This window comes from Atractosteus spatula, chromosome 1 (assembly GCF_055471065.1).
Source record: "Atractosteus spatula isolate fAtrSpa1 chromosome 1, fAtrSpa1.hap1, whole genome shotgun sequence".
In the NCBI taxonomy this organism is placed as follows: Eukaryota; Metazoa; Chordata; class Actinopteri; order Semionotiformes; family Lepisosteidae; genus Atractosteus; species Atractosteus spatula.
Window position 1 is genome coordinate 20,280,781 of NC_142706.1, and position 61,265 is coordinate 20,342,045.

A 61,265-nucleotide genomic window follows, 5' to 3' on the forward strand; every position below is an offset into this window, starting at 1 on the left:
ATACAAAAGTAAAGTTTTGTACTGTATCTTCAATAACCATCATTATATGATTAAATGATTTGTAAACTTTTAGAAATATGTTTGAATCTAGTGACGGACATGTACTGTAGTCTAGTTGACACGTAGTCTATTTAATAGTTATCCACAGTATTCATACTTTCACTTTCTGCATAAATTTCAAGAGTCATGATAATTTTTTTATATCAAAACTGGCAAGATCAAAGGGTGACACGATGCAAGTGCAGTGGTTAGCATTACTGCCTTGCAGCCCTTGGCCCCTGGGTTCAATTCTGGACCTGAGGTTCAATCTGTATGGATTTTGTATGTTCTCCCTGTGCTTTCTCCCACACACCAAAGACATACTGGTAGGTTAATTGGCTTCTGTGAAAATTGTGACTGTGTGTGCCCTGTGATGGACTGGTGTCCTGTCCAGGGTGTATTTTCCATTTTGTGCATTTTGCTTCCTAAGATAGGCTCCAGCTCTTTTGCGATCCTGAACTGGATGAAGGGCTTAGAAAATGGGTGGATAAGATTAATATGAAATCATCTCATTGGTGAACTTTGCTGCAGATTTCCTGGAGCCCATTTTTGCTGTTACAGAGCCTCCAGACTCAATGTCAACACTTTTGAAATAACTGCAGCTGTTCATGGTAAACTCAGGCTGTATAATTAGAACAGAAGCTTCAAGGCTCTGCCTACTGGAAAGCTACTTTGAAGCGAACACTGTTATACCACTGGAGCCACCAATACAAACCTGTGTGGAAATTCTTAGTGAGGCATCCCATGCTAAGCGGGTGTTCAAAAGTTCCCAAAGCAACAGGACACTTCTGTCATAGCTTTCAAAACTGAGCCTCAATAGATGATAAAGCAATCAAATGGCCCAAATTCTTAAAAGAATAGGAGTGGGTAAGATTAATATGTTAAGTTTGATAAGTTTGTGTTCAGTGCTTCTTTAAATTGTGCAAAAAAACATTTAAAAAAGGTTAAACTAAGCATACTTTTCAGTTTTGTGAAGACTCCAAATGAACTAGGAGCACAGCTATTACACAAAACAGCAACTACAGAGGGCATAATGACCAGGACTAGGAAGACCTGCTCTTGAAAGGCAAACTAAAAGGTCAGGAATGTAAGCACTTCCTTTAGTTCTACTTTCTGGGAGAAATAATACAATCTTCAGTTTGTGTGTGTGTAGTAAGGCTCATTTTACTCATAATATTTTAATTCCCTAGATTTTAGAGACATACCATGTTCGCTACAGACACATCTTTAGAAGACATTGTGCAATGTGCAAAGTCATATCCACAGGCAGAAAGCCCTACTGGCACACGTACTGTTATATGTCATGCATCCCTGCATTTGACCAAAACACTTTATGAAAGGCCAGGTTTTGATCTGAAAACAGTTCTTTCTCAGATCACATTCTTTCTGGTTCTCTTTTCAGTTTCTCAGTAACCCGCAGCTTCTTTCACGTGTGAAAAATGTACTTGGCATTTCATTTATTTCTAACGGATTAAAATGTCTTATTCCAAGATCATTATCTGCTGTCCCAGTGGTTGGTGTGTTTCATGGCACATGGAGACCAAATCACACAGAAGGAAACAGGCTGAAGACAACGGTAGAGGTATTCAGTATTCTTATTTTTAAAAACTGCATTTAAACATGCTAGTGTTAAAACAAGTTATGGACTAAATCAAAACAGCAATAAATAAATGCAAAATCATGATTTTCAAAAAGAACAGTTTCAAAACAGATCTAAATTAACAATATTTTATTAAACTGAAATTAGCATTGAGTTTCATTGTGCACTATTCATTTTATCCCCTTTAATCTGAGTAGGGGAGTGCACCTTATTAATTTTTCATTTAAAAAAAACATCCAACAAACAATACACAACAGCATCCTCCCTACATGTTCTGACTTACAATGTAGGCTTGTAAGTTAAAACATTAACATTTATTTTTTATGTGCTTTAGCAGCAAATGTTAATGCCACGCAGCAGTATGACATTGTATCCTGTAGATTAGGCCTAAAGCTGTGTCAAATTCCAATTCCTTGTTATGTTTGTTAATTTTAGAGTTATTTTTTACCTACTCCATGGGACTCAGGACTCAGGATTTTTTAAAATTCTATTATTGAAAATTGCTGGGTGAATTACTGTGATGTGCACATGGGTGGCATGCTGTTTGAAGATACTTGACATGACGTTTCTGAGGGAAAAGTTTAATAAAAGCTGTGGAAAGCTTGTATCTACAATCCTGCTAATTAGACAGTGTTTTTGGCTTTGCTCTACTGTGTAGCTAAGATTCAAGTTTACTCTTCCCCTCCGAATTCCCTCAGAGTTGTCTCTCAGCAACCTCATCAAATACTGACAGGTTTATTCAAAGCAGGGTCAAAAGGGGGCAAAAATGAGTATGGACTGAGATGGGTGTCCAGTTTGTCATCTAGGAAGAAGCTTTAACTGGAATAGTTCATATCTGTAAAATCAGTTTTTATTAATCTGACATGCTCACTATATTGTATGTACTTCATGTCTGGTGACTGGACATAGTGTGAAACAGTTTATCACCTCCTAAATTTGATGTCTTTCTTTGTGGAGATTTTTAAAATGACAAACATGCATTCTTAAGTGTGTGCATATTCAATAGGGTAAAAATATGAATATACATTACATCAGTTTTTCAATTATAACAATATTAGGCTGTGAAATTCTGCTAATATAACCAGTCTTTCTACAATTACAACTAGTCATTTTTTTACAGATTTCCTTCCAAAACTCCACAGATTGTGCAACATTTGCGAAACAGGAATGTGTTATGCATGAACAGATGTGCATAAGAGGTCCAAGCTGATAGAATATGAAGTCCAGAGTGAAGATCATGAACTATCTCCTTCAGCAACTTCCTTGATCAGAACTGCAATCTGAGAAAATGTAGGCCTTTCTTCAGGTTTCTAAAACAGAAATGCGAGAGACGGGAGGTTAAGATGGTACAGTAGATCCTGTATTTACTCTCCATTCATTGGTGGATCAGGGATGTTGTATAACAACAGCAAACACTTTCATAGTGCCTTTCACGCTGCTTCCATTTTACAAAAATATAAAGGTTAAAAAATCTCAATGGTACTTTCTTTTCACAGGGAATATTTAATTTGAAAACAGGGGAGGGGGAATTAAAACATGTATACATTTGTATAGTGTTCATCTATACTGAATCTGAACAATATAGAAGTGTACTCCTTGCCAAAATCCTTATATGTCAGGTGAAAGTAGACACTACCCTAAAGCAGTAAATTCAATTCACTATCTGCTGTCCGTATGTGACACCACAGTGCTCAAAGATCTTGTGAAAAGTGAGGAGTGGTTCCCTTGTCATAGAAAGGGAAATATCTGGCAAAAAACAAGAAAAAGTCAGAAATGCTGTCCTACTCAATATGTCCATTGTAAAAAAAAAAAACGTTTAATTATACAACTTCTTTTTTGAAGTGCTGGTTCTCTAGACGTTTTCCATTAAAAGGCTCAGGTCTAGTGCCCTCTCTTTTTAGTTTTTATACTGTATATTGTGGCTAGTAATAAAACACTTACCTCATGCCAGCACAACTGCATGATCTCATACACATTTGGTGGGGCTTTTTTCGGTCGATAAAGTCTATGACCCTGGCTGACCATTGTCACCACTTCATGGTTTGCATTGTTTTCAAAGGGCATTTTACCTTCTGTAAACACTTCCCACATCAGAACACCTAAAAGTAAAAAAAAAATGCTAAAAAATGTTATCCGTTAACATAACATTTTAGTTATGTGATTATCTGATGGGATTTGTAATCATGAATTCTTATCACTTATATATATATATAACAAATTAAAGCTCAAGCTATAAAAAGGTTATTGCTATTTATAATATCCCCAACTTTGGTAAACTAGTTCATTATTTCATAAAAATAGGGATTGGCTGTGATTAGGAAATGTTTTCATTGGTTACAAAACTCTTGTCTATGACGGTGCTTAAATGACTACAGTTCAACCCCGGGGGAAACATGGTTAGTAGGAAAAATAATACCCAAGGCATAAGTCATTTGATTACATTCTTTGCATAGCAAAAATACTAACTTCTTAATGATCAAAATGTGATTCATTTTTCTAGTTTAGAAAGTCCAATTAAACTTTTTTTTCTAGCCTTGTAATTTGTTGCTTGTACTTTCAATTCACAGATACAGCCCTCATATGACTTTAGAAGAGATAAGTCAATAAGCATGTTCTCCCAAGTAACAATGTCAGAATACACTTTTAATAGGCTGTGTGAGGACAGCGCCAGCAGCAGAGCTGAAGTACTAGACAGTGAATGGGAGCTGGTGACATATTAAGCTCAAAGAAACAGGAGAGCTGCAATTATAGGCAAGTTAGTGGACATCAGTTTGACTAACCTGAACAATAGCAATACTTCACCTACTGTGCACTGCTTTGTGGGTGATCAGGGACAGCTGGCTAATAGCATAGCCTAGGCCAGATTTGAAGCAATAGACTCAGAAAAATACTGTAGAGCTCAAAACTGCACTCTGCATAGAAACGTTTTCTAGTGTAGACAGCCTCATGCACAGAGTATATAAGCTACAAAGCAATACTTTCTTTCCAAGTCAATTATGCTTAACAAACCTGTGCAATTTAAATCTTTGTTATAATGTTATACCAAACTCAAAAGGCATACATATGGAAATGGTCTAGTGCTGAGACTAATCTGTCAAAGTCCTGATGCAAGAAATTGTATATGGCTAATAAAGTGATCTTATCTTTTACACCAATCAGTTACAGTACGTGTTTAACATGTAACATGTTATGTACAACATATAAATCCAATATTGTATTCAATAAAATGCATTACCAACCTTTAGAAAATTATTTTGTGCAAGATATTTTAGAATGCAACTTACTTTAGGTATGATATCTGAATAAACCTTATTAGAAAGTAACAGTTTCTAAATGTAACTGATGAGTACATAACTGTGAGATCAAACTATGAATTTTCTTAATTTTAGAAAACTTTCTCCAAGACTTTATTTAGTGTTTACACCTAAAGGAGTTCCACAAGTATTTGCAAGATATCTTAAAGATTTTTATTAACATATCATATACAGTACCTATCTTTCAATAGATTTACGATTCAATGTACTTTCCCACTTCTTGAGATCTGAAAGTCAGTTCCAGAAACTTGGGACCATGAGTTTATGCATCTCAGGTCAAGTGCCTTGCAGAATGGACCATTTCCAAGAATACCACCTATTTCTCGTAGACCGTTGTCTTGTAGACAACTTGGAAGATTATAGCGGCTTTGCTTCATGATTTGCGTCAGAGAGGAGTCATAGCCTTGTGCTGGAAGCCCGTTTTTTATAAGCTCTTGAGTCACGTTTCTTAAAAGTTCAGAATATGACTGCACAAGACCACTGAAACCTGAATCTACAAAACTAACACACATGGAAGCAATGATAAAATTGCTTGGAACTACAGTGGTATGAAAAAGTGTTTGCCCCCTTCCTGATTTCTTATTTTTTTTGCATGTTTGTCACACTGAAATGTTTCAGATCATCAAACAAATTGAAATATTAGACAAAGATAACACAAGTAAACACAAAATGCAGTTTTTAAATGAAGGTTTTTATTATTAAGGGAAAAAAAAAATCCAAACCTACATGGCCCTGTGTGAAAAAGTGATTGCCCCCTAAACCTAATAACTGGTTGGGCCACCCTTAGCAGCAACAACTGCAATCAAGCGTTTGCGATAGCTGGAAATGAGTCTTTTACAGCGCTGTGGAGGAATTTTGGCCCACTCATTTTTGCAGAATTGTTGTAATTCAGCCACATTGGAGGGTTTTCGAGCCTTAACCGGTTTTTTAAGGTCATGCCACAACATCTCAATCGGATTCAGGTCAGGACTTTGACTAGGCCACTCCAAAGTCTTCATTTTGTTTTTCTTAAGCCATTCAGAGGTGGACTTGCTGGTGTGTTTTGGATCATTGTCCTGCTGCAGAACCCAAGTGCGCTTCAGCTTGAGGTCACGAACAGATGGCAGGACATTCTCCTTGAGGATTTTTTGGTAGACAGCTGAATTCATGGTTCCATTTACCACAGCAAGTCTTCCAGGTCCTGAAGCAGCAAAACAGCCCCAGACCATCACACTACCACCACCATATTTTACTGTTGGTATGATGTTCCTTTTCTGAAATGCTGTGTTACTTTTACGCCAGATGTAATGGGACACACACCTTCCAAAAAGTTCAACTTTTGTCTCGTCAGTCCACAGAGTATTTTCCCAAAAGTCTTGGGGATCATCAAGATGTTTTCTGGCAAAACTGAGATGAGCCTTTATGTTCTTTTTGCTCAGCAGTGGTTTTCGTCTTGGAACTCTGTCATGCAGGCCATTTTTGCCCAGTCTCTTTCTTATGGTGGAGTCATGAACACTGACCTTAACTGAGGCAAGTGAAGCCTGCAGTTCTTTGGATGTTGTTGTGGGTTTTTTTCTGACCTCCTGGATGAGTCGTTGCTGCGCTCTTGGGGTAATTTTGGTCGGCCGGCCACTCCTGGGAAGGTTCACCACTGTTCCATGTTTTCGCCATTTGTAGATAATGGCTCTCACTGTGGTTCGCTGGAGTCCCAAAGCTTTAGAAATGGCTTTATAACCTTTTCCAGACTGATAAATCTCAATTACTCTGTTTCTCATTTGTTCCTGAATTTGTTTGGATCGCAGCATGATGTCTAGCTTTTGAGGATCTTTTGGTCTACTTCACTTTGTCAGGCAGGTCCTATTTAAGTGATTTCTTGATTGAGAACAGGTGTGGCAGTAATCAGGCCTGGGTGTGGCTAGAGAAATTGAACTCAGCTTTCCAAAGATGTGATAAACCACAGTTGATTTATGTTTTAACAGGGGGGGCAATCACTTTTTCACACAGGGCCATGTAGGTTTTGATTTATTTTTCCCTTAATAATAAAAACCTTCATTTAAAAACTGCATTTTGTGTTTACTTGTGTTATCTTTGTCTAATATTTCAATTTGTTTGATGATCTGAAACATTTCAGTGTGACAAACATGCAAAAAATAAGAAATCAGGAAGGGGGCAAACACTTTTTCACACCACTGTATTTCTTATAGGTAAACCTTTAAGAACAGCAGATAAGTTGCCACACTATAAAATAACTGTTGACTGTATTGTATTTAAAAGACCCCTTCATTGATCATCAAATCATTATCAAATAAGAAATTAAATAAGGAATTAACAGCACAACATTTTAATAAAAAGATGTACATATAGAGTACTTATAGATGAATAATAACACATACCAAATGACCAGACATCTGACTTGCTGCTGTATTTGCAGAAATTGAAGACTTCAGGAGGAGACCATTTAACAGGAAATTTTGCACCAGAGGAGCTGGTGTACTGGTCATCTAGGACATACCTGAGAAAATAAAATTTTCTACTAAAGTCTACTAAAACTTTGCTTGACGTTTTTGTTTGAAGTTTGAAGTTTGAGGCTGAACTGCTGAAGTTTCAGCGTGAAGTTACACATTGCCTTAAATTTGTGACATTTTAAAATGTCACAAAATTAACGCAGTGTGCAACCTTATTACAACACCTCTGGTTTAATTTATTATTGATATATGCACAGAGAAGAAATCTTTTGCTTAGAATAAGAAATTCAGTCCAATCACCGGTTTCCAACATAGAACAGCATGACATAATAAAACAGTGTAAATGTTACAAAAAAGCCATGAAATTTATAATGGCTACGTTTGTAATAATCACATAAGTAAGCATTAAAATCAGGATATATATAGTAAATATGAAAACTCCAGAAGCAATAAGGTTGATTAATTAGTATATTGCCACATGACATGAAATCTAACAAGACACAATAGAGCATCTCCTAGCATGTAGGGCATTAATTATTTATATATAGAGCTCCACAATGATGGCATGGTGGTACAGTGGTTAGCATTGCTGCCTTGTGGCCCTAGGGCTCTGGGTTCATTTCCAGACCTGGGGTGCTACTGTATCTGCGTGAAGTATGCTCACCCTGTGTTCATATGGGTTTCCTCCAGGTGCTCTGGTTTCCCCAGTTTCAAGACATACTGGTAGTTAATTGTCTCCTGTAAAATTGGCAGTGGTGTGAGTGTGTGTATGTCTGTGTTTGTGTCTGCCTGCCTGCCCTGTAGGGTGTACCCTGCACTGTGCCTGTTGTGTGTTGGGATAAGCTCCGGTTCTTCCACGATCCTGTACTGGATGAAGGAGCTTGAACATGGATGGATGGATAATTTCCTAGCAAAGTCATACAACTCCTTTATTGTAAACAATTTTACTTGTATGGACTTCATCTATTACAATCTGGTAGCAGTTCCACCAAACAGTGATTACATATATTTGTAAAAGTGCTTCTTAAAGTATGGCACCAGCTTCCAAAAAGTAAGTTCTACTGTATATTATGAAAGATTTCACTGCTAAGACAAAAGGAAGGTTTCTTGCAGGAGAACAACATAACCCTCCATGTTCCACTGACAAAACCTATGTTCTCGCACACACATATGAAGTCCTGGGAGAAAGATAACTTATCTAGTGAGTGAACTATAGTCTACAATACAATACCTCCAATGGTAGTTCTATCATAAAGGTTTGTCCTGATTATAAAATCATAGAATACTGTGTCTCCAAATATACTGTATTATAAATGTAAAGGCATACATCACTACGAATACAACAGACCTTAAATTTCATACTAATCATAATCATGCATTTTGAGCCAGTGATTTAACTGTGTTCGTATTTACTTACATCTCTACAGCAGTGATAGAGCTGCCTGGTAACTACAAAACTGGAAGGGATCTCTCTTCTTTCATCATCTGATTCTCCATGCTTTGCATTGTGGTTTTACTATAGCATATTCTATAGCATATTACTATAGCATATTTATTAAGTTGAGGCTAATATTTTATAATTTGTTTAAGCAGAATTACATAATTCACCAAAGACTTTGAGATCGTTTTAGTATCAGAACAGTTCATGAATAATTTACAGTACTCTTGATTACACACAGGTAATTGTTGGATACATTTCTGGGTGAACCTTGCTTTTTTTTTCAGTTGCATATACAATTTTCCTGTTTTAAACATCTTACATTCATTGAAATCCATCCATAATAAGCTCCTTTATCCAATACAGGGTCACAAGGGACCCAGGGCCTTACCCAGCAAGCAAAGGGCGCAAGGCAGGATACACTTTGGACAGGATGCCAATCCATTGCAGAGCATACAGAGACAAATACACACACTCACGCCAGGGCTAGTTTTCCCAGAAGCCATTTAACCTACCAATAGGTCTTTAAAGGAAACTCGAGCACTCAGGTAACAAACATGGAGAGAGCATACAAACTCCACACAGGTAGCAGCCCAGAGCCTCAGTGCTGCATGGCAGTAATGCTAAACATTGTTCCACCATACTGCTCTTCATTTAAATCATATAATAATAAAGAAATAATAAATTATTAATTATTTTATACATACCCATTGCATTTACCTTTGTTAGTTTGAATATTGATTGTCTTTTTTTAATTCATAAACATTAACTTACTCAATTTTTCTAATACCTTCTGGGGACTAATTTCCTTTAAATGCTCAGAAAAAAATCTCCAGACAAGATATTTATTTGAAAGAAAGAATACAGAGTTCTTACTTAAGCACAGAACTATTGGGCTCTGGATAGATATTGTACAGATTGTATGGAATACAGTATCTATACAGATTTTTAAATGCAAAGTCATTTTTTAAAAACATCTCTTACCTTGCCATTCCAAAATCAGACACTTTTACGACCATCAAATCATTTACCAAACAGTTCCTTGCTGCCTGAAAAAACAGAAAGAAGCAGAATACCACTATGTTGGTAACGTAAAACATTATTCTTGGCCAAGAACACTATCAGAAAAATTGTATAAGGAGAGCTGGAAAGCCAGATGATGATATACATGCACAACTAGTGTACCAATTAAGCAGCTACCTTTACAATTACAGATAACTAAAATGTTAGTTATAAATATTACATTCCTACTGTATGTACTGTAGTTACTGCCATTAATTTGAAAGCTTAAAGGCTTTGATTCAAATAATGCCTGGCAATTCACTTAGCAACTGAAGAATTATTTATAATTAATAATCTATCCCTTATCTATGGAAAAATACAGTTACACATCTTAATTACTAATATGTATGAGAGCTAAACAATTTTCTACAATTCAACAAACACTGTATCTGTCAGTTCTCTCTACAATGGAAAAATGCTAAGATAGTATGTGAAATGCATGACTTCTTAAGAACCATGGAAACACCTGGGTGTGACTCCGTGTAAAATAAGCAAATAGCATCCCAGCATGCTTAGGGTCCTGTGTAAAAATGGTGGACACACCTGGTTGCCTATAATTATGATTAGAGTGGCAACACGAGGAGACCTCAGTCACCAAGACAGCTCTGCTTGCTAACGTTTCATGAGCACGGGTGTTAAAAGTGATTTTTTTAAATCAGAGTGCAAAGTGGTCAGAGACTTAACCAAAAATACTTGCGGTTGCTATAAGTCCTTACACCAAATATTTGGTTCTCTGGTCTGAATACTTATGCACTCAACATAGTTCAGCCTTTCACTTCAGTTTTTGATTACATTTACTGTAACTTATCTAATTCTTAGAAGTCTTCAGCTGGAGCATATCTGAATAAAATAATACCATAAAAACCCATTGGCATACACTGTTTTATAATAGTTTATAATATGTGCCTCTAATTATACCAACCACTCAGGTATATTCTGGCAGAAATCAGTTACAAGACAGGGGTTATGATCAATTATTTTACTTACTGACTAATCCACTCAGTCAGTTCCTGATTTTCTCTATTGTCGTAACCCCCCATTTGTAACAATATTATCAGATAAACAATTACCAAGTCCCTGTGAATAAATCCATTTTGCTCCAAGTACTCCATCCCTTCGCTCACATCTTGACAAATACTTAACAGTGATCCTGTGCTGAAATGCCCTCGTCTCTGTCTGATAAAGTTCAACAGGCAGCCCAGTTCCATAAACTCTGTCACTATGTAAATGGGCTTCTGCTGAGTACACACGCCATATAGCTGGACCAGTTTTGGATGTGACAATTTCCTAGTAAGACAGAAAAACAGCAACAATAAGAAAAACATTAGTACAATAATTTCTCAAAATCTTCAAATGGTTATTTTCTTTCAATGAAGCTTTATCACTGCATGATGCTTGAAACCTTCAAAAATTACCTATAGCAACATGGAAATGTAGCAGAATTTGCCAGTTCAGTTCTGATTACTGACTTTTTAGTGATTTTTCCCTTTTAAAGATTTCAAGGAGCTGAGAAAAATATTTATTTCATGGAAAAGAGTAAATCCCTCTTCAGCCCACAAATGACGAGTTGTAAAATGACGGCCAGCAGCCATATCACTCTGCAGCTCACAATTGGCAACCCAATGATGCAAAGGATGTGTGAGCCTGACCAGTACCTGGATGTGAGACCTGGGAAAACCTAAGGTTGCTGCTGGAAGAGGTGTTAGTGGGGCCAGCAGGGGGTGCTCACCCTGCGGTCCGTGTTGGTCCTAATGACCCAGTACAGTGACGGGGACAATATACTGTAAAAAGGTGCCGTCCTTTGGATGAGACATAAAGCTGAGGTCCTGACTCTCTGTGGTTATGAAAAATCCCAGTTTGTGAGGGGTTTTGAGTTTTTGAGAAACTCTTTTTGTTTTTGTTTGTTTCTCAAAAAGAGTAGGGGTGTAACCCCGGCGTCCAAACCAAATTTCCCATTGGCCCTTACCAATCATGGCCTAATAATCCCCATCTATGAATTGGCTTCATCACTGTGTTCTCCTCCCCACTGATAGCTGATGTGTGGTGAGTGTACTGGCGCACTATGGCTGCCGTCACATCATCCAGGTGGATGCTGCACATTGGTGGTGGAGGTGAGTCCCCATTACCTGTAAAGCGCTTTGAGTGGAGTGTCAAGAAAAGCGCTATAGAGGTGTAAGCAACTATTATTATTAAAATTAGTCAAAGATAGTTATTTCAGTAAGAGAGCTATATCACTGATTCCATTTTAAAAGACGATAATATGAAAATGATACAGAAAACTTTTCATCTTATTCAAATCAAAAAGAGCTGCTATGTTCCCGACGGGCTCATTCAGTGCAGGTGTGCTTTGGCTTGTGCCCCTTTAGTGTAGTGACAGTAGTTACTGGGTTAATGGCTCATGCTGCTTGTGACTAGGAACGTCCACGTAGTGAAGCACAATAAGTCGAGAGCTGCTGGGGTCACGTGGGTCTGAAGACAGACATCAGACTGGGTTTCCTCAGCAAAACACAAAAGGACCCATGTATTACTGTGTCAGTGAGCTTGAAGTAATAGCTCATCTGGTACTATTTGAAGTCCTAACGTTCCTGTGTTTGGATATGAGCTGGGAGTGTTAAGAGAAGCAGATGTCCTCACAGAGAGCATTTTAGAAGATGTAATATATCTGTACAGGTAGTACAGAAGCAGTGATGACTAATTAATTAGTCATCACCACTTAAACTGGTGATGTTAATTAACCGCTGATGATTCCAAAATGAAAGAGCTTTCAAAAATCAGAGTCAACACTGTATCAACATTCTATGTATTCTGACTGAGGTCAAAACTGCCTCAAACAATATTTCTCTCTTCCTAATATCATGACTTACTAGTAAAGATTTTGACACTTTAAGCAGATACTTGGTAAGTGGTGACTACAAGAAAAATTTAGTAACTTAAATTCAAAAGGAAATTCTGAGCACTGTATTAATCTGTATTAATCTAAATTTGCTGACTTGTTGTTATAAACTGCAATGTTGCAGAGACAAAGCCTTAACAAAAACAATCTAGGATTTTTTTTTCAGTACACCTCAGCATTACTATGTGAAGGAAAAACGATTGTAACTGACATCAAAACTGTGTAGCTAGAGAAGCTAAATTATGTAATTATAACACTATATTCTGTGACTGGAGATAAATTCACAAAATTTTACTTCAAAGCACTGCATGAGTGGCACCATGATGCTTCAGCAGCAACACTTTGTGCCAGTTTAATTGTGCCAGTGTACTAGTTTAATTTTGATGACACAGTGATTTCAAATTTCTTTCCATAAAAAAGTGTAAGGCATCTTTCGATATTTGGGGAAGTGACACTGCTATCTAAATCTCATGTTTTTCCCTTGGGTGCTCACAGCTTTGCTGTTTTTAAAGCATGATAGTGAATATAATGAGGCTAAAGAGAGATCATAATGGCTGTCTTACATTGTTTTCATCTTCTACAGCTGAGAATGCAACTGATGGGACTGTAACTTACATCATCACTTTTGCCTCTTCAATGAAGTCCTCTTCATACATTGCGCCTTCGCGGATAGCTTTTATCGCAACTTTGTGCTGCGCTCTCCATTTGCCCAAGCGCACCACGCCGTACTGTCCGCTGCCTAGCTCCTTCATGAAAGTCAGCTCCGAGGGGTTGATTTCCCACTTGTCTGACAAACAAATGTGTTAAAACATGAATTAATCTTTGATTTATAAACACATGGCCACACAGGCTCCAGGCGAGGCCTTTGTACATGGGGTCATACAAAGTTAGACATGTGTCTTTGCATTTGTAACTTCTGTCTATATCTAAACACGATCAAAAAAAATGTTTACCACAAAATAGACTGTTCTTAGAAATGATCATTAAAATACTGGGAAATAATATTCTTGGGAATTCTTTAATTTTACTAATTCTATACAGTCAGTCCCCTAAATTACAGCACATAGGCTCCTAAAAACCATGTTGCAGACATTGTAAATAAGAATAAATGTTCTTATAGGAACAAATGTAGTACAGTACATGACCTGATAACTTATTTTCACCACACTAACCCAGGATTTTTTACTCAACCAATTTGTATATGAGTAATAAAGATGAGCAGTATTTAAATGGTAACTGCAGTCATATTGGCATAGAAAATCACACAGAGAGTTACAGCTACATAAAGAAACAAGTACATTACTGCACACTGTATATTGCTCATACCTACACATCATTTCAAAAGCACAGACTTTCAACTCTTACATTTTTTTACATATAAGTAGTGTCTTCATAATGTCTGGGATTGTGTACTTTTTTAGGTTGGTGTTTTTTGAAAAGCGCTTGGTTGGCTCAGTAGTTACAGGTTACAAGTTTTTCTGGAGTCTTTTCTTCTTTCTTAAGAAAAGTGTCAAAGGTGGTTTGGTCAGATATTCTCTTCTTGTCCGTGTGCTGCGTTGGGGTCTAATTCCTCAAAAGGGACATGGTAGCTTCCAAACATTGAAATGCCTCAGCCAACACTACGAGAAGGTGCAACCTCTTCATTTAACACTTTTTACTATTCAAACTCTTCTTTATAATGCAATAACAGATACTATGATACAATGACTGAGTTCTTTGTTCATTTCAGCAACATTCTAAAGTCACTTTTTCAACAGTGTTGTTATGTCTTCAACAATGTTTCTTCAAAGCTTTTCCAGAATTTTGTCAGTTTTCTCAGTTGTCCTGATGGCTTGGTCAAATGTACAGTACACCTAAGATTATAGGCCTTAAAGTAAACAGTTAATCCAGTCAGTGCCAATTCTAACTAGGGATTCTGGTTCAATTTAATGTATTCTAACAGTGACATAGTGTTGGGGGCAGAAGCACTACTTTGATGTCAGAATGTCACCTTGGATATTCAGGATCATTGCCACAGTTTAGCAATGCTTTGCATGCAAGTTCATTTTTGCTGGATTTCCATATCATCATGAGAAGTGCTTTAGAATATCCTGTGGTGTAATGCAGGGAGTGTTAGGTGTGGGGCGCGAAGCCCCGGATTAAGGGCGATGCATTGCTGTGGAAACCACACCTGACGTGAATACGTGGAATGAGCCGCAGGTGTGGGAGTGGTTTAAAACCAGCCTGAATACTTCGCTGGGAGAGAGATCCAGCTGCAGTGGTGAGAGGACATGGGAGACTAGCTCTCCTAAATGCAGAGGCTCTGCTGTGAGGGAGCCAGGCTGAAGCACAACAGTAGCGGGTGTGAGATGCTACTGGACCAGGCGATGTTAGGAGAACGTGCCGCTGTGTATGAGTGAACAAAGACTGACTAGCCACTGTAGTAACCCTGTGAGGGGATGGAAAAGAATGACAATCCCAGTGGGGATTCTGAGAGGAATATACCCCGTGAGGGAGAGAGTGAGAACGTCTTCTGACAGAAGAAATGGAGCTTAATAAGTTCAATGGAAGATTTAAAGAGACAGTATCCTGCTAGGGTGTGAGAGCAGGGCTATCAGTGTCCGCTATATGAGTGAGATGTGAGTTAGTATGTATGGACCAGAGTAGGTGTTGTGATAGAGGGACCCTCCCCCTGGCAATACAAGGTATCGGGGCAGCAGATAGGGTCTATCTAGCTACAACCCTTGCAGGTGGCTGTGTACAATGTGAGGTGCTCCAGCAGCTGCATGGGTATAACACAGTGGTGGCTGGGCATGATGTGAGGTGCGCTGGCAGCTGTGAGTTCACAACCTGGGGGCACGAGAGTGAGGCACCAGTGAGGTTGTGAGTGTGTGTTAGAGAGGGATGGTGTGTTGGGTCTCGGCACGGTGTGTAGTGCAGTAGAGACTCAGTGATGTAGGTAGGTAGTGCTTGTATAGGCAAACCTGATGACGTCAAGGGAGAATGTCAGGGCTGGAGGCAGACCTGGAAGTCCAAGACACTGGTTGTGTATGAGACAGTGGCCTTATAGAGTAGAGTTGGTGTCTGGGAGCAGGAGGCTCTTAGTAGTAAGGACAGCAAGCAGGGTGAAACTTGGCAAGCCTGGGTAACCGCGAGTAAAGGACTCGGCGAGGTGAAAAAAAGGAGATGGGACCTGGTGTGAGTGAGGCAGAGACTCTAGGCCTGGGGCCCAGAGGTATCGATATGTGGAGCCTTGTGTCCTGATACCCTGATGAGGGGGCCAGCGTGAACACCACTCTTGGAGGAGAGTGCGAGTAAAGAAGAAGAAAAGGAACCTAAAAGGGACGGGTCAGGGGGGAATGGAAGGCCTGACAAGATGGTGGCCACACTCCCCATGGCACCACAATCCCTTGAAAACCCTCAGAATTTTCAGAATGATACAAAACCAAAGGTTTAAAATTAGTCATCTGCTGCATTGGAACCAAGCAAATGAGTAATCCAGTACAAAGAAACTTTGTACTCTGGCATGGATTTCTGCTCTTCCCCAGAACAACTCTTTTCCCAGAAGAGTCCAGTTTCATCAGCTTAAAAACACTGAGTACAATACAATGATTGCAGCCAATGTCATCAACCATCACCACTGGTTGAATCACCAGAGACCTTGAGATAATAGAATTTGTTTCTTGGCTTTAACATGCATAAAACACCATCTTCTTGCATTAAAAGATCGGAATTACAACACACCCCTTGCTGTTTCCTTAAATCAAAGCTCTTTGCTGAATTATGGGTAAACTCTTAGCAGCATGATGTTGATTTTGATCCACCTTTGAATGATTAACAGTTTCTCAACCTGAGCAATAAAAGCCCAACCTGCTGCTTAGTTATGGCAGTTCACTACACAGGAGTCAAGCCCTTCACATGCTTCTGAATTCCTAGCTTGCCTTTCAAGTTGATCACGACAGTCAGTCAGGGGATATCCAAAGTCCTACCATTTCAGCGGATGCCTCATCGGGCTTTTCAAACTTCTTAAATGTTTCCATAGTGATTGTTCTGTGCTCCACGTGAAACATCACTTCCATCAGATTCATGTTTTTAGCCAGTTTGTGTGCATTTACATTTTAAATGGCGTTGGGACAGCAATTGAGCATCTTCAGACGAGTGACAGAGAACATAAATGTACTGTATATGTATATCAGTTTGAACTTGTTTGCTGGTGTGTCACCACAGTGGAACAAGAATGGTCAAAACCAATGTCACAAATTCAGAACTTAATCAGAAGTTAACATAAATGCTGCAAGTGCCATTTGTTTTGATAGTCAAGCCTACCACCTTATATGGCATGAAATAAACTGTTAATTGACTAAATATAACAGTAATTTTCTATGATGTCTATGTTTGTCTTGAAGGGACCTTTTATCTTTTAAATGACAAATAACTTGTTAGTAGCTGGAATAACTAGTAGCCATCTTTAATTATAAGCTTCCCACATAATGCAAAAAAAGTGAAAAATGGATGATTTCTTACCATAGCTAAAACCAGCTGTGGTTGGTGCTAATCTCCCTTTTTGTACAACTGGATACCGTAGCCTTGTCACAAGGCCTGTAGTAAAACAGAAAAGCTACTGAAAGCAAGCCAAACCACCCAAAAATAAATATGCCTGAAAACAAAGAATCTGAGTAGCATGAAAATTTGTGTCCTCCATTTTGTCAGTTCTAACGAGGGATGCTGGTTGTCAGTTTCTCTGTAATATTTCTGAGTAATTCATTTAATATCAACCGCACCATTCATATCTTAGTTAGAGATAACTGGTAATTCTGGAATGTGTTTGTTTTACTGCTCAGACATTAGAATATGACATAAAACTGTCTAAACGTCATTTCATTTCAAAGCAAAATGCAGAATATGCACACAAACAAGCACACATCAGTGAACTGACTTCAAATAATCCCTCTCTTCAATATAATTATGCTTAATAAGAAGTGTAAGTGTAATAAGATGGGTCCAGCTTTCATTTTTTGTCATGACAATTAAGTCAATCAGTCCTTGTACTGTACTTGCCATTTCTGTATTTTACTTACAAAAAGAAAATTGGAAAAGAGATATGTCAACATAAATATTAAATGGTAGTAAAAAGTTATAAACCTTAATTTTATATACATATACATCATTGATATTTCTAAAAACCCTATTTCTAGTTTTTAAACGATCTTTTCTATAATATTTCAATAAATATGTTTGCAGTCGATAACAGCTTTAAACCTTATGTGTTTTTCCATGTAAGGCTTTTAAGATGCTTCATTATCTCACACTGTGACTCTGAAGTGCTCTGTCTTTCCAGCTGTGAAAGAGTAAATACCTGCTGCGTTGTGCTGATGGTACTCTATCAGTTCAGGAATACTACTGAAATGGTGCTTTTCTGCCAAGTAATACATCTTAGGCACAGTCTGTGTTTCTTTTATATGGTAATGTCGTACTGAAGCACTCTCTCTGAAACAAACAAGACAGAATGCCATGTCAAAAACAACAGCTTTGAATGACACTGAGATGAAAAAACTCCCTTAAAACATGAAAAGGCAAACCTAATAAGGCATGTAAAATAAAAAATAGAAATATCTCATCATTAAATTGTATCTATGGGTCTCTCATAAGAATTTAATCTAGTTGTGACATTTGGAATTTGATTAACTTCACACAAAAATATTTAAGACTTGTAATATACAAAGGTTCTTCTAAACTGTGTCCAAGACACACATGTGCAAAGGCTACTAAGAAGCTTAACTCATAAAGGTTCTGTTCAGTACACAGATGAAGTCCTAATATCCATAAGGCACTTGTGACAAAGGTTCCTCAGTTAGCAGTATACTATAGCCAAAGTGCAACTGGGATTCAGTGGGATTGCGGTCAGCTAGGGTATCTTCTGCTAGCCATACAACAGTGCCTCCTATGGCTTAATGAGCTTTGGTGAGCTTGCATAATTATCAGTAAGTGATGCACAAGCCCTCCAGTCCATTCTAACTGTGCTATAGCTACTACAAGGCTAACAGCAATAGATGAGGATGGATTAACACCATAGTCTTTGGAGGACATGTTTTCCTCATCATTCTCTTCTGGTATGACAGGCATACCAGAAACATGAGCTGTTTTAAAAATTGGTATTTCCATTTGGGATTTTAAAAAGGGATTAATTATCAGAGTAAATATAAAAAATATTTTGAGAACGCAGAAACATAGCTATGAATTTAACTACTATAGATGTTGAACGGCCAGTATAGCTTCAGCATTGTTGTGTTATACTCACCCTGATGACTTTGTATATAAAGAGACGGTATAGGCACCAGGGTGGCTTGAATCTCGCACTATAAATCCCCCTTCTTTATCCTAGAAGAGAAAATAGGATAATTAAATCTATGTTAAGTTAAACATAACCATTCCATAAACATGGAATAACACTTACAGTTCTGAACGTGGTTGTTAATGTTACCTCAGAAACTACCCACCAACCAGAAATGTAGTAAGACTTGGAATACGTGATATCATAAGACAATGGTTCTCAACCTTTGGGGTATGTTCACAGGGGACATGTGAACTAGTCTTCATATTTCAAGAGTTCAGCTTGCAAAATACTGGGAAAATGAACAATAAAAAATGAAAGTTTCACGAAACAACAGTTCCATGTAGATGAGCAGACTGTAGAGTGTTTCTTAAGAGTGTTTCCAGCAACTTACATAGTTGTGTTTGTAACCATGGCAAATAACAATAATTTCATTGTGCATGAGCGGACATGAGTTAATTTCTTACAGGCTCTGTATTTGGAATAGTGGTTTGCAGCAGCAGCTGAGAGCTGTCCGTCATGTTATAAAAAAACTTTAAAATTGTAATTTCCTTTCCAACTTGATGATTCTACTGCTATTAATAGGGCAGCTCATTTTATGACTTTCATTTGATTCTCGGACCATACAGCTCTCAATATTAAGGAGCATATACTGAGTATTTGTTCTGCACAAATTAAAAAGTCTGAAAAGAAAATGCTTTATTTCATTTCTAATTTTTCCTATGAACACGATTTGGAGCTGCAATTCACTGAAATATGTCTGGTATGACAGGGCCACAGCAATAACTGGGAGAGTTAAGAAACGAAAGAAAGAGCTAAGAAAAGAAAATCCTTCTGTGCAATGGGTGCACTGCATTATATAGTTGACTTCTGAAAACTATGTAATTTATTAAATTAGATTAAATTTATTAAATGAAAAATAATCAACACCATTAACTCAGAAGAACTTAAAGTTTGCCTGTTTTGCACCCTTGTTTGCACCCTTGTGTTTGAAGCGGAAGTTAACATTTTCATCTGTCAGAAATTCACTATGGCCTATAAATTTGAAAGTATCAAGTGGTTATTGCAATTTATGAGTTGAATGACAAGAATCTGTCTGACAAGAATATTGGAGTGATACCAATATTCTTTATATAAATAATAATAGCAGGTTTTATCAGGACTTTTGCATTCTAGAGGGCAAAATATGCAGAGGGGGATTTCAGCTGTTTTCCTCAACTTGCCTTCAGCTTATTTTAAAAATAGTAATATCATTAATATCAACATAAACAAAATAGTGGAAGTGTATTTGAACCAAATGAGTTAGGAGTTTAAGTCATACTTTCCTGACAAACAGAAGAGATTAAACACCACCACCAGCAACCTTCCTGACAGCCCACAGAAAAGACTTCTGGATCCACCTTCAGACCTTATCCAGCAAATGACATTTACTGACCCCACAACAACACAGTCCCTTGGGCCCTAGGTTAAATTCCAAACCTTGGGTGCTATCTACAGTAAGTGGAGTTTGTATTATCTCCCTGTGCTCACATTGGTTTCCTCCCAGAGTCCAAAATCATACTAGTAGTTTCATTGGCTTCTGGGAAAGCTGAACCCTGGTGTGAGTGTGTGTGTCTGTGTCTGCCCTATGATGAACTGGCACCTGGTCCGGTGGGTATCCTGTCTTGCGCCCATTGCATGCTGGGATAGGCTTTGGTTCTCCACAACCCTGAACTGGATACAGTGGTTAAAATGTTGATGTTGGTCTATCCTGCTATTAGGCATCTTAGCCTTTGAAGGATATCAACCAGAAGTGTATATTTGTAAAATATAAAATGGTCATCCACCAATAATACTGGTGAACGCTAAAATATAAATAACTTTAACAATGTTTATATGTAAAAGCTATGATATATTAACATAAAGAGAAACAATGGATGAGGAGTAATGTTGCAGGGTAGGAGGATAATATTTCACTTTACAAATACCTGTACGAAACCCAGCAGCCACAAAGTCTATAGATGATCAGTCTTGAGTTGTGCTTTGCTTGTGTTGTACCACAAGAGTGTGCCAAAAGCAAAAAAAACTGTCTGCTATTTAAGACACAAATTAGTTTACACTCCTGCAGTTTTTATAGATGCCTCTAAATTATCACCTGCTTCCTTGTTGAAAAAATATCATGGGAGTTGTCATGACAACACTGGTGATAGGTTAAAAGGCCAATGGTATAGGGATCATAACAACTTTTCTTTAAAGTGATTATCTCAAGATTGTTGCTTCTCAGTCCACACACTGTGCAAGTCATTGCAACCAACCCCAGACTCGAACCTAAGAGCTTGCAGTAAGCTGTTGAACCTGAATAAGATGGTCCCACTTCTTGTGTGAACACAAAGACTTGCTGCTCCACGTGCCACACTGCCATTAACAACACTTTTCATTCACACAACACCTTTAGTTCTGCAACTATAATAACAAAACCAAATTAAGTTGACAATGCAGCCACAAAGAAGCTCTTCAAGTGAAAGCAATAGTCATAAATGGCATTCTAAACTACCCGGAATCAAGTAATCTGCCTGTCTTTATTGAAATACATTATTATAATTATCATCATAGAAAAAAACAAGATAATTGCAGTTTGTTCAATGCTTTGCAGCTGTTATATTTAGTTGTTTTTTAGTATGTGAAAGAAATTGGACAAACTTCTAACTAGGCTTTAGAATGCAATGTCGTAGTTTACTTTTCATTAAAGATTTGTATTTACTAAATGCTAACTCCTTAATATCTGCAACTGAGAAAAAATCAGTCAACCAAGAAAAAGTCAGCCAGCAACTTAGACATTATAAAATCCCTTGAGGATTAGAGCTTTGAGATGCCCGTTTAACACATTCTTTAACACAAAAACAATGCTAGAATTATTAATATCTTAATACTATATACCTTAATCATATATTTCAATTTAGGCTGCAGTGGAGAACTGCATTAGAGTGCAAGCTGCAAGGAAATAAGCAAAAGTTAAATATTTCAATTTACAGTATATACTAGTTTTATTACAAGGAGGGAAAACCATTAGCTGTCCTGTAATATGATAAACTATAAAAACAACAGCTAAAGTGGGCTGAGAAAATGTCACAAAACCCCAAAATGAGGATTGCAGCTACTGTATTCTATTTTGTAGTCACTCTAAGTTTAAATGTACTGTTAATACTCTATTTAATTAAAACATCAACCTATTTTCCCTAAAAACAATCCAGTCACACTTTGGTGAAAGATTATTATATATTATATATTATATATTATATATTATATATTATATATTATATATTATATATCATACTACCACATAGACTGTTATCAAAATAAAGAAGAACAAAAGCATGTCTATAAACTATACATTTTATGTACTCACTCCTTCCTGAGACTATAATTTGATTGCAAAATGTAATGACACTGTGCCTTTACAATTATATTTTCTGGTTCTACTGTACGTATTTATGCACTTGCAAAATATGCATCGGATTTCACACTATCGCCTCCACACAGGACCGAAGGTGAGCTACCACCGCTATATAGAAGAAAAGACGTGTGTATCCATATATGAGAAGTGCAATTCTCTCTGATCCACATCGCCCCGCGAGCTCAGACCACGTACATATCCCCACTCCCCAGACAGTAGATAGCTCCACCACACCAAAATATCGAGCTCTCTACTGCAGATATTAGAAGGTGGTGACATCGCTTCTCAAACTCGCTCTGCACAACTCGCTCAGTCCTGTCACACATAAATAACTTTCCCCAGGAAGGGCACCCAGTGAGAGAAACAGCAGGAAGTCAGTGTGAAGTGCTGACCAAATTCAACAGGTAGAGACAAAACTGAGCCTAGGCAAGCATTAGTACAGGACTGAAAGTGAGCACAGAATGATTACTTGAACTTCAAGGACTAATCATTCTATGCCTATTCACCACTCAGCTTGTTGCTGATTTGAGTTCCACGGGGGATTGGTATAAAAACAAGGATGGCATTTCATTTTCAAGAAGCCGTGCACAGCTGCATCTTAAAAATCAAGGTGCCCTGGAAAGAATAGCGTTAACATGACATTAACTAGTACACAGTTTACTCTTTTGAGAGCACGATTTTCAAATTTGAAATCATAAATTATCAGGGCTAATTCACACACAGAGTTTGTTAACGTTTGTGATGTTAGGAAAGTATGTTCCAAATTTCCATAGCCTGTATTATTGTGAAAGTAAGACTTCAGAACAAATCTTCTTCTGGATGAAGCAAACAACCAAGTTGTGAACAGAAATTTACTCATACAGCTACATTGTCACTTATGACTCAAATATAAAGATACTCTATACATCTTTGGTGCATCAGTCATCTTTAACAATACCCCAGCTGCAAGCAGCAATGTAAACTAATTTATATTAATATAATTTAGCAAAGCATGTACATAAATTACTAAGCCATGCACACAAATTACTAAACCGTGAGCTCAACTTTGTAAGTGAGTGAATAAACAGTGTGTGGAAAACTATGTACTTGGACAAATTGTGCTTGCCAATTTACTTTATGTTGTATATTTTTCTCAGCTATGTCACTTCTGGGGCTACAAAGAAAACTTAAGTTGAGATGAGGAAAACATCAAAACAGAGAAAACACCACAAAATGCCAAAAATGTTATTGATGGTTACAAAGCTACTGTATTTGTTTTTTTTCCCATCATCAGGCAAACATTTTGTGTAATAAGAAAGGAAGTAGCAAAAATTTACTGACATGGTGTTTTGAAAGCATCTTGCTGGTAAATTGTTATTCAACACCCTATGTAGTGTAAATGATCAAGTTAAATATGAACTGTTTACCAAAGAACAAAACTAACATGCTTTAAAACCGATGACCTCATCTCAGTCATCAGTATCCTAAACACTAACGGATCTGCAGTAAGATGTACTTGAAAGCAAACAGAAAGACAAGAGTCCAGTAATAATTTAGTTCCAGGAAATGTTTAAACTAATGGACAAAAAATAGTTGTAGAACATTAGAATATAATGCAAAGAGTAATTTATGAAAATACACTGCCAATACATTGCTAATTGCTCTGATGCATTAGTAGTCAATTTATTAACACCATGAACAGGAGGCCCTGCTGTATGCAAATGGTTGGGGAAGTATGGAAGAAGCTAACCAGTCTTGAATACTGGTTTAAAACACGTTTTCATTTTCAAGGTAAGATAATCTGACTAAGTATGACTAAAAGTTTGGCACTGTCATTCTTCCTTTTCTTATTGTATTGCTGGGAGATTTACCTAAAAATCCATTTTCCGCAGCTAAGGAAAGTTATAGATTACGTAATTTGCCATTGCAAACAGCACTTATTATAATCCACGACTTGCTACACAAGACAAATGACATTTCTGTCAGCTCTAATCAATAAAAGGTGAAATAAACACTAAAACAAAGTACCAACAGTGGATGTAACACTAACATATCACAACATCACTCCCTGCTGATTCAGATTAAGTGGTTACAAATAAAGCAGACTCAGTAAAACATTTCCATAAAGATATAACCATTGAACTTCTATTAAAAATTTAGAAATTTGACAAGTTTGATTTTTTCTAGACATTAATATTTTTAACTGTAAATATTTATTCTATGTGGTTATTATTATACAGTATATCTTACATGCTGTATAACAGATTTTACACAGGTATTGTTCAATCTTGTTGAAAAACTAAACAGCAGTATATTTACCTACTGTCTAGATGGCCATTGGCCATCTACATAAGAAACTACTGTATTTGTACAGTACCTAAAGGATACATGCATACTGAATTTATATATAAAAATGTCTAGCAGGTCACTGTCCCTGTTTGAGCAAGCTACCAAACAAAATGAGAGTCCTATATTCACTTATATTCTTTTCATTTCCTGATTGCAACAAGAAGCATGGAAATATCTGAGGAAAAAAATACACTTATAGAAGAGAACAGCAATCAACAGTTGTTTGTATCAATCAAAGATATACTTACTTCATTTTTCAGCTGCTGTTCAGCTTTATTTCTGTTCACATTTTTGCAGTACCATCTAGAAGGTAAGGGGCAATTACTTATGTTTTGAAGCATTAAATGTATTTCACATTTGTCATACGCAGTATTAACCTGAAGCTTTCAACACAGGAAACAAATAAATCAAGCAATAGTGACGTAAATAAAAGAGGAAATTCTCCCATTCAGCACCTTTCATGTGATCTTATTGTCCATGAGGTTTTGAAACAAAAAAAGACTTTGAGTCGTTTTTCAAAATTACCTTAATATGTTGTGGGTATTTAAAATATTTGAACATATGTGTACATGTAGTTTTCTTATTTAAACTGTAGACACTATATATATTTCAGTGGTTTAACATGGTTTCAACAAATCATCAAAAATGACATCAAATAACATTCACTGAAAGCTCATTTCCGTTTATGAGCTAGCAGTTATTGTATTATGCTTTTTGTTTGTACTCAAAATAAATCTATGATGCTTTCAAATCTATGATGCTATATTTATGAAATCACATAAAAAAGCAAAGGCAAAAAATGAACAGTGGCAGCTTCAGTAATGTTCTTGGTAAACAGCAAAGAAAGCAGACATTTCCTTAGGGTGTTAATGAAACATTTATAAGAGTTATTTTAGTCATTAGTTTTATTTTTGGAGGTCTGTAGTGTCCTACAGATCATTTGTAGGAATCTATACACCCCAGGAGATTCGTTTTTGCCCTCACCTCCTTTTAAAGATTGAAATACTTACGGAAATTGATCAAGGTTGTTCAATTTTTTCTCAGTCACATAATTACTGGGTACATATCCTTCTTCTCTATATGGGAAAAAGATCAGAACATTGAATTAAGTATAATTTTTTTTCAATGTACAGTAGAAAAATCCTTTTTATATTGCTTACATCAGAGGAATGCAACTTGAATTTGGTATAAACAATATACTGAAGATAACAGCCTGTGAGTATTTTGCGGTATTTTACAACTAAGTGCAGGTAACATTTTAAACATTTTTACTAACTCGCTATCAGACTTTTTTCTCTGAGTTATTTTTTAAAGAGCAAGTCAGGGGCTACTGAAGAAAATATACCAATACACAGCACTAGGTAGACTGAACTTTTAAATGCTGTATTGTTTCCATTTTCAATATCTTGGCAAGTGTAAATTTGACATTTCAAGATGTATACAGTATATTCACTGCAGAAATAGTGTGTCATGAAGGTTGCTGTCTAATGTTTTGAAGAAGATGGCTGAAGAAGCATCAGCTGTAGGACATTCCAGCACACATAGGCTTTGAGAATGATGTTTCTCAGCCAGGGAGCAGATTGATCTAAACTTGCCCCTCATAACTGAAGCTGACATCATGAATTAATAAGTATAGTCTCATCTGATAGTCTGAATGAAAACAATGAAAAGTAAATTATCAGTAACTAAATCTTGATCACACAGTTGCAGTAACATAATTATGTATTGTATGTTATGCATTTTAAGCAGATGTTATTGTTCATATTGCCTACCAATCTAGTTGTTGTGTTTTGAGGATATCTCAAAACAGAATGGTGGTCCTAGACCTCAGCATATGTTTGAAAGGAAAACAATTAATTTTATTTTACATTGTGATTATCAGAATTCGCATTTTCATTTCATTCAGATAAAATGTATTTTTTAAAACACTTTAGTTCTTTTGAATCACTAAATATATACCTGAATGTTCAAAAATGTCCTGTCACCACTGTCCCCATTGTTTATAAGTAGCAGACTATCAATAGAAAAACTGTCCTAACTCAATTTTCAGCAAAATTTGGTCAAGTCCCATTATGAGGAGACAAAACAATGAGACGAGTATGAATGGGTGGTGAACTTAATATTTTAGTATTTGGTGGTAATAATAGCTCTGGTTGTAAGATCAAGATTGCCAAAACCTCCAAAAAAGACTAAAGAATCTCCAAAGTACCAATGCAGATTTCTACAATCATGGACCTATTGGTGTGTGAGCTTTGTTATGGGTGAACCCCATGGTAGAGTGTGAATGTGTACCATAAGACACAGGAACTACAAAGGTAAGATGCAGCAACAGAGAGCTGAAAGACTTCTGTCTCAGATGAGTCCATGCCTAGTGCACAGCAGGTGAGTGTTCATACATAAGAAGACGTGCAAGACTACAATCTGACCTCCCGTCAAACGTCTTTTTCACAGCTCCATTTTGCGGAAAATCTATTTGTACAAAAACATGAAGCACTATTTTTTTAAGAGTTAAATAGATTGTCATTATTAAACAGATCTCCATTAATAAAATCAAATCTCAATTTTTGTTACAGTTATTTGCCATATTGCATTAGAGAAAACAATTGCTTACACATATGAATGCACAATTAAAAGTTTTTACAGTATGTAGGTACACAAAACAGAACCAACAGACATGGACAACTGGGACTACCTACCCATATTTATTCCGTGCTTTGTACCAGTTTACATCGCATTTTTCAATAATGATATACTCTTCACCCTCGACAAGCTTCAAGTCATGGCTTTCCACCCCCTCAAAGTCGTACATGGCTATTACGACTTCCTCCTTTTCCTCTTCTTTACTCACATCATCCTCTTCAGGAGGTGGAGGTGGAGGCAGCCTGCGAGGCTGAAAGACACACTTTTCTTTCAGTTCTGTAAATGACTGCACGTAGCGCCCTTAGGAAATTTTTCTGTGGTATAGTTAGTTCATTCACTGCTTTCCCCCAGTTCCATCGTGCATTTATTTTTATTCTTATCCCCCACAGTGTGTCTTATGTTGTATCACAGCATTGTGTTAACCATACAGCAGGTTTACCACCTTGTAGCCTCATCTAATCAGACCTGAGAAGCTAAAGGCCTAGTCAGTACTGGGAAAAGAAACCTTTGAGGAAAAGCAGACGGCTGTTGTAAGAAATGCTGATGAGCCAATAAGTAGCAGTCTTCCCTTGGGATCAGAATTTCTAAAAGGGATTCAGTACGGTGACCAGAAACAATAGGTTGTATGAATTCCAGTCCAAAGAGACATTACAATTAAGGTCACTGAAGATCCCATGGCACAGTGTGTAAAAGTAAGGGTATTAATCCCTGTGTCCTGGCTAGATTCCACTCCAGGTTTGCAGAATCTGGTCTGGCTAAAGTTCCTCTTTTAATTCAAATGGTGAAGCAATGTCTCACTTCTCTACCTGTTCTGGGGTGCAGTGGGGCTGCTGGTTCATAATGACTGCTGCACATTAGCCAGGTGGGTGCTGCAATTCAGTAACAGATGAAGTGGAACCCCTCTTAATTATAAAACATTTTTTATCCTTTGGGATTAAAAGTGCTATATAAATCCAATTACAAATAATTATAATTGGAGCCAAATTAAACTTCTAAAAGTGCAGTTATGGAACAATGTTTTAGTGTTGATTTATTCATTTTTCTTTTCTGGGGGCTACCAACATAATGTGAACATTTATTGTGCAGACTGGGTTCTCCTTCAAAGAAGAATGTCCACCTTTGATATCTGAAACAGGATCTGTATTGTTCTGTGTACCATGAGCATGCACATGCCAAACAAAATTGCAGAGGATGGAGGGAGCCCTCATCCTGAAGATTTCGAAATTATTTTGAATTCATAATGCTTCAGGGATTTTATTCCTCAAACAATAAATATGCCACAAAAATCTCTCTTCGCTACATAATATATTCTAGTTTGTGACAGTTAAGTAGTAAACTACCATTGTACTTTATTTTATTACAAAAATGGTAGAAATTTAAAAGAAATATGTCGAAAAATGCTGGACTATCATAGAATAAAAATAAATCGGTAATTTCTGAGGATGCAATTTTATGGGTACGTAGACTCTACTGGAGCCAGAATAGCGGCCCAGACCAGAGCCTATCCTGGTTTCCATGGTGCTAAGTGAAGAGAGAACAAATGAGTTCTCCCCGGACGAGATACCACCCCCAGCAAATGCTATTCCCATTCATAAAGCTGGGAACTGTCTGGGTACAACAGCTGTGTTTGCAGCAAGGGCTTGAACCAGCAACCCCACCCCTGCCCAGTTTTGAGTCCAGAGATTTGCCCACTAAGCTACACCACCTGTTCTATCACCTATCAATCAATACAAATGACATTCTGACCTGACATTCTGCTCCCTCTACAGATTTATGTAGACAAAATAAACTGATTTCTTTTTATACAGTGGCATAGTACTAGATGCAAAGTTAAGGAACTTTCTGGGAGGAAAAAGTCTTCCTCACCTTTTCTGAAGTCTCATTTGCAGGAATTGGAGGAAGAGGCTTTCGTGAAACTGAAAACAATTAAAAAAATGTTTTTGGTAAATACACAGACACATACAGTATAGTGACAGAACACTACCCAATCATTGTGTTTTGTCTCCTTTATTTTTTTTCAGTCTAGAAGTAACTTTTTGTTGCCCTGGAGCTCACATGCAGCTTCTAATCCCATTCACTAGAATGACAGTTGTGTGTTGATAAAACCATTTAAAGAGGCAAATTCTTTCTATAGCTCCTGCTATAAAAGCATAGTGCAGGGAAAGAGGAACTTACTGTCTCCAAACAGGTTGTATTCTTCACAGCCTGGCGCTAATTTGTCTGCCTGTCTGCAGCACAACCATATACCTTCATGCCAAAACTGAGGGTGGAATTTTGCAACTATTGAAGGATTGTTCTTTATCTCTGAAAGGAGAAAATTAAGGAATAAAATGAGCATCTTTTGACAATACAATCCAGGCTGCAGCATTTTGCATTCTACTAAAGCACTTTCCTGATGCAACATGGTAAAATTGTTAGAACTGAAATGTAGCACACTTACACCACAAACATTAACCAATCTGAGACCTAATGAGTATAAAATGAGTAATGAGTATAAACTTAAATACACTTTTTTTCATCACATAAATTATATTACATCACATAAACAAGATCAAATCTTCAAATTCAAAGATCAGATATTAAAAGATCAAATATTTTTCTTCAGCTATTTATATCTGAGATTCCAAAAAATAATACACTTACATAATATGAAATGAAAACAAGATATTTATCTTGCTGAAAGGCAAGTGCAAAATGTTTCTTTACGACCTGTTAGAATTTTAGGTTTGTACCTGAAGACCTTGGTTTAAATTACATATTTGTAGTGTACCCTAGGGATCTGGACTATGCTCAGCACATTCTATATATTGTGTTCAGATGTCCATCCTCAAGATACAGTATGTAAGAATTTATTCTGTAAGTTTAAACAGAAGTGCAAACGGTGGACACCTGTGTTTGTGAATACAATTTAAAAATAAATGGACATCAGATCATTTTGGACAAATTAATCCAGCACTCTGCTGGCATATGTTAGACAAAAGTAAGACACACACTAAGGCTGTGTATTTCAGGATAATGATTTGTGACATCGGCAGATTTCTAACTTCAAGCCTTTTCCCCTTAGGTTTACATAGACAGTTGGAGAATAAAAAGGTTAGGATTTTATTTTAATTTTATTGGGGATCACAATTAATTTATATCATAGATTCAGCCAATTTTAAAGGAATACATCTTCCTATGTGTCATTTTTTGACACTCTGCAAAGTCTGACAGCACCTGACGGGATAGTTCATGCCAACAGGAGGAATGACATCTCTTACTAATGGCACTGTAAGGCCATCTGGCACTGAAAATGTTTCAGTTGTGTTGTGTTGTTCCCCAAAAAGACGTAACAAAACCCTGATCAACTAATGCCCACCCAGAAGCTTAGAAGATCTGAGAGTGGCACTGTGACAATTTTGTGCCCATTCTTGAGGAATCGTAGTCACAGTTTATATGTGACATTTCGCAGGCTCTGGCACTGTATATAGTTGTAGAGAAACAGTTTATGTCGAGCTTGCTCCAGCTGGGGTGCTGCAGAGCTAGCTAGCGTTGCCAGGGCTGTCAGTCAGTTTTGGCTGTCATGGATACGTGACAGGGAAGCTGTACCACCTGCAGGCAATATACAACCCTGTTGGTGGTTCAGGACATTTAAGATCTGCTTTGTTAATGCTCTGGTATAGAGATTGCTCTTTAGCCTTTTGCTCTGACCCACTACTCAGTCCTCAGTTTTTGTTTCCAGTCTGTGTTTCTCTTTGGACAAATGCATTCTGTCCTCGTCTTTGGTCTCACCCAAATGAGCTGCCTTTGGCTACAACTTGGCTTACTTCTAGACCTCAGCTTGCAAAGCTTGGTTCTTTGTTACAGCTACAAACTTTGCTTTGTCCCTGATATTGGCTCTGAACTGGCTCACCCTGCACGCCACTCTGCCTTCTTCCCTTGCCTGTTACCCAACACCACTATGCCCATTGCTCCCCTGTTTTGTCTCTCTCATCACTGCCCTTGGGATCATCTAATGATTCAGACACTGCTTACGTCTGCCTTAAGCAGCACATATGACAACTTGAAGTTAGAAATTTGCTGACGTCCAACCATGGATAACTGGTATAGAGAGTTATAGAGCTATAGAGAGCCTGTGCTCTGAGTTATTATCTGTACTGGTTGAGCTATGCAGGAATCCCTGCTTTGTCATAGTTTAATTTGCAAAAAGAAAAAAAAATGGCTCTATCATGGCATTTCAAGTGATCTGCTATTTTCTGTCATTTAATCAATATTACTGAAGAGCACGACTTTACCTTCTTTTATGTGTTGAACCCACAAACTTCTGCTGTCATTACTTGGAGCAAAAACGTATAAGGTATTTGCGTCATGCACAACCTGGGAAAAAGGTCAGAAATTAATTGGTTTGGCAGAGCTGTAGAAATAGAAACTTCAGTCCTTTTGATCTAAACTGACAGATTAAGATCCATATTAAATCAAAATTACTCCCTCCAACAATAATTTACAAACCCAAAGGGAACATGAAAGCAGCAATTTGATGCTACAAAGAAAAAGCAACAAACAGGAACTCACCATCAAGTCCTGACTCTATACTTTGTGATTGATTAAATGGGCTGAAATTTAATCTAGGTCTTAGTCTTATATTGGCATTACTTTAAAAAATACTTCCAAATGTTTTCTGAACTTCCTAAAACAAAATCAAACTGATTTCCTCAACAGCTATATCTCACATTTTTTGCAAATATCACATGCACATCATATGTAAGATTACTGTTTTTGTTAGAACCAAGCTCACTATACCATGATACAGGGTAGTTCTCATCATGTAAATCTGTAGTTTAAAAATTAAGCTTACGGTCACATTGTATTGTAAAAAATATATATGTTTCAATTCAAATTCCTTAATCATTTGTAAAAATGACAAGCACAAGAAAAGTGGCAATCCTTTTAATGTCAGAAGAAGAACAGTGTAACTAGACCATTGTTCTCTTCTGTTTCAAATAATATTTAAAATTTACCAAAAGAAATTTACCAGACAGGTAGTTCATTAGACACTAAACAAAAGTTTAAACATAAGTTTAGACATAAATAATAATAAATGGAAAGATTTTATGTATTTTCTTCTCCTAGTTATTGGAAGAAGATTCTATTAAGGATGAAGAATGGCAATAAAGCTGAATTCTCACACGATAATTCTCACACATATCCTGTGCAGAACTCTCAGTCATTTGCTGAAACAACAACTGATCTCAGCCATATACTGTACCGTACAACTTGATTCGCGAAAGTTGATTTGCGGTGTTTAAGAATATTAGTGTTTGAACTTAAATTAACTTGATTGATTTTCTGGGGGAGGTTCATCAGTGAATACACAAGGATCAACAGTCTGACTAATGTCAATACAACTATCAGTTGCATTGTATGTCTATGGTAAACACAAGTTTCTAAAATTACTGGAAGCCCTATTTTTCGTTGCATTAATGAACTTTAACATTTTAACATTTTAAAAAAGTTAAAAAATGCAGTCTTCCAAAAAAACAGAAGCTTGGACATCTTTATTTTAATGTAAACACCATCAGTGCAGGATATGTTTAGGTTTGACAATTACACTGGATTTAAAGTCAATGTGCTTTATTATGTTTTCCTTGGATTTCAGACACAACAATGTGGTAGTGACAGGATGTTACTTTGTAAACACTAAAACACAAACATTGTGGACATTTCTTTTCATTCCATCACGTTCTCTCTAGTTGTTTCTGAATTAGCTGTTTATAACAGCACAGTTCAAAGCAATTTTATTAACTATAAGTACACTTTAAAAACTCATTTCTATACAGTTTGGGACACACACACATTCTGCAATGAGTGCATCTATGGGATGAAAAGAATAAGAACCTGCTCCATCACTTAAACACTGGCTGTCTATCATAATTCTGTGGGGAGTGGATTAACTTCATTCAAGGTATAAGAGGTCTCACTTACCTGAAAAGGATATTTGTTTTGACATGGGATAACCCCACCTCCATTCTTCACAATTTCAACACACTTGATCTTCTGTAAATCAATAGATCCCTTTTTTGATTTCTTCTGCAAAACATGAAAACATACTTTTCAGACGTGTGCTCAAAGAATTTACCAAACTTTTGTCTCTCAGGATTATTCTTATTTTAATATTAAAACATATTCAAATGAAGTGAATAATCAGATAAGGAAGTGTGCTGTGGCTAAATCTCAGTGATAAAAATTAAAGAAAATACTTTGCATGGTATTTGCTCCATTGCTTTATAATTTTTTGATCCAAAGTTTTGACTCCTTGAAACATTGATTTAATAAGGTACTGTATAAGCAAACAGAGCAAAGACATTCTGGATGTGGGGTGCTATCTGGGTGGAGTTTGTATGTTCTCCCTGTGTTCGCATGGGCTTTCTCTGGGTGCTCTGGTTTCCTCCCACAGTCCAAAGACATACTTTGGTAGGTTAACTAGCTTCTGGGAAAATTGGCCCTGGTGTTTTCTTTAATTTTCATCATTAAAGAGTAGCCACAGTATACATCCTTGTATCTGTGTGTGCCCTATAATAGACTGGCATCCCATCCAGGGTGTATCCTGCTTAGACTCTGACTCTCCTGCAACCCTGTACTGGATAAAGTGGTTAGAAAATGGGATGCAATTTGCAATTGTCTTTACTGAAATTCCACTAGTCAGTGTTCTTTACCTTTTTGAATTACATTTAATTTATTGTTCCTGGGCCTGACCAATTACAAATTCAAGTTAGTAAAAGCACAGTTTAAAATTTTTAAACCTTTTTTTTCAGTCCTCACCACAGATCTGCAGATTTATAAACCAGGTAGAAGAGGTGTGAATGAAGGCAATATGAAATCCTCCAGCTGACCCAGGCATAGAAGAATCAAACCTTGAATCTCCTACCGATGGCCGTGAGGTGAAAGCCATTTAAATTAGATCATGAAGATTTAATAATGTAATTAAAATGTCATTTAGCCAACTGTAACAATTCTCAGGTACCAGCACGCAAATGGCAAAGCACTTCTGTGATTAGCTGGGTTTCAAACAGCCACATAGCTGTGAGTCCTGGGACATCACCAGAGGCATCAAAAGTTTGCATGTTTGCAGTGGCATCAACTACAGATATTCTCCATATGGTATTAACTCTCCGGTAAGACACTGTGGGATGCCTAGCATCTCAGGTATGTGCTCATTCTCTCCACATGTTAGACCAGCTGTAGTTTTAATTTTGAAATGATAAACAATTGGCAATTACAAAACAAAAGGGCACAGTTAGCTTTGCTGCCTCACAGCGCTGGGGTCCAGGGTTCAATTCTTCAGGTGAATCTAGGTTGTTTTCTAGTATCTGTGTGCATAGTGTAAAGTTAGGAAAATTATGCTAACTCTTTACTTAATGTATCAAAAAATATACTAAACATTCTACAAATAATTTACAAGCTAGGATGCATTTTCTGGAAGTATACAGAAATACTGAACCTGCAAACCACTGCTGTAAAAACATTTTTTTTTTTAATTTAATAACTAAAATTCCAAATTCCATCATGTTACTAATATATGTAATGTAGTTGAGCATTTTAAAGTACATAGAGAATTTATATTAAGAACATTGTACTCATATATAGTATATTTATATTGAAAAAATACAAATGTTACATTACAGTTTGTGTAAAAATAAAAAAAGTAATGTTCACTCCTTACAATCTGTGCTGTGTGATGGTTTTTAAATCTGTTTGAAATGTTCCAATCCAGACATTTCAGCCAAACTTCAGATTTTTTTCTTTACTATCTTTGATGAAGATTTGCATAATTAAATAAGGAAAGCTAATCTACCTTACCTGGAGCAAAAAATGTCAAATCCATTAGGCATTCACAGTGGGAGAAGAGATAACATTACTTCAAGTCAATTATTTTGCCATTCACCTTTCAATCTACTTTAAAACACGTTAAAAAATATTTGCACTCATAAAACCAGTCATATGAAAATAAGCCATTGGGACCTTACATTCAAGATTTAAGCGTGAATGCGTGTAAATCTTTCCATGTGTTCCTAAATGAGTAAAGACACTCACAAGAATTAATGTTAAAATGAAAATATAGTACAGTTAAAAAAAGAATGTAGCTGTTTATTAACATTTTCTTAATTTTATAATCCAGAGTTACATTTATAAATCTCAAATTCAACATCATTGTGCTTTGCGTTGTGTTTAAAAAAATCTGGTGGATTCTAAATCTGTTAATAGTAGTATTTAACTTTGAAACTGAAGAAATTCACTGCATTAGATTTCAGTCACAGACTGCATTTCCACTGGAGTACAAACATGGAAAACCGTTTTCTTCATTCTGAAACTCAAACTGCCAACTTGTTTTACTTACAAAGTTCAAAATAATTTCCTGATTAAAACTGGCAAAGGGCAACTAGTCTCGAAAAATGACAGCAAAAGTCACCCAAAGTATATCTTCTCCATTTAATCACAACTGGGAACTCCGTTGCAATCAATAATGATATTTATGCTGAACTAACAAGCACGACCATCAGTAAACAAACTTTAATTCAAATCACAGCAGGGGAAATGTATTCAGAACTGGTTGTTAATCACATTAAAATATAATTATATAATGCCATTTCTGACGTGAACGCCAGATTAAAAAGTCAGATTAAAATGTGCTGTACGTATGCTTAATGACAAAGACATTTTAACAGTCAAATTAACAATAATGTCAGCGTCACAACAGAAAACAGAATTCTGCAGGAATAATATGTCATCGGCAGGAAGTGAGACTGATCACGTCTACAGTGGTTTGCATATGATGAATGAATTTGCATCTGTGAATTTGCACTGTTATCAATTGATCTCAGTTTTCTACATTTTGAAATACTTTTTAGTTAGTAATATGAACTCAGAAACTCCGAGAGCAAGCGATAGTTACTTTTTCAAACAAATCGTATCTTTAAATGAAAGGGATTAAAAATTCAACACACATTTGCAGCATACTATTCATACAAAGATACGTTAACATTATTTTTTCACTGTTCCTTTCTACTAGAGATGCAGTCAGTTAGGACTTCTACCTCTAATAGATCTGGGAAGACTATCTGTCCTCACGATGTGTGTAATTATAAGGAACATCAGTTTCCCATCTGGAAATTCTTTCACCATTTACTGTTCAATGAGAAACAATGTCCACCTTACTGCACCACAGAAAGGTTTGCTGAGGACACTGTGCTACAGGAGGTGAGGTCCTTCAGATGAGGCATTAATCAAAGTTCTATTAAGTCATTAAAGATTCCTTGGTTCTGTTCGTAACAGTTAGGGTGGTAGCCCTGGGGTCCAACATAACTGTACTCTGGCCTTGCATAATTAAGCCTGCCTAAATGTCCCCCTTGTTTTTTCACTTCTCCATCTTGTCTGCCATGTACTGAGACTCTTGGAACACTTTTTTTACATTAAAGAGCAGAAACGTACAGCATAGTTTAGATACAAAAGGACTGATGATGACGATCACTAAACATTAGGTGCTCTACCCATAAATGTGTACTAAAATCGATGAATATCCCTGCACAGTGTCACAATAAGAAACCACTTATTTTCTTCATCTTTTTCAGACAGTGATGTTATTGGACGACAATATTTTGCTCGTACATCATGTATGCATCAATATAAACACTAAACAATTAAACTTTCACTAGCATGGAGATCTTCACTTCTCCCTGTAACCTCAATGATCCTACAGCAGCATCAATATTATTTGAAAGGATCTTTGGGATTTCATTTCAAATGCGCTTTTAATTATCTAATTGAACTATTCAGTATTCTTAACCAAACTATTTAGCCTACACTGTGCAAGTCTTAAACAGTTTGAGTTATTGTTCTCTTTTCACATTGTTTTTCCTTCTTTATGCAAAAACACAATTTTAAGGTTTTCAAATGTTATTATTCCTATATGTGTAAAGCTAACAGTTCATCCAAAGAGATCTGTATTCTGTATTATGAACAACAGTGTTTAAACTAGAAGGGTGTGTAGAGAGATCCAAATGAAACACCTGACAATGAGGAAATCACATTTTATTAGGAAATGTGATAGATTTACCAATAAAATGTAAAGATCATTCAATGGGAAACAAAGCTCTTTTTAGTGTTCAAGCTTCATAGAATTCAAGAATACCAAAACAGCCCTGCTGAAGGTGACTAATATTCACCTCATAGCTTGAGACTCAGTCATCCTGTGTGTCTTTGCTTTGCTGGACCTTAGTGTTACCTTTGACACATCTAATCCAGCAATCTTCCTCAACCGTGCAGAGACCTACAGTATGTTATATTCTCTGCAGTTGCTCTTAGGTTGGCTCTTTTATCTTTGTAGACAACTGCACTTCGTGAAAGGAAGAGCAACATCTAATACCTCTCCGTTTGGAAACTTTCATTACTGGGCCTTCTTCAGCATGTACATATTACCACTTGGTCAGGTCATCCGTGACTGTTGCGTTAACTTTCACTTAATTTACACGATTAAGTGAAATTGACGACACTCAGATTTCTGTGCAGCCTAAGGCAGACATGGACCTACAGATACAGTAAGTATCACTACTCTTATCAAATAAAACAACTTGGAGGCAATAATATTTTTGCCACTCAATAACGGGTTCATTGCTGACCTGCATTTTGAGATGCCAAGACAAGACATCTGCTGTATGTGACGTTTTGTTTCAGAAATAACTGAAAGGTGGGTCTAAAATTATCATTAATAGCCACTGTGCCATGTGTGGAAGTATTGCGTATAGTTCTCATATGCAGTGGTCACTTCTAAACACCTATTCATGGTAATAACAGAGGGTGACTGGAGCGGGACTCAAGACTAAAAACTTTCTGCAAAACTCATTTCAAAAACTAACATTCCCACGAGCAAGAGAATGTTATTGAGAACGTGGAGCTGAGGATGCAAGCCAGGTACCCAACTGTCCCATTCCAGGTCCATATAAATATTCTAGACACCACTCTGGAAGACATTGAGCATACAGTAGATTAAGGATCCGCTCGCCATGTGTCTGTCTGACCACAAACCGTCATCCTGACCCTCTGTCTTCGAGAGCCTAGTAATCCCTCCAGGATCCGCTGAAGACTTAGCTTCAGCACTTCTGAGTGCTTCCAGACACTCAGAGGCTTTCTTGCTTCACCGGCCACATCAATTTTCTTTCTCAGGCCTTGGCCTTCACTCTGCTCTGCTGTGCTCTTTGGCTGCCTTTGGCAAGCTCCGACCGAGCCTATCTTTCAATCTCCGAAAACGTCTGAAGAGACACAAGCTCACGCACTTGGGTTTGGTCTGAAAAACCCCCTGCAGCACACAGCCCCTTCGCTGCCCTGAAAACCCGCGTATTCCTCCATCACCATCTGCAGCGCCTTGCTAAGTCATAACACTGTGTGGTGACTTCTTGCATCTCTGCAGGAGCACCACACAAACAGCACAACATGATGATGCCTTAAGCATGGCCATGAATGGCTTGTAGATTGCATCAGCTATCCAGCTGAAAAATCGTGTTCTTCTCAAGCCTGTACCGCCCTTCTTTCAGATGCTTAATATGGACCGTCCATGCCTATGTGTTCCATATAATGGACTACTGTAATACACTGCTTGCTGGCGATTCTAAGCACACTATAAATAGACTTCACTAAACTCAAAACTCAGCTGCTAGAATCTTAATCAGTTTCAACCCTCATATGAATATCACTTCAGTTCTAACCTCCTTGCATTGACTTCCAATGTCATATACAAAGAACAGACACCCTCCTTTCTAATTCAAGGACTTTCACTCCATCTCAACAGCTCTGCTCTTTACGTTCTGATGACATTTGTGTCCCTATAACAAGTACAAAACAGTGAGTAATAGGGCTTTCAACAGAAATGCATTTAAACTGTGCAACACTCTACTGTACAAGCTTCCACATCTGACTTCAGAAGCCATTAAAAATATATCTCTCCAGGGTGGTGTTTCCTGACTTTAGCTGCTGTTTTCAACATGGTCTGTCTACATACAGTATTAACTGTTGATCTGTTATCTCTACTGTAAAGCATGTGTGGGATGCCTTCTGAAGACTGTAAAGAATTCAAATTTGTCAACTTGCTTACTAACAACCAGTCATATATAAACAGTCAAAGCTAAACTTACCATTGGAGGATCTGAGTAAACAGTATATCTTAACTCCTTAGTGTGTCTAAAATGTTTAAGACTTTTGCACAGGAATATATATACAGTAATCATGACTACAATTAGATTTAGTATACCAAATGTGATCACACTATTGAAATGACGCCTAGAAACGCATTATAAAGACTAATTTATAATTTCTAGAAAAAAAGGTACTACTGTATATGCACACTATGGTGTGGTACTTTGTCTGTTCAGAGTTGATTTTCATTAATTTTCATAAATGTAAAAAAATGAAAAATAAAAAAAAATTGAGCTGAACAGATATTACCATTATCCTTATGTAGAAAGTTATATTTAACTGTTTCCCAGACATACAGAGCAGCAGCCTGCCGCAGACCAAGAAAAGGTTGAAGCATGATGAAAAGCTCAAGGAATTTGATCCTCCACACTGTTTTCTCAACACCTGGGCCTTAATTTGTGACCAAGTACAAGGAAGCAAAACAAAATCAAGCACAGAAAACAAATCCGTTTTTTTAACAACATTAGAAAGTTTTTTTAAAAAGAAATACATTTGGGTCGTATAGGTCATTTGGTTGCTGATAAGTAATCAGAGAATTTCATCCAGACATTTCTTGAAAGACCCAAGGGTATTAGCTCCAACAATGTACAGAAGCTTTAGACCTCCATAACCTTCTGTATAAACACATGCCTCATGTTTCAGGTTTATTCTCCTAAGATTTCACTTCTAAACTCTTTTTCCATGTTTCAATGCTGATTTTGAAGAAATACATTGAATTCACAATACCACTGAGGATTTTTAAACATTTTTATACATGTACTTTAAGCCTAACCTTCACTGTTCAACCCTACACGATTCAGTGAATGTAAGGACATTTCTTCAAGTGTAATAATGAACCTGTTTACTCCTTTTGGGAAATTTCCAAAGCAGGAATAAGTCTTTTCATAACATAGTAACCAAATCTGTAAATATAAGTCTAAATGAGGTATTATTTATGGATTGTACGATTGATTTAACTCCTGGGGTGGCACAGTAGTGCAGTGGTTATCATTGTTGCCTCTAACTAATGGGGACCTAGGTTCAATCCTGTACCTAGGGTGTCATCTGCATGGAGTTTGCATGTTCTCCCTGTGTTTGCATGGGTTTCCTCTGGGTACTCATTTTAGACTTACTGTTACATTAACTGGCTTCTGGAAAGATTGGCCCTGGTGTGAGTCTGTGTGTATCTGTGTTTGTGTCAGTGTGCCCTGTGATGAGGGTGTCCAGGGTGCACCCTGCCTTTTGCCCATTGCTTTCTGGATTAGGCTCTGGCTTTCCCATGACTCTGTACTGGGTAAATCGTTTAGAAAATGGATGGAAGGATTTAGCTACATATTACATTTAGCTAACATTTTCTTTGCCTTTTTTATTGTTGCCCCTACATACAAATACATTTTATTAATTGATTTTTTTTTAATTCAGTGTTTTCCATTTTATGTAGATTTAATATATAAATATATTTATTATGTAGTTATGTCTGTGCTTACTGCATGTAATATGCTGTACTCAATCTTTATTAAATGTCTGCTAAAACAGTTTACTCCTATAAAATTAAGTTCAAATGGTTTTGCAATAATGTCTGAATTCCTTCCTCTTATCAGTACTGTGTTGTGTAAAGAAGAACCTTCCGTTCTGTAAGTTGAAAAAAATAATCACTGCGCTGGTTTTTGTACAATGATAAACCTGAAAAAAAAACTTCAAAATTTCAAGCCTAAAAGGCTCAACATGTTATATTTTCAATAATATCATGGTCGATTTACATTAGTGAAGCACAAAGTTATTTTGGTTCTTTGTTATTTTAATAATAATGTCTGAAGATATCAATTCGGCATGTGCACATATGACTTGTTCACAATGCTATTCTTGGCAAACTGTGTGTCTTCTGAACCGTACCAATATGTATAAATGTTCTCTGCTATCAAGCATGAGCAATCACCTAAAACAAACAAACGTTTTGTGATCACTCAGAGTATACAAAACATTTACCCCCTTGAAGATCAGCACACTGCTCATTGAGAAACAAAGTCAAGGAATTCACAAAACCTATAGAGCACAATGATAGAGCACAGAAGTATAGTTTACACTTAAGGGTTTCCTTCACACAGAAAGACTAAGGTTTGTTAAGGAATACAATCTGCATGTCACTACTGTATGTCAATACAGATGAGAACAGGGAAATACTGGCCAATTTAACCATGAATCCAATCTTTAATGACTCAGCTAATAACAACACTTTTTCAATAGAAGCCAATTAATAAACTGGAAGATGTAAAGTTTCTGCCTTAAAAAAATTGACCAAAGCTTTAAGCAAGAACAGAGATGAAACGAAACCCATTGCCGACTGAAACTCTACCTGGAGATCCCCATCTGAGAAGTAAGTCATGCTGAAGGAGAAGTGTGTTCAATCCAGCAGAAAAAGATCTTTTACAATATTCAATTTACGACTGACTGCAGGTTTAACTTTAATTAGACCAGACTGCGCAAACCCAGAGCAGACTTTAGCACGGAGCCAAAGGTAATTTAAAGTCAAAAGACTCATACTCTTACACACAATGCCTTTAATGACCAAATAGTCAGGACCTCACTTTAATGTCTCATCATAAGGACCTGACCTCCTACAGAATAGTGTCATCATACTAGAGCTCCTTTTGTTTTTAGTTCTTGTCCAGCCTTTATTAAAATACACACGCTTGATGTGCATAGCAAATATTTTTGACATAAAAATTCTCATGTTAAAAAGAAAATATAAATATGTAAAGGTATATAGTGTTTATAATGCATTTTGGATTATTTATTTCTGATCACCTGCTATCCCCTCCACTTTTTAAAACTCAACAAAACCTTGTTCTAACCTACATATACTTGGGCTTGATCCTATCACAACTTATATTTTACTTAAAGGCCTTCTCTATCCTTCTAAATTTCTTAGAATTAATTATGTTAAGCACTCATCTCCGATTATATGGATCACATTGCCTATCATACTATTAGTTGCCTGATTAACCTTCATGGTGGTTGATCACTGTGCCTACAAAACTTCCTTTCTGACAGGCTCTTTTGCTTTGCTTTGTTTAATAAAGAAATATGCAAATACTCTTGCAATGTGAAAAGACTATTTACCCTTGGTCTAAGTGCAGACTGACAAAACAGTTATTTAAAGATTCACTTACAGTGCACAGTTTGAGTATTCAGTAACATTATTTAATATCAACAAAGTATCATGGTTTCTTCTGGATAAAGTTTTGTATTTATGATTTAGAATTATTGTGCTGATGTTTTCCAAAGGTCTTGTAACACACTGTAAGATGCCATTAGAAATTAAAATGAGAAAAATATATAACGAAGGGCTGGCACAGTGGTGCACTGTTTAGCATTGCTGCTCTGTGGTGCTGAGGCCCTGGGTTCAATTCCAGACCTAGGGTGCTGTCTGTGTGGAGCTTGTATGTTCTCCCTGTGTTCATGTGGCCTTCCACTGAGTCTCTGGTTTCTTCCCACAGTCCAAAACAAACTGGTGTGTTACCGGCTTCTGGGAAAACTGACCCTAGGTATTAGTGTGTGTTTGTCTGTATGTCTGCCCTATGATAAACTGATATCTAGTCCAAGGTATATCCTGCTTTGCAACTGTTGCTTGCCGGATTAGGCACTGGCTCTCCTGCAGACCTGAACTGGGAGAAGCGGTTATGAAATGGATCGATATAGATACATAATTAAACTGGGTTTTTAACCATTTCAGTTGTTCACTTTCCTGTTATTAAAAATCTAACAGGTTGATGGTATTTTATTCATTGTCCCCTGTTAGATATCAGACTGTAGGCAGTCTGTCACACAGCTTTTTTCACTTCATTGCTTCTTTTTTTAGTTTTCTTCATTTTAGACTTAGTTGATTATAAGTTCTCATGTCCAGCACATCCTACCGCATTTCTGAGAAGCTGAAATTAGGGACACTGGGGTAGCCAACACGTCAATTTCAATATCTTCTGCCTGTGTTTACGTGAGGTGTCCTCAGTTTGTGTGTTTTGGGTTGTTAATCACTTTGCAGAGCTAACCCATCGCCCACGTGTCACCTTACTGAGGCTGTCACTCTCACACTAAGCTAAAGAAGATACAAAGTGTTAGAAACCACACACACCAACTGCACAGCAAATCAATGACAACGATATTTCAAAGAAAATATGCGGCTCAAAATTTTTTGCAGCATTATGCATTACAAAAAACTGTGGATCTTATCTGATGGGCTTTTAAGGAGGGCTCTAAAATTGCAAGTCCCCTACAACACACATCACCCATTTTCACACTCATCTTCATTGAATATGAAAAACAACTCCTACGTCCACTTGCACGCGAAATGTTTTTGTTTGTAAGAAAAACACAATAAATTCGAAATTATATCCAAAAAGACTGCATTTTGAAGAACAGTTTAGGATGATTCATAAAATTAGGAAGTATGAGACAGAGGATGTTTTGCAGCACATTACATCACATATTCCAGTCTGAAGCCCATCTTTTACAGGATGTTGAAGGATGTTTTGAGTTTGAAATAACACAGTATGCTGCAAAATTCAAATTGCCACACACAATAGACAGAAACACTTTGCACCAGGGAATGATTATTTTCACATTCATAAATCATCTGAAAATCAGACGTCGATTGTAGAATGTAAAAAACGTGCGTCGCAGAACCTTGAATCTGCCAAAATGGCTGATATCACAGCAGTTATGTTTAATGCTTCTTTGTCTATTGGCTGATGTAAGAATACAAAGTGTCTGTATCGTAAGGGTTCTTGCTAACATTAAGCAAATTCAAGGGTTTTCATTAAAATTCAAGTGAATCAAACAGATAAGAGGTATTACAAATGAAGTGTTGGCTACCCATATTGTCTGCAGTTCAATTGTCTTTAGAAAATGTATTTTGACAATATCAGTGATTAGCCTATTACAGAAACCGATACGTGCACTGAAATAAAGAGGAATCTTATTTTGCAATCAAAGCTGCTATTAAGTGTTATTTTATGTTAAAAAAGTGTCTAAGGGCTGACATGTACAGTACCAATCCCAAAATGCATGCTTTGTCCATCATTACCATATTCCATTGGTAGTGAAAATATCCCTTTATTACTTACACTGCTAGCATTTTGGTTCTCATTTCAGAGATACTGTACTCGGCAACTGATATAAACAATAACATTAACTAACTGCTACCTTTTGAGGTGTAATGTTCTGATACAGTCCACAATGAGAGTGAGACTCCCTCAGTGGTGTGCAATGTGTACCTGGACTTTACACCACCATTGCAGAGCATGCATCACAGAGCCACCTGCTCATACAGGCCGAGTCTGAAGAGCGTGCTAGCTATGCAGCCCAAGTAAACTGACTATAACAAGCTGATTCACCTCTGTCAACTCTAAAGAGGGGCCTGGTTAGAATACCACTATTCCAGCTGAGCTCCGCCAGTTATTGCAGGAATGGGTAGCCTTGACAAAAAGATAAATCTGTTATACCACACTGCAACAAATCAGCAAACACAAAATTTCGCTAACACATGCCAACTGGTAGTTGTCTTGTATACCATCCAAAGACTGAAGCAGCCACAATGAAGATATAGAAGAGCTGCTGCAAAACTGAAATCTCCTACAGGTTAACTGTGGGAAATGCTCATTCTGAAGTCATGCTCTGTATGTTGCTTAATTAGACCAATTTAACACTGTTTCGAAAGCTTAATGATATAATGGCTTTAAACCCCTTTCTGGAAAGGCACTTATGACAAACATAGGCATTTATGTGAAACAATATTGTTATGTTGAGGTATGGTATTTTAATTTCCAAAGAGAAAATGGAAGATACTATGTTATATGTCCTCAACAAATTCATAGGATCCTTCAATTATCATGTCCCAGTAAATCAAAAGGAATCCCTGTTTTTACTTACTGCTTACTAAACAAATAAAAGAGGAGATATTAACAGTTAATATGCAATAAAACAAGAAAACAATAAACAAACGTGATGTCTGTAGTTTAGGCTCTTTTGCACATGACAAGCAATTGGAACATCTGTACTTACCTCTGGTCTACCCTCGTAATACGTCAGTTTTGCTTTTGTCAATACGAAGACCCTCTCCTTAAAGTTGAGAGGAGAAGTGCGTTTCTTTTGCTGAGACCGCTTTATCAGAGTTTCTTCTAGGATTGGCTCGGAATTCATCTCCAGCTCCGGGGCACTAATCCTGCCATTGAACGTGCAATCTGGAGAGCTAAAACCCAGAAACCAAAATATCACCCTGTGGATTCAATGTCTTCAAAGACTGAAATTCAGGTTGTCAGAGGTAGCCTACTTCCTGGTTAATCATTAAAAGAATGTCGAAACACTCATTAGATTACTGAACAGGTAATAAATGTTTACACAGGCAGCCCACATAAAGACTGACAGAATTAGAGCATAATGTCACTGGAATGCAAACTGCACGTTTTCCTTTTTTTGGCTTCTTACTTTAAAACGGGTATGTCACATCTCGCAGAAGTATTTAAATTATTAAAAATACAAATATCATTATTGATAACTTCACTTGCCAGGACACAATTTACTCACCAAACAATGTCTACGTGCATGTTTAAGTTTTTAACAACAATGTATAACATTTACCGAGTAAACAACTATTTTTAGTTGCCTGCATTTAACTAAGCAACTGTATAGGCAAAAGCCATACTGTACCTCCTTATCCATTAAACATCGAACAAAGCTGAAAGAATAATTCTTCGTATTTCCTTCTTTTTATTTTGCAAAACGATCGCAATTAGGCACAACATACTGTACATTAAGGAACTTTTAGCAACAAGTACGAACTCATACTGACAATCTAATACAAGTATCCCACTCATTACTGATTTCAGACCCGACACAATCTGAATAAGTCGGGGGACAGACAGTATTATATCTACAGTACCAGCCCACAGTCTCGACACACCTGTCTACGGACTGATGCCTGCGGTTGCGCTTGCGGTACCATTCCATATTCTCGGCATGACCGATCCACACGGCTCATGTGACTAGAACTACTGTTCATAAAACCCAGGAACGTCCCAGATCCACCTTGTTTAAACGTATGCCCTGTATCTGTGCTAATGTTTGACCACACTGTTAATGATTAACGTGTTCCTCGTAGTATAATTTGCTTCATATAATAGCTGTTATTACCTGACTCATGAAGTTCAAGAATCCCTGATCCCCTACCGCAGGTTTCGTTTGATTTTTCTTTCGAGCACTAACCCGACCACCTTGTGAGGGAAGGCGAACAGACTGGTGTCAAAAATGAGGAAACGGCGTCTGTGAAGTATTGGTCTCGTTAACTTTGCACTCACAACAAGGAAGTTGTGAAACCCTGCAGAACATTCTCATGCATTTTTACTGGGGCGCTGCAACCTCTGAGGAGTAATGCGTTCATGTGACCATATTAAAATACGCTCTCGCACGTATTCAGTGTAAAATATCTACATGTAAGTATGTTGTTGCTGTTGCATTCAGGATATTTGGTAGAGCAGGCAGGGCGGAGGGATGGAATGTTATTACCTACTTACATTTTTCACAATTTCGATTTCCTTTTTACATCACCGTCCACCCTCGAAGGCAACTGTTCAGAAGAAGGCAACAGACAGCTTACCCTGCACGAACTGAAATAATAAAAACACAATCTGTTAGTAAGAACTAAAATAAGAGCTGGTACTTTCGGTTCCTCATATAATCGGAAAAAAAAATTATCAAAGAAAATGTTCACCTCCACATTTTTCTGGCTCGTGTGCCGAATGGGTCACACACCCAACGTGCAGTCCTGCGATGAAGACAGCAGGTGTAAGACTGAGACTGAATATCTGTTTTTCCAAGAAAAGCTTTGAATAAATTTCACACGTAAGATGTTAATAAATAAAAGCGAAACTGAAAACCCCCCATTGCTATTTAACTTTTTAAATGTGCTTGTTAAAATAGTTACACAACATCTGTCCCTTTTTTGCCTGCACACTGTGACAACCTCCAGGATCAGGAGAACTGTACTATCACGGGCTATGGTATATAAATACAAATCAGCATACATTTTAATTGGAAAAAGACTAATTGTTCTGTGAAATGCTGCTCTCAGTCAAATTAGCACTTTGCAACAACTTAAAATTCTTACTTAATTCTATGTATTTCATACAGAGGGTTAGAATCATCCTGGAGGCATGAGGTCCAGGTGAATTTTCGACCTTTAAGATAAACCAGTTGTACTTATTTTGGAATAAACTGTACGGACGCTCGTATCTGCAAATCTGTTGATTGAACTTCAGTCACTCCATTTGAGTCACCCTGTTTTGAAAGACTTCACAATACTTTAAATGTGATGTAAGGAGTCATGCAAACACTATTTCTTTCTGTTTTGTTTTATGATCCAAATAACCTGACCTCAGAACTTCTTGAAGTAATGTTTGTTTGGTGGTTATAATGGTTAATAAGAGTTACTTCAGCAACATTTTATGAATGACAGCTTTACAAGCAACATCACCTAAACCATCAGGACTGAAGGAACCATCAGAGCCCAATAGACCTCTACAGCAATTAAGCCAAACAGAAGTAGAGTTTTAATCTACAATTTCTCCGTGGTTATTGGCAATACAGCTATTTTATGTATTTCATTTCAAACACATTATATCTGTTTATATTTGTTCACATATAAAACCATTCTATGCTTTGACTGCATTGTGACTGGAACATTCCTAGAACGTTACTAAAAGCTTACCAAGTGGTCGCTTTTTGTCTGTGAAAAGGTCAATTTCTTGAACTGAATGAAGAGCATATGTACTATACATAATTTTCTCATGACTGCACAATTCGAAAAACTCCACTTACTTTTTCTAATAATTAGAGTAGAACTTTAAAAGCAATTTGTGTAATATTTTCTGTCTCTTCATAAAAACCATCTAAGATCCTATTTTACATTCAGGTGAATTGCTAATTACATGTAAGTGTTAAACACCAACAGTCTCCTGTTTATTGGCATTTTAATACATTTATCATACATCTTCATCAGAATAGGAGCAATTTCTGCTTTGAAACAAAAATGAAATTTCCTTCATTTAACATTACGGCAGTGTACAGCATAATTTTTCAGAAGACTTATTCTTTCTGACTGTTATAAATGAAAAGGTATTATCAGCTTCAGCTGATTACAGTCTTAATTTTAGATGTGTTCAGCTTTGTCTTTTTTTTACCACAGCTTTTGGGTCATTTGGTTTGGTCTACAAATGTATTCTGTGATTCTATTAAGTGCATATAATAGTTTCTGGGCAAAGATAAACCTTCTAACAATTTGATAAAATCCTAATTCTAGTTCAATTTCATTTTAAACTACATAACTGTCATCTTTCTTTTCCATGCAAAATATCAATTTCTCATCCACTACACACTACATTTAACTCATTGTCTGATAGGGAAAGACTGTGTCAAATTTAGCAATGCCACTGCAAAATAATCCTGAATAATTCTCCAGCCACATGTGGCACACAACAGAATCCCCTCCTTTTTTAAATGTACAGTATCTAGTACATGTGCCCTTGAATACGTATAATTAAAAAACATGGAATTAAACTTTTAGGGTGAAAGTGCACCAGACAAAGCATTTTGCTCCATCTTTTGCTTTTTGCTTCCCTTTTCTGGAAGCTATTTTTAAAACAGAATGTAAGTGGTACATCCATCAATAAATAATGTGCAATAGGAACTCTTTTTTATTGTTGGGAGAAATAGGCAAGAGGTTTTGCGAGAAAAACCGAGGTGCAAATTTTTGCTGATGGAAAACACATTCAAAGTAGGCCGGCTGCCTTGTAATTGTTTTGTGTTGTGGCAGTGACATAACTTGGTGGCTGAGAGGAGAATGCTGACCAAGCTCACAGCCATCATGAACAACGCCTCTCATCCGCTTCATGGGACTGTTACTGGGCAGCGGAGCACTTTTAGCAACAGACTGCTCCAGCTACGGTGTTCAAGGGAACATTTCCACAGGTCTTTCCTCCCAGCGGCTGTCAGGGTGTATAACACTGCCCTAGGCTAGGACTGTTAGCCCTTCATTTGCTCGTCTATGGACAGCATGTTGCTCCATTGTACTTTTTGGACACTCAATCTGTATATACCTATGCACATTTTGCACATATTTTATTGTTTTTACAGTGACTATGATCATATTTTGCACACACCTATGTATTTATTTTTATTTATTTACTTTATTTTATATTTATTTTGTACTGTACGTATTCTAATGTTTCGTCTATTCTGATGTCTGTTTTTTGCTTGTCTTGGGCTGCTGTAACACATCGATTTCCCTTTGGGATCAATAAAGTCTTATCTATCTAACTTTCCATTTCATAAGGAGCCAGTCTGCTGAGAATAAATCTGTGTAAAATCTCCCTGTAGCCTCTGTCCGTCTAGCTGGAGTACCACTTTTTAGTACTACTGTTCTATGGTGCCAAGGTTTGTGACAAACGTGAAAGCAGTATATTAATTAGGGTAACACTGAAGCCTATAGGAAGGAACGAGCTAGTGAGAGACCATGATAAGAGCAGAATGAATGCATCAGGATGTGGTCGAGGGTGTGATGAAAATAACAACATGATGTGTGTGGCCAAGCATGAGGTAGTTTGATTTCATGCTTTTACTTTAACACTTTTATTGCAATACAAGGGGAATACATGCAGGAGAAATAAAAGAAATGTTACTCATACAACTCCATAATTATGTGGACATCCGTTAAAAGAAATTTCCCCTGTGTACCTATATACAATATATACTGTATATTCTATTTTAAGATGTAAGATAATTTTCTTTGATTTACTGGGGAAGCGATTAAGAAGTCATACGAAATGCTAGGCTATATAGGTAAAAGCATAGAATTTAAATCAAGGTGTGTGATGTGAAAAATGTACAACAAAAAACAAACCCAGACACATATTTGGCACTTAAGGGAACATCCTATGTTGACTGAAAGAAATTAACCCTTTTAGTCTTGAACAGAGAAGACTATGAGCTGACCTGATACATGCACTTCTTTACCCAAAGGGTTGTAGGAGTATGGAAGGAGCTACTCAGCCATTTTGTTGAAGTCAATACACTGGCTTCTTTCAAGAAACAGCTGGATAATATCCTTGGATCAATAAAATGCTAACAAACAAATGGGCTAGATGGACTATTCTTATTTGTAACTATTCTCATTAAATCCTTTTCTAACTTAATGCAATCAAAATAAATAGATAGATAGAAACTTTATTGATCCCGTGAGGGAAATTGCAGTGCAACAGCAGCTTAACACAGACAACACAGCAACAGTGTAACGAATGATACAATAATAATAATACAGTACAATACATACAATACAATCAGTACAGTGAGAAGTGCACTAATAAGAGTTACTCGCAGTCCAGAACACACAAAGAACAAAACAGAACAGAACAGTACACAAAAAAAAGTCGTATTGCACAATATAAATATAAATATAAATGTATTGCACAGGTCCCTGGCATATATTGCACAAAAACGGTTGTAAACGGGAAAAAGAAAAAGAACAGATGTATCAAACAGGTTAAGTGGTAATTTTAGAGAAATTGGAACATTTGCTTTCCTGAATTGTGATTAATGTCCTGTGAGTAGCGGTACTCTGGTGTCTTTTCCTAGCACTTGGGAACTTGGGAACTACCAGCTTGTCTTGAGTTGGAACTTTATCAATTCTAAATTCAATGCAGTGATGGTGGGTTAAACAGCCAGTATCACATTGTTCCTCAAAGGAATCATTCAAAATGTTTTTAGAAACAGTCACATGCTTTGCATTTTCCAAAATGCAAAATCCAGCATAATACTATCAATTGTAATATTTTGCAAACATTTATTAATGGGTGATTAAAATCAGACATTATTTAAAAATATTTAATTAAGAAATTGCTGTATTCAACATGAAGCCTTTCTCCCACAATTCTACTTAAGTCCATATAGCTTCAAAATATAGTACTGTATTATGTATTTTTTCATTTATGTTTACATTTAAAGGAGAATTTAAAATTTGATAAATAAATTTTGTAGATTTTTGCTTTTGCACCAGACTCACAAATGTATTTTTTTCAGGTTTGACTGTGATCTAATTTCATTTTATTATTTTTTCACAGCTTACACATTTGATTTGTGAACTGCATCCTGTACTGAATGTTGCATCCTCACCACTGTGATCAACTGAAGTCAGAGTCAATATGTTGTCTGTCAGCAGGCCAGATTGATAGACTGGCAGGCACAATGTTAGAAGACAGGAGGTAATCTGTAGTACGCAATCTGAGAGTGATATATAAAAAAAGAAAGGTATAGAGCAACTGTAACATAAAGGTTGGAAAAGGAACCATAGCCATCTGTCTCATTCATTAACCCTAACATTTAATTTTGAAGGAAAAGGAAATCTTTGATTTTAATCTGCATTTTGTCTCTTGACAAAACAGATAAGAAACATCCCAGTAGCCATAATAATTTGGTTAATTATCCAGTTTTAATCTTGGTTTCTAAAGGGTGATTGTGTAAGAAAACACCCACCTTAGTCTAGAGTAATGATTTATGCCCTGAGGAAATTGTAGCAATACTCATACCGCAATATTGAAGACTTGTAAGAAAAGACAATGTATTTTAATGTGATTAAGTTCTAGTTCCCCGAAAAAAAACTACACGAAGCTGATTAAAAGTTACTTTGGAAGAAATTGACAAAGTTACATGTAAAACTAATTACAAAATATCACTGTTGCAGTTTTTAAAAAAATCCAGGTTTCACAAGAGCTAAACAGTTTCCTCTTACAACAACTGTGGGTTCAGTTATGTTACAGGTTCAAAGTTAAATGTGTGTAAGAGACTTAAGTTAATAGAAATATAACATAACAAGCATATTTACAAAACCGACGGCGACTTCTCTGCTAAGTGCACATTTTCAAAATTCATACTGTCCTTAAATAATGCATTTTCTGGAAAACAATATACTGGTGATAGCATAAATCTTTTCTTTCCTGATTTCAAAATATCCCTTCTAGATTGAATGTGGCTGCAGCTTTTCAACTGAGGATCTAAAAAGAGACATACATTTTTTTTAGAAATTTGATGTCAAGTATATTATTTTACTTTTTATCCAAAATTCTGAAATGTAAGCGGTAGACTTCTAATGGTCAAAAACAGAACTAATACACATTCCACAAACATCTAACTGTCCTGCAGTTGGCCGGACTGATACCATTTTTGTTCTTTTCACCTCTGATTCCCCCATTCAGTTTGTCCAACACAGTCTGCTCTGATACTTTGAACATATTACAGAATTTTTTTTTGTATGACACACTTATCTGGCTTTGTATATTGTTTTTACATTTGCAATCAAGCTTATTTAAAATCTGTTACACAACAACTTGACACATTATACTGCTATCACATTCTATTAATAACTTCTGTATGACCTACTTGGGAAGAAAAGAAAATATAACAGATCTGGCAGATGTTTTTATCGAGGGTTTCTAAATACCTATGGTTTGCTGGAGCATTCTGAGTAAAATACCTGGCTCAAAGGTACAGTTGCAGTTTAAACCTATGATCCTCTGGTTAGTAGTGAATCATAAACATTACTTCAAGTGATTACTTCATTGAAACACAGCACTGTCAACCCATTAATACGTCTGAATGAATACAAACAATTCATGAAATTCATTATATTAATCAGTAAGAAATCTTAAAGTTGGCTTCTGTCAAAATCTGTTTTTTTTTATTCGTACAAGTGAATAAGTAAAAAAAGTACTGCTGTCATTTAGCCAGGCTTCTCTTTGTATAGTGTTGCAGCTACTGCCGATATGCAAGGAAAAATGAAAGTAAAAGAAAGACACAAAAGCTTCCTTTAATTTGGTTTTCCGGCACTACGAGGAACAAAATGTGAAACTGCTGATAAGATTTTTTAAAGCTTCCCAGAACATCTCCATGTCATTTTAATCAGCACTTACTATTAGTACAACTGCAGTGTGTTGTGACTGGGTAATGAAGTAAAGTGATAAACTGCAAAGATTTTTGCCCGGTGCGTTTTGTGCAGTTTGCAGTCTGCTTTATCCGAGACAGGACAGAGAGAGATCCGGAGCCTATCTCGGCGAGTAATAGGCCCAAGGCAGGATACACCCTGGATGGGACGCCAGTCCAGTGCAGGGGAGACAAACACAAACACACTCACACCAGGGTCAATTTTTGCAGGAGCCAATTAACTCACCTGTATGTCACTGGACTATGGGAAGAAACTGGAAAATATGAATATGAAAGTATTTGTGGTGACACATGGGCGATGGGTTTGCTCTGCAAAATGATCAACGACCCAAAACGCACAAACTAAGGACACGTTACTTAAATGCAGACAGAAGAAAGAAACGAGGTTGAAACTGTTGTGTTGACCATCCCAGTCCACTCATTTCAACTTCACTAAAAATGCAATAGGAGGCACTGGACGTGAGAACCAATAACAAACTAAGTCTCAAATGAAGAGCATAAAAAGCAGTAAAGCTGCTACAGCTGTCTGACAGATTGCCTACAGTGTGACTAAAAAGGGGGAAATGAATAAAATCACCATCAACATGATGGATTTTCAATAACATAAACTGAACAACTGAAAAAGTAAAAAATTCAGTTTAATTATATATATCCATCCATTTTGTAACCATTTTTTCCAATTCAGTGTTGCGGGGTAGCTGGAGCCTGTCCAGGCAAGCAACAGGTGCAAAACGGGGTACACCCTGGATGGGATGCAGTCCATCGTGTGGGGCACACACTCACTCCAGGGCCAAGTTTTACAGAAGCCAATTAAGCTACCAGTATGTTTTTGGCCTGCAGGAGTGAACTGGAGTACCTGGAGGAAACTCACATGAACACGGGGAGAACATGCAAACTCCCCACAGACAGCACCCCAGAGCTGGGCCCAAACCCGGGGCCCCTGCACTGTAAGGCAGCAATGCTGACCACTGCGTCATCATGCTGCCCACATGAGAGGCATTGATCTCTGTTAATCTTTTTCTCTGTGACCCCTCCACTTCAGGCATCCCATGACTTTGAGATCTGGACTAGGAGTACTGTAGCTCATAACATATTTTTAGTACTTTCCCTGAATCTGTGAGCTTCATTCCCATCTTCGCGTTTTGATATAATATTATATTGGCCACACCCAGAAGGTGTTTTATGGGGACTCTGGCAGTCAGGTTAACTTTGACAAAAGCCAATGGTCTTAGCCAGACCCTAACAAACACACCCTCTAATCATTAAACTGCTATTTCCAGTTTGTGGTACATTTCCAATTTGTGGTACAGTACGCTGCAGATGGAGGCAACCTCTTCACCATTTTACCATCATCTTACCATTCAGAACACATCACTCTACAGGATGTGCTGTTCTATACCCTCCCCTTGATCAATATTTCTGAGCACTCACAGTTCAACTTCTAAGCTCACTATCAAGTTGATGTATCAGGCACACACAGACATTCCTCTTTTTTTCTTGATGAAGGAGTACATATTGGACTTCCAGCACATTTGAACTTCACCAGATTATCTGGTCATGCATGCAAAGATATTAGTGAAATTGCAGGATCGGTGAATTTATTGATTACACCTTTTCAGAATTTAAAATGAAGCCATGTTCGTATGTATATTATTTATCTGTGTTTGTCTGTAAAGTCTGTGTGATGTGTATTTACATCGATGGTTCAGGGTTTGTTGGGATTTAAGGTGAATGAACAGTCTAACAAGAGTTTGAATAAAAACAAATCAGGCTACTTTATGTAAAAACATTAAAAATACAAGACAAAAGTAGGTCTGTGTGCCTTACACTTAGAGCATTGTTGCATTTCCTAGTCTTTGCAAAAATATAGTGTTGAGCTTTTACCCGACCGATGATACTTGATATTCTTATTTTCTCTAGATCTTTATGGTCTAAAATTCTCCAGCAGTTTTGTTGCCCTAGAAAGACAGAAAAGTTCATGTCTAAATAAAGCTAAATAAAGCTACCATAACTGGTAGAGCTTACCAGTACAGTTTAGAGCTCCCTGTCTCAGACCTCTACAAAAAAAAGGAATTATCAAAGCAGAGCAACACTCTCTCACAAAGTTTTTTTTTATCTTTAGCTACAAGAGTAGCTCCAAGTAGATTACAGAGAATGATGTCAAATTTTCTTTTCCCAGTATGCTTAAAATACACTTCAATATCTAACCAAAACCATTTTATGTAACCTAGTAACAAATCCAAATGTCCTGTTTTTGAAGAATAATTTTCTGCATTTTAAATTTCGCTTTGTTGTCACAAAACCTGATCCCTTTGGTTGTTTTCATATTTATACATTTCTTTAGAAGTTGCATTTTTTTTCTTTAAGTTTAAATCAAGTGTGTGGAGCTGGCAATAAAGTTACACAAACACCACTAAGGAAACTGTCTACTATAAGCATGAATGTCTCCCAAATGTACAATTGTTGCCCTTGAATGTGAGAGCCAGAAGAAAATAAATGCAATCTAGTTTTATTTAAACGTAAAAGTTTTTCATTTACATTATCATTAAGAGGTAAGTACATTTTAAAATTGAATAGTGTAATTTTAGCTCTGGCTAATTCATCTGGCCTGAAAGAATAGCAACATGTCTTTCAGTTTTATGTGCCAAAGAATATTATTTTAAAGAACAACATTCACAACCCATGCTTACTAAATGCTTCAAAGGGCAGAGGGAATGCTTCCAAACTCATACTCAAACACTTCCAGGAATTACGGGCTGTAGTCAACAATTGAAATGCTATTATTTATTCATTTTTTATTATCAAAAACTGTAAAATATAACAGGACAAAAAACTCTACAAATGTGAAAAGAAAGAGTGCACATGAATAAAAAAAGTTTAGGTGATATTACTTTTTTATAATTTGCTACAAGTTTAATCCTGACATCTAGTGGTAAGGTCAGATACTGCAAGTGTCTTCTTTTTCATTCACCACATTTTGGTTTCCAAATTAAGGTTGCATTTTTCTTTAAAATACCGTAGCGAGGCGGATTCGGCGAGGATAGAGACAGGGACTCATGCTCTTGTTAACTGAGAACACGCCGTTCTTTATTAATCGGACGTGCGTCCGGCACAGCAACCACAACAGAGAGAGAGAGGTAGCACGCTACAACACACTGGGGTCAATTCGGGTACAGTTACAAATGTATAGGCTGGTAATTGGGTACATGTATAAAAAGGGTGCAAATTGCTAGAGAAACCCTGCCTAAGAAAATACACCCGAAGAAGGCTCCACAGCTGAAACGTTGTGTTTTTTTCTCTTTTCAGCATGAAATAAACCTATTACATGTTCCATTGCAGCCTATGCATGCTGACACAGCTACCCACCTGAACTACTTCCACTAAATCTTTTTCTAGATCTCTTCGTCATTCCTTCTTCTTCATCCCTGGTCTACTTGCCCCCCTCTCTCACTAAACCAGCATTCCGTCTCTACACAGCGATCTGTTCCAATACCAGGCTTTCTCACCACCTCCCAATCCTTTACAGATGTCGTTATAATATAATTCCTAAAGGATTTCGCCTGAAATTTAACTTTTTTCTTTTGACTCTGACACCACCCAGAGTAATATTCAAGAGACTTCTAAAACAATTTTCTAGGAAATGAATGCTTTCTACCATTTTCTCCCTCGAACAACAGATTACCCTTTCTGACAACAACATCAAAGAGGCTAAGGAATTGTTACGGCTAACAGCTAGACATAATCTTCCTTTCATAACTAAAACAAAGAAAAGCTTACATCCGAATAAGGCTCCAAAGCCAAAGAAAAGTTATGTTTTCTTTCTTCTCTTTTCAGCATGGAATAAACCTATTGTTCCTAAGAAAATAAATATAAACCATGTTGTTTTATTCTTAATTAAAAACAATTTGTGTTTTAAAACTGCAAAGCACATTAGTAAAAGAAACTTACTCTGCATGCAAGCTTTAAACATTGCCTAAGTACTAAATCACACCACTAGTGGCAGTATTAACTGGGCACAGGTGATGAGGTGGTTTAACTTATTCAGTATCAAGTGCCAATCAAGAAAGAAAAGCACAAAAAGAAACCGATATGCACAACAAATCAGGACAATAAGGCCTTAATATGTTACTGAAACCGAACTAGGTAAATGCCCTATTATTTGCAATCCAGAGATTCACAGCCAGCAATTCTAACTTGGCAAGATGTTACAGGCAAACAGTATCCATCAGTGACAGACCACCATCTGGTAGATCATCTTACCACAACAACACCATGCTCATCCTTGTGATTATTTCACAGTGCTGGCTCCACAGCATTAGAAATGCAGGTGGCAACTGGTGATTGATGACACACAGATCAAAACCTAGGACCTCACTTTCCTGTGGGCCTATCTTAACATTAAAACATTCCTGTGGGACAATGCACACACAAATGCAATTTGTGGGAAGAACTGGGACAGCATGTGGCATCTAGGCCTCAGAGACCAGTGAACAGGTGCATGCTTGTCCGGGCTCTCAAACAATCGTGAGATCAATCTTTTTTGAATACCATACAGTACAATTTGTTCAACACAATATAATTAAAAGAATGATTTGACTACTATAAAACTATGTTCTGTGTATATGTATATCAAAATTAGTATTCTGGGGGAGAAAGATTATAAGCCTTCCCCTTTAACAATGACATTAAATCAAGAGTAGCCTTGAGTACATAGATCTTATAAAATGCAAGTTTACATCATGAAAATGAGACTGGCTGCTCATAAATCTAAAAATGTTATAAAGTGTGACATTACTTACATAGTTTTTAAATTCGAATGTGATTTTTTTTACCATATCCTGTTGAAATTGAAATCCTACAACTGTGAACATAGCTTATTTTCTGTATTTTAAAGGTACAGCTTTTATCGTCTTGATATTTATCCCTTGCTTTTTTCGTTTTCCAAAATAATAATTCTGGCAGATTCAGTTTTGTTGTTCCTGCTATGATTTCTGTTTTCCATGGTGACTAACTGCTACTGCAAAAGCATAGATGCTCGGAGCATGGCTTAAAGCTGAATTCGTGGAAATGACATGGGAAAGTTTAATGCTTCACTACTTTGGAGCTTTCAGAAGTGCTCTCAGAAGCTATTTTTTCTGGAGTAGTTAGTTGGCATGGTGCATTACAACTAGAGAGGAAATGAACAAGAGAGAACCAGTCTGCAAACATAATTACATTATAAAATCTTCCCATTAGTTTAAAATTCATTCCATAATTTGGGTCTCCCTTACCTATCTGACACAACATCTCATGGTTCCAGAGTTCACTTTAATTAAGTGTACTAGAGGTTCCTAGGTGTCTACTTTAAATATTTTGCTATTGGAATTTTGAGCAACTCTGATTAAATGAACCAGGCAGTATGATAAGCTGCTACTGGAGACCCAGGTGCAGCCAGAGCAGATCTAAAGACATGGAGTCAAAGGATTTAGCCAATATTTAAGATATCAGCTCATGAGCGTCTATCATAGCTAACAAAAGGAAGGCACATATGATATATGATGCCCCTGACACCTGACACAATTGAGACCTAGTATGTATATCTTATCTTAAGTATGAGACCTTTATGTATATCCTGGGCACTCACATTTGTCTTAATTACTGACTTTCCTGAGTTGCTACCTACCAGTTTGAATTGTGAAGTGCTTAGCCTAACAGTGAAATGCATAGGGACTTGCCTAGAAATATCAGACATTAAATGTAAAATTCATCTATTTTGAATAGGGACTGACTATTGATTACAGGTACTATAACAAATTTAAGATTGATTCATTATGATGACAAAACATAGTGTAGAATCAGGAACAGATTTTTAAAAAGCTGTGCATTTTTATTATGTAAAACATGCAGTATAAAATAAATGTACTATTAAGTCATGATTTGAAGGCCTAATATTTCTTTGCACTTTACTCATACATATGCGAATCTTGAAAGCATCATAAAAGACCAGTTAATTTGGGAACCGATTATGCAGATATGGGTTCTCACATATTCTTCCTGATAAATAATTTCTGTTACCAATTGCAGATCTCCTGTTCGTAAGATAGTTTTATACAGTCTTTAAAGCAAACACAAAAAATCAGCTAACCAGCTTCTGTACTGATGCTACAGGCAATCAGACAATAAAAAACAAGGTGATGTGGACAAACTTTCACAGCCCCTGTAACTTCCGTTGATCTGATGTGATCATCTTCATGGACAAAGACAGAATAAGGAAGGAAAAAGTTTTTCACACCAGAATTTTCCTTTCCAATTGGGAGAAGACCAAATCAACAGGTTCACAAGTCACAAAACAATTGACATACCCTACACATTTCAGCAAGACCAGGATCTCAGAACTCAGCAATGATATTTTTGCCTTCAGTGGTGAAATTGCTACCCACCCATTATTGTCTTGCTTCAGACTACTATGCTTTAGCATCCAAAGTCAGCATGTGCAAATTCTGCTCAAGCCCAAGTACATCTTGTACATTTTCTGCTGGCAATATAGTCTAAAAGGGAGAAAATGCTTGACTTAAGACCGGCACAAATATATGTTTGTGAGGACACAGTATGTAGATTTTATTTACTTTCAACTCAAAAATTACAAATTCAATTTCACATAAACCTCAGTTTCCAAGAAACAGTCAGAAATTGAGATGGGATTTGATATTATCAATGCAGCTGTATGGAAAACAGTCATGTATCCGTAATTGAACTTTTGAGTTTATTATCTAAATGCATCAACATGCTGCCTTGTATTACAACATCCAACTCGTAAATGCTTTTGAAACAATTAAACAGTAAGAAGAACAATGAAAATAATAATTTTACCTTCGTAAGGGCTGTTGGGGTCTGCCAATTTATCAATGTCAATTAAAGTGGCAGTCAAGAAATCAGATTCCAAAGAGAAAAGGGACAATCAATTGACATGTTAAATAGAGACATTCTATTTAAAGCAATCTCAAATAAAATGCTCTTTTATATGCTAAAGGCAAGTATAACAGTTGTGTGGTCAGATTGGAAGAAGCACTTATTTTCATTACCATTTAACAATTTCAAAATGTTTATTGTATTCAATTTATCTTAGTCTCCTGTAGAGGGAGCCGAAGTATTACACTTCTACTCTTAACATTTCTAGTTTATTTTTCTGTTTGAACATTGCCTGTTTAAAGCTGCAGGCTTACAAGCATTTTCCTTTTTATCAGTTTAAGCTATTTTAACTCTGAACATTAAGCATGACATAGTCCTTAAGAACTACTTTTTGTGACATGTGATTTGCTGACAGTATAGAAAAGCTTCCAGAACCCCAAATGAGATCATTTTGACAGTTATTTACTGTTTAAATTAATTGTAACTGATAAACTACTTTGCACATAACATTAATTATAAAAGAAAAAAAAGAATCACCCTTTGAAGACCAAAACAGCAGTGATATCACCCTGTAATTCACAATTGGCAACCCATGGAAGAAAAGAAGGTGTGAGCCTGGTCAATACCTGGATGGG

The 61,265-nt window shown here is 36.8% G+C and overlaps 1 protein-coding gene across 4 annotated transcripts; it reads right to left on the reverse strand.

Annotated features, from left to right (window-relative positions):
• Nucleotides 1-1,616: 1,616 nt before the first annotated feature.
• tec (tec protein tyrosine kinase) lies at nucleotides 1,617-47,053 on the reverse strand. Of its 4 annotated transcripts, none has more exons than XM_088922711.1 (18): nucleotides 46,888-47,053; nucleotides 45,760-45,946; nucleotides 33,463-33,567; nucleotides 31,776-31,857; nucleotides 29,677-29,805; nucleotides 29,368-29,417; nucleotides 27,558-27,751; nucleotides 25,872-25,937; nucleotides 25,110-25,164; nucleotides 19,068-19,147; nucleotides 18,126-18,256; nucleotides 17,294-17,368; nucleotides 13,406-13,577; nucleotides 10,968-11,184; nucleotides 9,820-9,884; nucleotides 7,326-7,444; nucleotides 3,581-3,738; nucleotides 1,617-2,949 (listed from the first exon to the last, which is right to left on the reverse strand). In XM_088922711.1, exons 2-18 carry the CDS (start codon nucleotides 45,895-45,897, stop codon nucleotides 2,875-2,877), a joined length of 1,911 nt encoding a protein of 636 aa, XP_088778837.1. In that variant the 5' UTR covers nucleotides 45,898-45,946; nucleotides 46,888-47,053; the 3' UTR covers nucleotides 1,617-2,874. The 4 variants fall into 4 exon arrangements, with proteins under 4 accessions (XP_088778837.1, XP_088778819.1, XP_088778846.1 ...); XM_088922693.1 differs by lacking the exon at nucleotides 46,888-47,053 and adding an exon at nucleotides 46,658-46,723; XM_088922720.1 differs by lacking the exon at nucleotides 46,888-47,053 and adding an exon at nucleotides 46,405-46,467.
• Between the last annotated feature and the right edge of the window lie 14,212 nt (nucleotides 47,054-61,265).

What these genes read in the sequence shown, in the direction of transcription:
- tec (XM_088922693.1), bottom strand. Translation starts at nt 46,704, where the DNA reads ATGGAATGGTACCGCAAGCGCAACCGCAGGCATCAGTCCGTAGACAG. An exon ending in AACAACCTTGATCAATTTCC is followed by an intron (nt 25,165 to 25,871) that starts GTAAGTATTTCA and finishes CTTACCTTCTAG; the next exon opens with ATGGTACTGCAAAAATGTGA. An exon ending in CCATCAGCACAACGCAGCAG is followed by an intron (nt 17,369 to 18,125) that starts GTATTTACTCTT and finishes GTTTTACTACAG; the next exon opens with GCCTTGTGACAAGGCTACGG.